The sequence below is a fragment of the Oncorhynchus kisutch genome, linkage group LG19 (genome assembly GCF_002021735.2).
Source record: "Oncorhynchus kisutch isolate 150728-3 linkage group LG19, Okis_V2, whole genome shotgun sequence".
Taxonomy (NCBI): domain Eukaryota; kingdom Metazoa; phylum Chordata; class Actinopteri; order Salmoniformes; family Salmonidae; genus Oncorhynchus; species Oncorhynchus kisutch.
Genome location: NC_034192.2, coordinates 68,006,937 through 68,079,025, shown reverse-complemented (window position 1 = coordinate 68,079,025; position 72,089 = coordinate 68,006,937). Strand labels below are relative to the sequence as shown.

General features: G+C 43.1%; 1 protein-coding gene across 1 annotated transcript; it reads left to right on the top strand.

The window, feature by feature from the left end:
- Positions 1-59,216: 59,216 nt before the first annotated feature.
- Positions 59,217-66,192, top strand: p2ry10 (P2Y receptor family member 10). The gene is made up of 5 exons (XM_020467415.2): positions 59,217-59,394; positions 59,786-59,940; positions 62,202-62,483; positions 62,575-62,755; positions 63,020-66,192. The coding sequence occupies exons 3-5, from the start codon at positions 62,299-62,301 to the stop codon at positions 64,028-64,030; spliced, it is 1,377 nt and encodes a 458-aa protein (XP_020323004.2). The 5' UTR covers positions 59,217-59,394; positions 59,786-59,940; positions 62,202-62,298; the 3' UTR covers positions 64,031-66,192.
- Positions 66,193-72,089: the final 5,897 nt, after the last annotated feature.

The window sequence follows — 72,089 nt, the reverse complement described above, 5'->3', positions numbered from 1 at the left end:
GTTAACATAAATACCAATCAGACTGGTAAACATAAAGACATGGACAAAGACGAATCAGACTAGTGAACATAAAGACACGGCTAAAGGCAGGCCAATCAGACTAGTGAACATAAATACACGGCTAAAGGCCAATCAGACTAGTGGACATTAAGACATGGACAAAGGCCAATCAGACTAGTGAACATAAAGACCAATCAGACTAGTGAACATAAAGACACGGCTAAAGGCCAAATCAGACTAGTGAACATGACTAAAGACCAATCAGACTAGTGAACATAAAGCCACGGCTAAAGACCAATCAGACTAGTGAACATAAAGACCAATCAGACTAGTGAACATAAAGACCAATCAGACTAGTGAACATAAAGACCAATCAGACTAGTGAACATGACTAAAGGCCAAATCAGACTAGTGAACATAAAGACATGGACAAAGACCAATCAGACTAGTGAACATAAAGACACGGCTAAAGGCCAATCAGACTAGTGAACATAAAGACATTGACAAAGAACAATCAGACTAGCGAATATAAAGACATGGACAAAGACCAATCAGACTAGTGAACATAAAGACACGGCTAAAGGCCAAATCAGACTAGTGAACATAAAGACACGGCTAAAGGCCAATCAGACAAGTGAACATAAAGACATGGACAAAGGCCAATCAGACTAGTGAATATAAAGACCAATCAGACTAGTGAACATAAAGACACGGCTAAAGGCCAATTCGACTAGTGAACATAAAGACATTGACAAAGAACAATCAGACTAGCGAATATAAAGACATGGACAAAGACCAATCAGACTAGTGAACATAAAGACACGGCTAAAGGCCAAATCAGACTAGTGAACATAAAGACACGGCTAAAGGCCAATCAGACAAGTGAACATAAAGACATGGACAAAGGCCAATCAGACTAGTGAATATAAAGACCAATCAGACTAGTGAACATAAAGACATGGCTAAAGGCCAAATCAGACGAGTGAACATAACTAAAGTCCAATCAGACTAGTTAACATAAATACCAATCAGACTGGTAAACATAAAGACATGGACAAAGACCAATCAGACTAGTGAACATAAAGACACGGCTAAAGGCAGGCCAATCAGACTAGTGAACATAAATACACGGCTAAAGGCCAATCAGACTAGTGGACATTAAGACATGGACAAAGGCCAATCAGACTAGTGAACATAAAGACCAATCAGACTAGTGAACATAAAGACACGGCTAAAGGCCAAATCAGACTAGTGAACATGACTAAAGACCAATCAGACTAGTGAACATAAAGCCACGGCTAAAGACCAATCAGACTAGTGAACATAAAGACCAATCAGACTAGTGAACATAAAGACCAATCAGACTAGTGAACATAAAGACCAATCAGACTAGTGAACATGACTAAAGGCCAAATCAGACTAGTGAACATAAAGACATGGACAAAGACCAATCAGACTAGTGAACATAAAGACACGGCTAAAGGCCAATCAGACTAGTGAACATAAAGACATGGACAAAGGCCAATCAGACTAGTGAATATAAAGACCAATCAGACTAGTGAACATAAAGACATGGCTAAAGGCCAAATCAGACGAGTGAACATAACTAAAGTCCAATCAGACTAGTTAACATAAATACCAATCAGACTGGTAAACATAAAGACATGGACAAAGACGAATCAGACTAGTGAACATAAAGACACGGCTAAAGGCAGGCCAATCAGACTAGTGAACATAAATACACGGCTAAAGGCCAATCAGACTAGTGGACATTAAGACATGGACAAAGGCCAATCAGACTAGTGAACATAAAGACCAATCAGACTAGTGAACATAAAGACACGGCTAAAGGCCAAATCAGACTAGTGAACATGACTAAAGACCAATCAGACTAGTGAACATAAAGCCACGGCTAAAGACCAATCAGACTAGTGAACATAAAGACCAATCAGACTAGTGAACATAAAGACCAATCAGACTAGTGAACATAAAGACCAATCAGACTAGTGAACATGACTAAAGGCCAAATCAGACTAGTGAACATAAAGACATGGACAAAGACCAATCAGACTAGTGAACATAAAGACACGGCTAAAGGCCAATCAGACTAGTGAACATAAAGACATTGACAAAGAACAATCAGACTAGCGAATATAAAGACATGGACAAAGACCAATCAGACTAGTGAACATAAAGACACGGCTAAAGGCCAAATCAGACTAGTGAACATAAAGACACGGCTAAAGGCCAATCAGACAAGTGAACATAAAGACATGGACAAAGGCCAATCAGACTAGTGAATATAAAGACCAATCAGACTAGTGAACATAAAGACATGGCTAAAGGCCAAATCAGACGAGTGAACATAACTAAAGTCCAATCAGACTAGTTAACATAAAGACCAATCAGACTGGTAAACATAAAGACATGGACAAAGACCAATCAGACTAGTGAACATAAATACACGGCTAAAGGCCAATCAGACTAGTGAACATAAAGACATGGACAAAGGCCAATCAGACTAGTGAACATAAAGACCAATCAGACTAGTGAACATAAAGACATAGCTAAATGCCAAATCAGACAAGTGAACATGACTAAAGACCAATCAGACTAGTGAACATATAGACACGGCTAAAGGCCAATCAGACTAGTGAACATAAAGACACGGCTAAAGGCCAATCACACTAGTGAACATAAAGACAAGGCTAAAGGCCAATTCAGACTAGTGAACATAAAGACACGGCTAAAGGCCAAATCAGTCTAGTGAACATAAAAACACGGCTAAAGGCCAAATCAGACTAGTGAACATGACTAAAGACCAATCAGACTAGTGAACATAAAGCCATGGCTAAAGACCAATCAGACTAGTGAACATAAAGACCAATCAGACTAGTGAACATAAAGACCAATCAGACTAGTGAACATAAAGACCAATCAGACTAGTGAACATGACTAAAGGCCAAATCAGACTAGTGAACATAAAGACATGGACAAAGACCAATCAGACTAGTGAACATAAAGACACGTCTAAAGGCCAATCAGACTAGTGAACATAAAGACATTGACAAAGAACAATCAGACTAGCGAATATAAAGACATGGACAAAGACCAATCAGACTAGTGAACATAAAGACACGGCTAAAGGCCAAATCAGACTAGTGAACATAAAGACACGGCTAAAGGCCAATCAGACAAGTGAACATAAAGACATGGACAAAGGCCAATCAGACTAGTGAATATAAAGACCAATCAGACTAGTGAACATAAAGACATGGCTAAAGGCCAAATCAGACGAGTGAACATAACTAAAGTCCAATCAGACTAGTTAACATAAAGACCAATCAGACTGGTAAACATAAAGACATGGACAAAGACCAATCAGACTAGTGAACATAAAGACACGGCTAAAGGCCAATCAGACTAGTGAACATAAAGACATGGACAAAGGCCAATCAGAATAGTGAACATAAAGACCAATCAGACTAGTGAACATAAAGACACGGCTAAAGACCAATCAGACTAGTGGACATAAAGACATAGCTAAAGGCCAAATCAGACTAGTGAACATGACTAAAGACCAATCAGACTAGTGAACATAAAGACACGGCTAAAGGCCAAATCAGACTAGTGAACATGAAGACACGGCTAAAGACCAATCAGACTAGTGAAAATAAAGACTCGGCTAAAGACCAAATCAGACTAGTGAACATAAAGACACGGCTAAAGGCCAATCAGACAAGTGAACATAAAGACATGGACAAAGGCAAATCAGACTAGTGAACATAAAGACCAATCAGACTAGTGAACATAAAGACACGGCTAAAGACCAATCAGACTAGTGAACATAAAGACATAGCTAAAGGCCAAATCAGACTAGTGAACATGACGAAAGACAATTCAGACTAGTGAACATAAAGACACGGCTAAAGGCCAAATCAGACTAGTGAACATGAAGACACGGCTAAAGACCAATCAGACTAGTGAACATGAAGTCCAATCAGACTAGTGAACACAAAGACACGGCTAAAGGCCAAATCAGACAAATAAACATGAAGTCCAATCAGACTAGTGAACACAAAGACACGGCTAAAGGCCAAATCAGACCAGTGAACACGACTAAAGACAAATCAGACTAGTGAACATAAAGACACGGCTAAAGGCCAATCAGACAAGTGAACATAAAGACATGGACAAAGGCAAATCAGACTAGTGAACATAAAGACCAATCAGACTAGTGAACATAAAGACACGGCTAAAGACCAATCAGACTAGTGAACATAAAGACATAGCTAAAGGCCAAATCAGACTAGTGAACATGACGAAAGACCAATCAGACTAGTGAACATAAAGACACGGCTAAAGACCAAATCAGACTAGTGAACACGACTAAAGACCAATCAGACAAGTGAACATATAGACACGGCTAAAGGCCAATCAGACTAGTGAACATAAAGACAAGGCTAATTGCCAATTCAGACTAGTGAACATAAAGACACGGCTAAAGGCCAAATCAGTCTAGTGAACATAAGGACACGGCTAAAGGCCAAATCAGACTAGTGAACATAAAGACACGGCTAAAGGCCAAATCAGACTAGTGAACATAAAAACACGGCTAAAGGCCAAATCAGACTAGTGAACATGACTAAAGACCAATCAGACTAGTGAACATAAAGCCACGGCTAAAGACCAATCAGACTAGTGAACATAAAGACCAATCAGACTAGTGAACATAAAGACCAATCAGACTAGTGAACATAAAGACCAATCAGACTAGTGAACATGACTAAAGGCCAAATCAGACTAGTGAACATAAAGACATGGACAAAGACCAATCAGACTAGTGAACATAAAGACACGGCTAAAGGCCAATCAGACTAGTGAACATAAAGACATTGACAAAGAACAATCAGACTAGCGAATATAAAGACATGGACAAAGACCAATCAGACTAGTGAACATAAAGACACGGCTAAAGGCCAAATCAGACTAGTGAACATAAAGACACGGCTAAAGGCCAATCAGACAAGTGAACATAAAGACATGGACAAAGGCCAATCAGACTAGTGAATATAAAGACCAATCAGACTAGTGAACATAAAGACATGGCTAAAGGCCAAATCAGACGAGTGAACATAACTAAAGTCCAATCAGACTAGTGAACATAAAGACCAATCAGACTAGTGAACATAAAGACAAGGCTAAAGGCCAATTCAGACTAGTGAACATAAAGACACGGCTAAAGGCCAAATCAGACTAGTGAACATGACTAAAGACCAATCAGACTAGTGAACATAAAGCCACGGCTAAAGACCAATCAGACTAGTGAACATAAAGACCAATCAGACTAGTGAACACAAAGACACGGCTAAAGGCCAAATCAGACCAGTGAACACGACTAAAGACAAATCAGACTAGTGAACATAAAGACACGGCTAAAGGCCAATCAGACAAGTGAACATAAAGACATGGACAAAGGCAAATCAGACTAGTGAACATAAAGACCAATCAGACTAGTGAACATAAAGACACGGCTAAAGACCAATCAGACTAGTGAACATAAAGACATAGCTAAAGGCCAAATCAGACTAGTGAACATGACGAAAGACCAATCAGACTAGTGAACATAAAGACACGGCTAAAGACCAAATCAGACTAGTGAACACGACTAAAGACCAATCAGACAAGTGAACATATAGACACGGCTAAAGGCCAATCAGACTAGTGAACATAAAGACAAGGCTAATTGCCAATTCAGACTAGTGAACATAAAGACACGGCTAAAGGCCAAATCAGTCTAGTGAACATAAGGACACGGCTAAAGGCCAAATCAGACTAGTGAACATAAAGACACGGCTAAAGGCCAAATCAGACTAGTGAACATAAAAACACGGCTAAAGGCCAAATCAGACTAGTGAACATCACTAAAGACCAATCAGACTAGTGAACATAAAGCCACGGCTAAAGACCAATCAGACTAGTGAACATAAAGACCAATCAGACTAGTGAACATAAAGACCAATCAGACTAGTGAACATAAAGACCAATCAGACTAGTGAACATGACTAAAGGCCAAATCAGACTAGTGAACATAAAGACATGGACAAAGACCAATCAGACTAGTGAACATAAAGACACGGCTAAAGGCCAATCAGACTAGTGAACATAAAGACATTGACAAAGAACAATCAGACTAGCGAATATAAAGACATGGACAAAGACCAATCAGACTAGTGAACATAAAGACACGGCTAAAGGCCAAATCAGACTAGTGAACATAAAGACACGGCTAAAGGCCAATCAGACAAGTGAACATAAAGACATGGACAAAGGCCAATCAGACTAGTGAATATAAAGACCAATCAGACTAGTGAACATAAAGACATGGCTAAAGGCCAAATCAGACGAGTGAACATAACTAAAGTCCAATCAGACTAGTGAACATAAAGACCAATCAGACTAGTGAACATAAAGACAAGGCTAAAGGCCAATTCAGACTAGTGAACATAAAGACACGGCTAAAGGCCAAATCAGACTAGTGAACATGACTAAAGACCAATCAGACTAGTGAACATAAAGCCACGGCTAAAGACCAATCAGACTAGTGAACATAAAGACCAATCAGACTAGTGAACATAAAGACCAATCAGACTAGTGAACATGACTAAAGACCAATCAGACTAATGAACATAAAGACATGGACACAGACCAATCAGACTAGTGAACATAAAGACACGGCTAAAGGCCAATCAGACTAGTGAACATAAAGACATGGACAAAGAACAATCAGACTAGTGAACATAAAGACATGGACAAAGAACAATCAGACTAGTGAACATAAAGACATGGACAAAGACCAATCAGACTAGTGAACATAAAGACCAATCGGACTAGTAAACATAAATCAAATCAAATCAAATTGTATTTGTCACACACACATGGTTAGCATAAAGGCCAAATCAGACTAGTGAACATAAAGACATGGACAAAGGCCAAATCAGACTAGTGAACATAAAGACCAATCAGATTAGTAAACATAAATCAAATCAAATCAAATTGTATTTGTCACATACACATGGTTAGCATAAAGGCCAAATCAGACTAGTGAACATAAAGACATGGACAAAGGCCAAATCAGACTAGTGAACATAAAGACCAATCAGACTAGTAAACATAAAGACACGGTTAAAGGCCAAATCAGACTAGTGAACATAAAGACAAGGCTAAATGCTAATCAGACTAGTGAACATAAGGCACGGCTAAAGGCCAAATCAGACTAGTGAAAATAAAGACATGGACAAAGACCAATCAGACTAGTGAACATAAAGACATGGACAAAGACCAATCAGACTAGTGAACATAAAGACATGGACAAAGACCAATCAGACTAGTGAACATAAAGACACGGCTAAAGGCCAATCAGACAAGTGAACATAAAGACATGGACAAAGGCCAATCAGACTAGTGAATATAAAGACCAATCAGACTAGTGAACATAAAGACGTGGCTAAAGGCCAAATCAGACGAGTGAACATAACTAAAGTCCAATCAGACTAGTGAACATAAAGACCAATCAGACTGGTAAACATAAAGACATGGACAAAGACCAATCAGACTAGTGAACATAAAGACACGGCTAAAGGCAGGCCAATCAGACTAGTGAACATAAATACACGGCTAAAGGCCAATCAGACTAGTGAACATAAAGACATGGACAAAGGCCAATCAGACTAGTGAACATAAAGACCAATCAGACTAGTGAACATAAAGACATAGCTAAATGCCAAATCAGACTAGTGAACTTGACTAAAGACCAATCAGACTAGTGAACATAAAGACACGGCAAAAGGCCAAATCAGACTAGTGAACATGAAGACACGGCTAAAGACCAATCAGACTAGTGAACATAAAGACACGGCTAAAGACCAAATCAGACTAGTGAACATAAAGACACGGCTAAAGGCAGGCCAATCAGACTAGTGAACATAAAGACACGGCTAAAGGCCAATCAGACAAGTGAACATAAAGACATGGACAAAGGCCAATCAGAATAGTGAACATAAAGACCAATCAGACTAGTGAACATAAAGACACGGTTAAAGACCAATCAGACTAGTGGACATAAAGACATAGCTAAAGGCCAAATCAGACTAGTGAACATGACTAAAGACCAATCAGACTAGTGAACATAAAGACACGGCTAAAGGCCAAATCAGACTAGTGATCATGAAGACACGGCTAAAGACCAATCAGACTAGTGAAAATAAAGACTCGGCTAAAGACCAAATCAGACTAGTGAACATAAAGACACGGCTAAAGGCAGGCCAATCAAACTAGTGAACATAAAGACACGGCTAAAGGCCAATCAGACAAGTGAACATCAAGACATGGACAAAGGCCAATCAGACTAGTGAACATAAAGACCAATCAGACTAGTGAACATAAAGACACGGCTAAAGACCAATCAGACTAGTGAACATAAAGACATAGCTAAAGGCCAAATCAGACTAGTGAACATGACGAAAGACCAATCAGACTAGTGAACATAAAGACACGGCTAAAGGCCAAATCAGACTAGTAAACATAAAGTCCAATCAGACTTGTGAACACAAAGACACGGCTAAAGGCCAAATCAGACTAGTGAAAATAAAGACTCGGCTAAAGACCAAATCAGACTAGTGAACATAAAGACACGGCTAAAGGCAGGCCAATCAAACTAGTGAACATAAAGACACGGCTAAAGGCCAATCAGACAAGTGAACATAAAGACATGGACAAAGGCCAATCAGACTAGTGAACATAAAGACCAATCAGACTAGTGAACATAAAGACACGGCTAAAGACCAAATCAGACGAGTAAACATAAAGACACGGCTAAAGGCCAAATCAGGCAAGTAAACATGAAGTCCAATCAGACTAGTGAACACAAAGACACGGCTAAAGGCCAAATCAGACTAGTGAACACGACTAAAGACCAATCAGACAAGTGAACATATAGACACGGCTAAAGGCCAATCAGACTAGTGAATATAAAGACACGGCTAAAGGCCAATCAGACTAGTGAACATAAAGACAAGGCTAAAGGCCAATTCAGACTAGTGAACATAAAGACACGGCTAAAGGCCAAATCAGACTAGTGAACATAAAGACACGGCTAAAGGCCAAATCAGACTAGTGAACATGACTAAAGACCAATCAGACTAGTGAACATAAAGCCACGGCTAAAGACCAATCAGACTAGTGAACATAAAGACCAATCAGACTAGTGAACATAAAGACCCAATCAGACTAGTGAACATGACTAAAGACCAATCAGACTAATGAACATAAAGACATGGACAAAGAACAATCAGACTAGTGAACATAAAGACATGGACAAAGAACAATCAGACTAGTGAACATAAAGACATGTACAAAGACCAATCATACTAGTGAACATAAAGACACGGCTAAAGGCCAATCAGACAAGTGAACATAAAGACATGGACAAAGGCCAATCAGACTAGTGAACATAAAGACCAATCAGACTAGTGAACATAAAGACACGGCTAAAGACCAATCAGACTAGTGAACATAAAGACATAGCTAAAGGCCAAATCAGACTAGTGAACATGACGAAAGACCAATCAGACTAGTGAACATAAAGACACGGCTAAAGGCCAAATCAGACTAGTAAACATAAAGTCCAATCAGACTTGTGAACACAAAGACACGGCTAAAGGCCAAATCAGACTAGTGAAAATAAAGACTCGGCTAAAGACCAAATCAAACTAGTGAACATAAAGACACGGCTAAAGGCAGGCCAATCAAACTAGTGAACATAAAGACACGGCTAAAGGCCAATCAGACAAGTGAACATAAAGACATGGACAAAGGCCAATCAGACTAGTGAACATAAAGACCAATAAGACTAGTGAACATAAAGACACGGCTAAAGACCAAATCAGACGAGTAAACATAAAGAAACGGCTAAAGGCCAAATCAGACAAGTAAACATGAAGTCCAATCAGACTAGTGAACACAAAGACACGGCTAAAGGCCAAATCAGACTAGTGAACACGACTAAAGACCAATCAGACAAGTGAACATATAGACACGGCTAAAGGCCAATCAGACTAGTGAACATAAAGACACGGCTAAAGGCCAATCAGACTAGTGAACATAAATACAAGGCTAAAGGCCAATTCAGACTAGTGAACATAAAGACACGGCTAAAGGCCAAATCAGACTAGTGAACATAAAGACACGGCTAAAGGCCAAATCAGACTAGTGAACATGACTAAAGACCAATCAGACTAGTGAACATAAAGCCACGGCTAAAGACCAATCAGACTAGTGAACATAAAGACCAATCAGACTAGTGAACATAAAGACCAATCAGACTAGTGAACATGACTAAAGACCAATCAGACTAATGAACATAAAGACATGGACAAAGAACAATCAGACTAGTGAACATAAAGACATGGACAAAGAACAATCAGACTAGTGAACATAAAGACATGTACAAAGACCAATCATACTAGTGAACATAAAGACACGGCTAAAGGCCAATCAGACTAGTGAACATAAAGACATGGACAAAGAACAATCAGACTAGTGAACATAAAGACATGGACAAAGAACAATCAGACTAGTGAACATAAAGACATGTACAAAGACCAATCAGACTAGTGAACATAAAGACACGGCTAAAGGCCAATCAGACTAGTGAACATAAAGACAATGACAAAGAACAATCAGACTAGTGAACATAAAGACATGGACAAAGACCAATCAGACTAGTGAACATAAAGACACGGCTAAAGGCCAAATCAGACTAGTGAACATAAAGACCAATCAGACTAGTAAACATAAATCAAATCAAATCAAATTGTATTTGTCACATACACATGGTTAGCATAAAGGCCAAATCAGACTAGTGAACATAAAGACATGGACAAAGGCCAAATCAGACTAGTGAACATAAAGACCAATCAGACTAGTAAACATAAATCAAATCAAATCAAATTGTATTTGTCACATACACATGGTTAGCATAAAGGCCAAATCAGACTAGTGAACATAAAGACATGGACAAAGGCCAAATCAGACTAGTGAACATAAAGACCAATCAGACTAGTAAACATAAAGGCACGGCTAAAGGCCAAATCAGACTAGTGAACATAAAGACCAATCAGACTAGTGAACATAAAGACAAGGCTAAATGCCAATCAGACTAGTGAACATAAGGCACGGCTAAAGGCCAAATCAGACTAGTGAAAATAAAGACATGGACAAAGACCAATCAGACTAGTGAACATAAAGACACGGCTAAAGGCCAAATCAGACTAGTGAACATAAAGACACGGCTAAAGGCCAAATCAGTCTAGTGAATATAAAGACCAATTAGACTAGTGAACATAAAGACATGGCTAAAGGCCAAATCAGACGAGTGAACATAACTAAAGTCCAATCAGACTAGTGAACATAAAGACACGGCTAAAGGCCAATCAGACTAATGAACATAAAGACCAATCAGACTAGTGAACATGAAGACACGGCTAAAGGCCAAATCAGACTAGTGAACATAAAGACACGGCTAAAGGCCAAATCAGACTAGTGAATACAAAGACCAATCAGACTAGTGAACATAAAGACACGGCTAAAGGCCAATCAGACTAGTGAACATAAAGACATAGCTGTGCATTGCAGCTTTCTATGTTATCTGTAGCTGGTGAGGTGTGTATTGTCTCTCCATGTTGTCTATAGCTGGTGAGGTGTGTATTGTCTCCCCATGTTGTCTGTAGCTGGTGAGGTGTGTAATGTCTCCCCATGTTGTCTGTAGCTGGTGGGGTATGTGTTGTCTCTCCATGTTGTCTGTAGCTGGTGAGGTGTGTATTGTCTCTCCATGTTGTCTGTAGCTGGAGAGGTGTGTATTGTCTCTCCATGTTGTCTGTAGCTGGTGAGGTGTGTATTGTCTCCCCATGTTGTCTGTAGCTGGTGAGGTGTGTATTGTCTCTCCATGTTGTCTGTAGCTGGTGAGGTGTGTATTGTCTCTCCATGTTGTCTGTAGCTGGTGAGGTGTGTATTGTCTCTCCATGTTGTCTGTAGCTGGTGAGGTGTGTATTGTCTCTCCATGTTGTCTGTAGCTGGTGAGGTGTGTATTGTCTCTCCATGTTGTCTGTAGCTGATGAGGTGTCTATTGTCTCCCCATGTTGTCTGTAGCTGGTGGGGTATGTGTTGTCTCTCCATGTTGTCTGTAGCTGGTGAGGTGTGTATTGTCTCTCCATGTTGTCTGTAGCTGGTGAGGTGTGTATTGTTTCTCCATGTTGTCTGTAGCTGGTGAGGTGTGTATTGTCTCTCCATGTTGTCTGTAGCTGGTGAGGTGTGTATTGTTTCTCCATGTTGTCTGTAGCTGGTGAGGTGTGTATTGTCTCCCCATGTTGTCTGTAGCTGGTGGGGTATGTGTTGTCTCTCCATGTTGTCTGTAGCTGGTGAGGTGTGTATTGTCTCTCCATGTTGTCTGTAGCTGGTGAGGTGTGTATTGTCTCTCCATGTTGTCTGTAGCTGGTGAGGTGTGTATTGTCTCTCCATGTTGTCTGTAGCTGGTGAGGTGTGTATTGTCTCTCCATGTTATCTGTAGCTGGTGAGGTGTGTATTGTCTCTCCATGTTGTCTGTAGCTGGTGAGGTGTGTATTGTCTCTCCATGTTGTCTGTAGCTGGTGAGGTGTGTATTGTCTCCCCATGTTGTCTGTAGCTGGTGGGGTATGTGTTGTCTCTCCATGTTGTCTGTAGCTGGTGAGGTGTGTATTGTCTCTCCATGTTGTCTGTAGCTGGTGAGGTGTGTATTGTTTCTCCATGTTGTCTGTAGCTGGTGAGGTGTGTATTGTCTCTCCATGGTGTCTGTAGCTGGTGAGGTGTGTATTGTCTCTCCATGTTGTCTGTAGCTGGTGAGGTGTGTATTGTCTCCCCATGTTGTCTGTAGCTGGTGGGGTATGTGTTGTCTCTCCATGTTGTCTGTAGCTGGTGAGGTGTGTATTGTCTCTCCATGTTGTCTGTAGCTGGTGAGGTGTGTATTGTCTCTCCATGTTGTCTGTAGCTGGTGAGGTGTGTATTGTCTCTCCATGTTGTCTGTAGCTGGTGAGGTGTGTATTGTTTCTCCATGTTTTCTGTAGCTGGTGAGGTGTGTATTGTCTCTCCGTGGTGTCTGTAGCTGGTGAGGTGTGGAAACACTTGCTTTCATGGATTTAGTTTTGTTGCTTTTTGTGCTATTTTTCTGTCTGCATGCTAAGTGTGGCTTGTTCTATGTTGCTCTGTCTGTCTGCATGCTACGTGTTGATTGTCCTATGTTTCTCTGTCTGTCTGCATGCTACATGTTGCTTGTACTATGTTTCTCTGTCTGCTTGTTACGTGTTGTTGGTCCTATATTGCTCAGTCTGTCTGCATGCTAAGTGTGGCTTGTTCTATGTTGCTCTGTCTGTCTGCATGCTAAGTGTGGCTTGTTCTATGTTGCTCTGTCTGTCTGCATGCTACGTGTTGCTTGTCCTATGTTTCTCTGTCTGCTTGTTACGTGTTGCTGGTCCTATGTTGCTCTGTCTGTCTGCATGTTATGTGTTGCAGGTCCTATGTTGCTCTGCATGTGGCCACTGCTCATTGTTTGTCTGTATTGTTATTGGAATTGTTTTTAATAACCAGCCCAGGGACTGAGGTTGAAAAATAGCTAAAACCGACACTTTTACTGAAACATCAATTAATGTGCACTGTCCCTGTAAAAATCCAAATGAACTCAAACTGTCTGTAGGAGCGAACCATTATCTTGAACGGGGTGGTGTACCTAATAAACTGGCCACTGAGTGTTTAGTTATTACTAAGTGTGTATATATTGTATGTATGTGTGTGTTCTGATGTGATGTATTTATTATTGTTCATTGTCTTAAACCAGTATGTGAATAAAGGTTGACCTGAACAGTCTGGTAACTATCATATGAATGGTTGGGGACACCTAGTGGCCAGCGTATGACACTGCATGTAACAACCACTAACTCATAGTAGTCTAGAGCATACACACAGTCATTCAGCATATTGTTGGTACATCTTTCCTATCATTAATATCCTAGAAGTCTTTAATTCCCTCAGTGGAAAGAGAACAGAGGTCATTGTAAGGACATCAGCACATGTCAGAGGTCATCGTGGGGACAGCAGGTCTAGATGGAAAGAGGATCTAAAGACCGCAGCAGGATTACTTGCTCAATCAGTCAAATGGATTTATAAAGCCTATTTACATCAGCAGATGTCACAAAGTGCTTTTACAAGAAACCCAGCCTAAAACCCCAAATAGCAAACAATGCAGATGTAGAAGCACGGTGGCTAGGAAAAACTCCCTAGAAAGGCTGGAACCTTGGAAGTAACCTAGGGAGGAACCAGGCTCTGAGGGGTGGCCAGTCCTCTTCTGTGCACTGGAGTAATATGATAATTTGGGAGGTTCTACTCAAGAATGAAAGTTCCAAGATGGCATAGCAGTTCAGACGTCTTTTGTCCTCGTCTTGTCGTGTCCCGTATATATATATATTTACAACTTTTTTCGCATACCTTTTTATATATACATTTTTATTTTCCATATATCTTCGAAACACTCTCCTGCAACCCGCCTCACCAATTTATATTTATATAAAAAAATATATATTTTTTTTCCTCAAATCTGTAATCCCCCATAGAAGCTAACCAGAAACTAACCAGAAGCTAGCCAGAAGCTAATCCAGAAGCTAGCCAGAAGCTAATCAGAAGCTAGTTAGCTTCTTTACTGGCTAATCGTTAGTATTCAGCTAACCACGGTTTGTGGTCATCAGCTATCCTTTAGCTCGAAAATCTATCGCCAGTTTTGGACGGCTCGGCTTGGAACGGAACACACCGGACCTATTTTTCTCTCCATGTCCCTGGATTTCAACCGCTAACTCTGGACATTTATACCTGGATCTCGCAGCTAGCTAGCTGCTATCCGTGTGACTATCGGCTTTCGTCGATTCCGGAGCAAACATCAATTATTCCGTAGCTAGCCAGCTGAAGAGTTCCATCAATCGCTCCTGGGCTACAATCACCTATCCAGACCCGATTTATTGCCAACGCGGAGCCCCACTGGGCCTTCACAACTGGACTACCGACATTATCTACCCGAAGGAGTTATCCGGCTGGCTCCTCCGTCTCGACGTTACCTGAACGCCCATCTGTGGCCCGCTAACCGTTAGCTGTCTTATCCGCTGCTATCTGAATAGACCTATCAGACAATTGTTTTTTTATTATTTTTTTTTTTTCTTGGGCGTTCTCTATAACTATATCTATTGTTTTTTTGTGTTTTTTTTGTGTGATTTGGATACATCCCCTCTACCACACGGAACCCCAATAATCCTACCGACTGAAACGCACGAGGTGGCTAATAACAGAACTCCATCCTATGCTAGCTTGCTACCGATGGCCCGGCTAGCTGTCTAAATCACCGTGACACCAACCAACCTCTCTACTCACTGGACCCTTTTGATCACTCGACTAAGCATGCCTCTCCTTAATGTCAATATGCCTTGTCCATTGCTGTTCTGGTTAGTGTTTATTGGCTTATTTCACTGTAGAGCCTCTAGTCCTGCTCACTATACCTTATCCAACCTATTAGTTCCACCACCAACACATGCGATGACATCTCCTGGTTTCAATGATGTTTCTAGAGACAATATCTCTCTCTTCATCACTCAATACCTAGGTTTACCTCCACTGTATTCACATCCTACCATACCTTTGCCTGTACATTATACCTTGAAGCTATTTTATCGCCTCCAGAAACCTCCTTTTACTCTCTGTTCCAGACGTTCCAGACTACCAATTCTTATTGCTTTTAGCCGTACCCTTATCCTACTCCTCCTCTGTTCTTCTGGCGATGTAGAGGTGAATCCAGGCCCTGCAGTGCCTAGCTCCGCTCCTATTCCCCAGGCGCTCTCTTTTGATGACTTCTGTAACCGTAATAGCCTTGGTTTCATGCATGTTAACATTAGAAGCCTCCTCCCTAAGTTAGTTCTTTTCACTGCTTTAGCACACTCTGCCAACCCGGATGTTCTAGCTGTGTCTGAATCCTGGCTTAGGAAGACCACCTTAAATTCAGACATTTTAATCCCAAACTACAACATTTTCAGACAAGATAGAGCTGCCAAAGGGCGCGATGTTGCAATCTACTGCAAAGATAGCCTGCAGAGTTCTGTCCTACTATCCAGGTCTGTACCCAAACAATTTGAACTTCTACTTTTAAAAATCCACCTTTCTAAAAACAGGTCTCTCACTGTTGCCACCTGCTATAGACCACCCTCTGCCCCCAGCTGTGCTCTGGACACCATATGTGAACTGATTGCCCCCCATCTATCTTCAGAGCTCGTGCTGCTACGCAACCTAAACTGGAACATGCTTAACACCCCAGCCATCCTACAATCTAAGCTTGATGCCCTCAATCTCACACAAATTATCAATGAACCTACCAGGTACTGCCCCAAAGCCTTAAACACAGGCACCCTCATAGATATCATCCTAACCAACGTGCCCTCTAAATACACCTCTGCTGTCTTCAACCAAGATCTCAGCGATCACTGCCTCTTTGCCTGCATCCGTAATGGGTCAGCGGTCAAACGACCTCCACTCATCACTGTCAAACGCTCCCTGAAACACTTCAGCGAGCAGGGCTTTCTAATCGACCTGGCCGGGGTATCCTGGAAGGATATTGATCTCATCCCGTCAGTAGAGGATGCCTGGGAATTTTTTTTAAATGCCTTCCTAACCATCTTAAATAAGCATGCCCCATTCAAGAAATTTAGAACCAGGAACAGATATAGCCCTTGGTTCTCCCCAGACCTGACTGCCCTTAACCAATACAAAAACATCCTATGGCGTTCTGCATTAGCATCAAACAGCCCCCGTGATATGCAGCTGTTCAGGGAAGCTAGAAACCATTATACACAGGCACTTAGAAAAGCCAAGGCTAGCTTTTTCAAGCAGAAATTTGCTTCCTGCAACACTAACTCAAAAAAGTTCTGGGACACTGTAAAGTCCATGGAGAATAAGAACACCTCCTCCCAGCTGCCCACTGCACTGAAGATAGGAAACACTGTCACCACTGATAAATCCACCATATTTGAGAATTTCAATAAGCATTTTTCTACGGCTGGCCATGCCTTCCTCCTGGCTACTCCAACCTCGGCCAATAGCTCCGCCCCCCTGCAGCTACTCGCCCACGCCTCCCCAGCTTCTCCTTTACCCAAATCCAGATAGCAGATGTTCTGAATCAGCTGCAAAACCTGGACCCATACAAATCAGCTGGGCTTGACAATCTGGACACTCTATTTCTGAAACTGTCTGCCGCTATTGTCGCAACCCCTATTACCAGCCTGTTAAACCTCTGCTTTGTATCATCTGAGATCCCCAAGGATTGGAAAGCTGCCGTGGACATCCCCCTCTTCAAAGGGTGACACACCCTGGACCCAAACTGTTACAGACCTATATCCATCATGCCCTGCCTATCTAAGGTATTCGAAAGCCAAGTCAACAAACAGATCACTGACCATCTCGAATCCCATCGTACCTTCTCCGCTGTGCAATCCGGTTTCCGAGCCGGTCACGGGTGCACCTCAGCCACGCTCAAGGTACTAAACTATATCATAACCGCCATCGATAAAAGACAGTACTGTGCAGCCGTCTTCATCGACCTGGCCAAGACTTTCGACTCTGTCAATCACCATATTCTTATCGAAGGACTCAGCAGCCTCGGTTTTTCTAATGACTGCCTTGCCTGCAGACAGAGTTCAGTGTGCCAAATCGGAGGGCAAATTGTCCGGTCCTCTGGCAGTCTCTATGGGGGTACCACAGGGTTCAATTCTCGGGCCGACTCTTTTCTCTGTATATATCAATGATGTTGCTCTTGCTGCGGGCGATTCCCCGATCCACCTCTATGCAGACGACACCATTCTGTATACTTCTGGCCCTTCCTTGGATACTGTGCTATCTAACCTCCAAACAAGCTTCAATGCCATACAACACTCCTTCCGTGGCCTCCAACTGCTCTTAAACGCTAGTAAAACCAAATGCATGCTTTTCAACCGTTCGCTGCCTGCACCCGCACGCCCGACTAGCATCACCACCCTGGATGGTTCCGACCTAGAATATGTGGACATCTATAAGTACCTAGGTGTCTGGCTAGACTGCAAACTTTCCTTCCAGACTCATATCAAACATCTCCAATCCAAAATTAAATCTAGAGTCGGCTTTCTATTTCGCAACAAAGCCTCCTTCACTCACGCTGCAAAACTTACCCTAGTAAAACTGACTATCCTACTGATCCTCGACTTCGGCGATGTCATCTACAAAATAGCTTCCAATACTCTACTCAGAAAACTGGATGCAGTTTATCACAGTGCCATCTGTTTTGCTACTAAAGCACCTGATACCACCCACCACTGCGACCTGTATGCTCTAGTTGGCTGGCCCTCGCTACATGTTCGTCGCCAGACCCACTGGCTCCAGGTCATCTACAAGTCTATGCTAGGTAAAGCTCCGCCTTATCTCAGCTCACTGGTCACGATGGCAACACCCACCCGTAGCACGCACTCCAGCAGGTGTATCTCACTGATCATCCCTAAAGCCAAAACCTAATTTGGCCACCTTTCCTTCCAGTTCTCTGCTGCCTGCGACTGGAACGAATTGCAAAAATCGCTGAAGTTGGAGACTTACATCTCCCTCTCTAACTTTAACCGATCGCTGCAGCTGTACATAGTCCATCGTTATATAGCCCACCTAATTTACCTACCTCATCCCCATACTGTTTTTATTTTATTTACTTTTCTCCTCTTTTGCACACCAATATCTCTACCTGCACATGTTCATCTGATCATTTATCACTCCAGTGTTAATCTGCTAAATTGTAATTATTCACTCCCATGGCCTATTTATTGCCTACCTCCTCATGCCTTTTGCACACAATGTATATAGATTCTTTTTTTCTACTATGTTATTGACTTGTTTATTGTTTGTTGTTTACTCCATGTGTAACTCTGTGTTGTTGTCTGTGTTGTTGTCTTGGCCAGGTCGCAGTTGCAAATGAGAACTTGTTCTCAACTAGCCTACCTGGTTAAATAAAGATAAATAATAATAATAAATAATAATAAATAAAAATTAAAAATAAAACTATTTTTGGAAGCTTGCTTCAGGGCTCGGGTATTTTCTGGAAGCTTGCTTCAGGGCTCAGGTATTTTCTGGAAGCTTGCTTCAGGGCTCGGGTATTTTCTGTATACCAGGGAGATCATTTCTTGTGACTGCATCTAAGGTATCATGCAAGGTTAAATTTACACAGCTGTACATTTCAATGAAACATGGTGAAGCCCCAAAATTGCCCTTGCTAGAAGCATGTTTTTCAGACATAAGGAAGTTCATGGCTGCAAACTTTCTACTTTTAAACTCGGACAAAACAGAGATGCTTGTTCTAGGTCCCAAGAAACAAAGAGATCTTCTGTTGAATCTGACAATTAATCTTAATGGTTGTACAGTCGTCTCAAATAAAACTGTAAAGGACCTCGGCGTTACTCTGGACCCTGATCTCTCTTTTGAAGAACATATCAAGACCATTTCAAGGACAGCTTTTTTCCATCTACGTAACATTGCAAAAATCAGAAACTTTCTGTCCAAAAATTATGCAGAAAAATTTATCCATGCTTTTGTCACTTCTAGGTTAGACTACTGCAATGCTCTACTTTCCGGCTACCCGGATAAAGCACTAAATAAACTTCAGTTAGTGCTAAATACGGCTGCTAGAATCCTGACTAGAACCAAAAAACAAAGCATTACATGGGCTTGCTCCTACCTATCTCTCTGATTTGGTCCTGCCGTACATACCTACACGTACGCTACGGTCACAAGACGCAGGCCTCCTAATTGTCCCTAGAATTTCTAAGCAAACAGCTGGAGGCAGGGCTTTCTCCTATAGAGCTCCATTTTTATGGAACGGTCTGCCTACCCATGTCAGAGACGCAAACTCGGTCTCAACCTCAAGTCTTTACTGAAGACTCATCTCTTCAGTGGGTCATATGATTGAGTGTAGTCTGGTCCAGGAGTGGGAAGGTGAACGGAAAGGCTCTGGAGCAACGAACCGCCCTTGCTGTCTCTGCCTGGCCGGTTCCCCTCTTTCCACTGGGATTCTCTGCCTCTAACCCTATTACAGGGGCTGAGTCACTGGCTTACTGGGGCACTCTCATACCGTCCCTGGGAGAGGTGCTTCACCTGAGTGGGTTGAGTCACTGATGTGATCATCCTGTCTGGGTTGGTGCCCCCCCCCTTGGGTTGTGCCGTGGCGGAAATCTTTGTGGGCTATACTCAGCCTTGTCTCAGGATGGTAAGTCGGTGGTTGAAGATATCCCTCCAGTGGTGTGAGGGCTGTGCTTTGGCAAAGTGGGTGGGGTTATATCCTTCCTGTTTGGCCCTGTCCGGGGGTGTCCTCGGATGGGGCCACAGTGTCTCCTGACCCCTCTTGTCTCAGCCTCCAGTATTTATGCTGCAGTAGTTTATGTGTCGGGGGGCTAGGGTCAGTTTGTTATATCTGGAGTACTTCTCCTGTCCTATTCGGTGTCCTGTGTGAATCTAAGTGTGCGTTCTCTAATTCTCTCCTTCTCTCTTTCTTTCTCTCTCTCGGAGGACCTGAGCCCTAGGACCATGCCCAGGACTACCTGACATGATGACTCTTTGCTGTCCCCAGTCCATCTGGCCATGCTGCTGCTCCAGTTTCAACTGTTCTGCCTTATTATTATTCGACCATGCTGGTCATTTATGAACATTTGAACATCTTGGCCATGTTCTGTTATAATCTCTACCCGGCACAGCCAGAAGAGGACTGGCCACCCCACATAGCCTGGTTCCTCTCTATGTTTCTTCCTAGGTTTTGGCCTTTCTAGGGAGTTTTTCCTAGCCACCGTGCTTCTACACCTGCATTGCTTGCTGTTTGGGGTTTTAGGCTGGGTTTCTGTACAGCACTTTGAGATATCAGCTGATGTACGAAGGGCTATATAAATACATTTGATTTGATTTGATTAGATCCTCAGGTGGTTAACAGATTTTTGTACTCCGATGTCCTGTACTCCTTGGATAGGTGGACGGAGTCTGGAAGGGCATCTAGGAATCTTTGGGTAGTCTGAAAATGAATAGAGCTTTTGATAATCCTTGGTTGGTGTCTGGGCGAATGATTTGTTAGCGATGCAAGAGGGTGTTCCAATAATCATGGATTATGATTACACTAGATCCAGGCTATGACTGTGGCAATTAGTAGGTCCCGAGACATGTAGGACAAAACCCACTGAGTCGATGATGGCTCCGAAAGCCTTTTGGTGTGGGTCTGTGGACTTTTCCATGTAAATATTTAAATCACCAAAAATGTGAATATTATCTGCCATGACTACGAGTTCCGATAGGAATCCAGGGAACTCAGTGAGGAAAGCTATATACGGCCCAGGAGGCCTGTAAACAGTAGCTATAAAAAGGGATTGAGTAGGCTGCATACATTTCATTACTAGAAGCTCAAAAAACAAAAATGCAGTATATTTGTTTTGTAAATAGAAATTTGATGTCATCAATTTTTGCAAAACCTCTGTTTTGTGGGGAACCTCCCTCTGTGGGGAATATGGTCAATAGTGTAACTAGGAGGAGCGGCTTCATTTAACACAGTAAATTCATCAGGCTTGAACCATTTTTCAGTCAGGTCAATCACATCAAGATTATGATCAGTGATTATAACTGCCTTGGAAGTGAGGGATATAACATTAAGTTGTGAGGTATTATCACATATCTTAAAATAATGACAGGAATGGACGTGATCTTCATTCCAGTGAGATTGCTAAAGTCAAACCTAAACTCAGCAAAAAATAACTGTCAACTGCATTTATTTTCAGCAAAACTTAACATGTGTAAATATTTGTATGAATTTAACAAAATTCAACAACTGAGACATAAACTGAACAAGTTCCACAGACATGTGACTAACAGAAATTGAATAATGTGTCCCTGAACAAATGGGGGTCAAAATCAAAAGTAACAGTCAGTATCTGGTGTGGCCACCAGCTGCATTAAGAACTGCAGTGCATCTCCTCCTCATGGACCGCACCAGATTTGCAAGTTCTTGCTGTGAGATGTTACCCCACTCTTCCACCTTGGCACCTGCAAGTTCCCGGACATTTCTGGGGGGAATGGACCTAGCCCTGACCCTCCAATCCAACAGGTCCCAGGCGTGCTCAATGGGATTGAGATCCAGGCTCTTCGCTGGCCATGGCAGAACACTGACATTCCTGTCTTGCAGGAAATCAAGCGCAAAACGAGCAGTGTGGCTGGTGGCAATGTCATACTGGAGGGTCATGTCAGGATGAGCCTGCAGGAAGGGTACCACATGAGAGAGGAGGATGTCTTCCCTGTAATGCACAGCGTTGAGATTGCCTGCAATGACACTAAGCTCAGTCCGATGATGCTGTGATACACTGCCCCAGACCATGACGGACCCTCCACCTCCAAATCGATCCCACTCCAGAGTACAGGCCTCGGTGTAACGCTCATTCCTTCGACGATAAACGCGAATGTGACCATCATCCCTGGTGAGACAAAACCGTGACTCGTCAGTGAAGAGCACCTTTGGCCAGTCCTGTCTGGTCCAGCGGTGTTGGGTTTGTGCCCATAGGTGACGGTGTTGCCGGTGATTTCTGGTGAGGACCTGCCTTACAACAGGCCTACAAGCCCTCAGTCCAGCCTCTCTCAGCCTATTGGGGACAGTCTGAGCACTGATGGAGGGATTTTGCATTCCTGGTGTACCTCGGGCAGTTGCTGTTGCCATCCTGTACCTGCAGGTGTGATGTTCGGATGTACCGATCCTGTGCAGGTGTTGTTACACATGGTCTGCCACTGTGCGGATGATCAGCTGTCCGTCCTGTCTCCCTGTAGCTCTGTCTTTTTTGTCTCACGGTACGGACATTGCCATTTATTGCCCGGGACACATCTGCAGTCCTCATGCCTCCTTGCAGCATGCCTAAGGCACGTTCACGCAGGTGAGCAGGGACCCTGGGCATCTTTCTTTTTGTGTTTTTCCGAGTCAGTAGAAAGGACTGTTTAGCGTCCTAAGTTTTCATAACTAGGACCTTAATTGCCTACCGTCTGAAAGCTGTTAGTGTCTTAATGACCGTTCCACAGGTAAATGTTCATTAATTGTTTACGGTTCATTGAACAAGCATGGGAAACAGTGTTTAAACCATTTACAATGAAGATCTGTGAAGTTATTTGGATGTTTACTAATTATCTTTGAAAGACAGGGTCCTGAAAAAGGGATGTTTCTTTTTTTGCTGAGTTTAGATCGAGGCACAGACGCCATCTAAATTGGGATAGCTGAGCTGACTACACTGGCTTTGTTAGTGGGAGACTCCACTAAGCTGGCAGGCTGGATAACAGCCTGGCTGACAGCCTGTTGCCTGGCCTGAACCCTATCTCATTGTGGAGCTAGAGGAGTAAGACCCATGTCTATGTTCATAGAGAATATGGGAGGGGCAGAAAACAGTTTTCAACCAGCGATTGAGTTGTGAGACTCTGCTGTAGGGCTCATCACTCCTCCTAACTGGGAGGGGGCCTGAGACAATTACTTTATGCCAACACATCTTTCTAGCTAAGTTATGTTGCGCTTGGTGACCTATGACTGTTTTATCCTAACATCGTTGGTGCCGACATGGATAACAATATCCCTATACCATCTACACTCACCAGTTTTAACCTCAGTGTTAGTGGAATTCTAAATTCCTCTGTAGTATTTCCCAATCAGAATTATTACTCTGTCAATGCATTCTAAAGGGATTGTAAGACCCAATATTTTTATAAGAAATGGACAGAGTCCAGGTCTTAAAAGTCAGGTAGCAGCGTTTAATTCAAGAGAGTACTGAAGACCCTTACGTTTTAAAGAGAGGACATGAAATGACATCATCAGTTTCTCACACTCTCTCCGATCCACACAATAGCGCAGTGTTTTCAGGTCCGGAGATGTCTTCTACTCCCCTCATAATCCAAACATTCCAATCTGTCTAAAAGATATCTTCTCCTCCACTAATGGAATATCAAGGACCATTCTTATCTGTCAGAAAAGATATATCATCCCTGTCCCTTAAACTTCCCGCGAGGTACAGACAATTAATTCGTTTTACTTACATTTTCAGTAACAGCTTAACCAAGAGCCCATACATTTCATACCATAACATAATAGTATTAAAATAAATGGTTCTTAAATAAATGTATACATAATTAATCATTTCAACTATAATTTCCTCCAACAATCCTCCCTTTGATCAAATATTATACATTCAAATCTACATCTAATTTTATCAAACATAAAAATAAAAATATGAACCAACATTATTATAAATGTTTATCCGACTCTTCACCCATCATTAATCAAATCTAACCTTAACCTTAATTTAACCCTTAAACCTACATCAGAATTATAACTCTTCTTAACAGGATTTTTGTTACAATCTTTATTAAAAAACAGTCTATTCATTGAAATAAGAAAACATCTAAATTTCCTAAACATCAAATATGGTCTCCTCGCGAGTGAAAGGATCCGGATTCTTCTATTACGTCCAAGCCATGTATTTTCCTGAATCCTGAAATGATAACTTTCATACATACACGCAATCAACCACGTCCGTACAAAACTAACACAGTCACACAGGTGAAGGTAGCCCATAACACAATAATCATAACATTTTTCCATCTTTCAAACACACTGTCAACCCAATTTAGTCAGATCCACCCCAGAGTTTCTGCCAACCCGTGAGCCAGGGTGGTCAAACCAGCTGAGGCTTCGGGCACTGATTCGTCCGGAGCTGTGTTATTTGGGATGTAAGCACAAACATGGTCCTGATTATCACGCATACTTCTCCCTTTTCAGCCATTAACATATCTAATGCAATTCTATTCTGCCAAGCCTTCCAGCTGGTTGCTTCAGTCTGTTCTATAACACCTTTAATAACATCTCTGGTATACCTGTTAAAGCGCTGTTGATTATCATAAATATAATTAATCCAGTCCACGTTCTTATGCAAGTAGAGCCCCGGAAATGCTTACTCTAATCCTGCTAGGATCTGGTTTCTTGCTTTGACTAATCTGGCACCTCCCCTGGAACCCCTGGAATGTTATCAATGTATACCTTGTCATCAAATGACCCAGATGGAGTGCTTCTCTTTTCCCGTTTAGATAACTTCATGTCCTGGTGTTGAATGAGTGTAAAAGGCATCCCCAACGCACATGACCCCACCCAATCTGTGGGTAATACTGATCATAGAATTGTTCCCCCACACAACCACCAGATGTCAGCCCTGGCCCACCTTACTTTACTGAAATCTTCAGAGTTTAACCATCCTCTCGTATCCAACAGGGTCTTTATAGTGGTAACATTCTCTGTTCGATTACAAGTACTAACTTCTCCCACATGAGTACTATACCGGGCCAAACAGTAATAATCTCCTCTGGATACTGTAAAGGGAGGAACCTGGGGATTTAAATAGTGCAAATCAATACAACTGTCATTATCTGGCATTCCTGCTTTCGTGAACAGCTTTACCACACCGGCCCAAACTCCTCTACTCAGAACCGTACTAGGGTGTCGACCAAGACCTGGTCATCTCCATACTACAACCCTAGTTTCTCCTTCATTTCTATTTAAAGGGTTAAGCGTATCTTTATGCCACTCTACTCTACCTTCTTCCATACTGGGTGAGTGGATTCATATAGCCCTCTCTCCCAATGAGCTATGACCTGTGTCCACGATCAATATGGGAACCTGCACCGATATCTCTTTTATTTTGGAACAAAATCCTCATCGTCTAAACCATGGGTCAAATTACCACTCTCCGCATACTCGAGTAGGACGTGCTGTATCAGGAATATGTCACCCACGATAAGACAGCTCAGACGAACAGTTTCCATGTGAAGCCCCACCCTCTCCCCTAGAACACATCGCTTAGCAAGAGCCAGACACATCTTCACTTCTATGAACAACAACAGTGAGGAAAGGACAGGTAAGGTATTTTTCATTCGAGAGATGGCCCCCAGAATTCTGTTAATTCCAGTTCTCCTCTCGAACTCTGTTATTGTTCAACAGTGTCAGAGTGTCTTACCCTCCCGCAGTGCGATATGAATCCGGGTAGCTCTTTCAGCTACAGTGCCTTGCAAAAGTATTCGGCCCCCTTGAACTTTGCAACCTTTTGCCACATTTCAGGCTTCAAACATAAAGATATAAAACTGTATTTTTTTGTGAAGAATCAACAACAAGTGGGACACAATCATGAAGTGGAACATTCATGCGTGCAAAATTATTCAGCCCCTTTACTTTCAGTGCAGCAAACTCTCTCCAGAAGTTCAGTGAGGATCTCTGAATGATCCAATGTTGACCTAAATGACTAATGATGATAAATACAATCCACCTGTGTGTAATCAAGTCTCTGTATAAATGCACCTGCACTGTGATAGTCTCAGAGGTCCGTTAAAAGCGCAGAGAGCATCATGAAGAACAAGGAACACACCAGGCAGGTCCGAGATACTGTTGTGAAGAAGTTTAAAGCCGGATTTGGATACAAAAAGATTTCCCAAGCTTTAAACATCCCAAGGAGCACTGTGCAAGCGATAATATTGAAATGGAAGGAGTATCAGATCACTGCAAATCTACCAAGACCTGGCCATCCCTCTAAACTTTCAGCTCATACAAGGAGAAGACTGATCAGAGATGCAGCCAAGAGGCCCATGATCACTCTGGATGAACTGCAGAGATCTACAGCTGAGGTGGGAGACTCTGTCCATAGGACAACAATCAGTCGTATATTGCACAAATCTGGCCTTTATGGAAGAGTGGCAAGAAAAAAGCCATTTCTTAAAGATATCCATAAAAAGTGTCGTTTAACGTTTGCCACAAGCCACCTGGGAGACACACCAAACATGTGGAAGAAGGTGCTCTGGTCAGATGAAACCAAAATTGAACTTTTTGGCAACAATGCAAAACGTTATGTTTGGCGTAAAAGCAACACAGCTCATCACCCTGAGCACACCATCCCCACTGTCAAACATGGTGGTGGCAGCATCATGGTTTGGGCCTGCTTTTCTTCAGCAGGGACAGGGAAGATGGTTAAAATTGATGGGAAGATGGATGGAGCCAAATACAGGACCATTCTGGAAGAAAACCTGATGGAGTCTGCAAAAGACCTGAGACTGGGACGGAGATTTGTCTTCCAACAAGACAATGATCCAAAACATAAAGCAACATCTACAATGGAATGGTTCAAAAATAAACATATCCAGGTGTTAGAATGGCCAAGTCAAAGTCCAGACCTGAATCCAATCGAGAATCTGTGGAAAGAACTGAAAACTGCTGTTCACAAATGCTCTCCATCCAACCTCACTGAGCTCGAGCTGTTTTGCAAGGAGGAATGGGAAAAAATGTCAGTCTCTCGATGTGCAAAACTGATAGAGACATACCCCAAGCGACTTACAGCTGTAATCGCAGCAAAAGGTGACGCTACAAAGGATTAACTTAAGGGGGCTGAATAATTTTGCACACCCAATTTTTCAGTTTTTGATTTGTTAAAAAAGTTTGAAATATCCAATAAATGTCGTTCCACTTCATGATTGTGTCCCACTTGTTGTTTATTCTTCACAAAAAAATACACTTTTATATCTTTATGTTTGAAGCCTGAAATGTGGCAAAAGGTCGCAAAGTTCAAGGGGGCCGAATACTTTCGCAAGGCACTGTAGCTGTCACCAGGAGTCCTTGGTATGGTCCCCCCAACAAGCCTATGGGACTGGATTGAGTGACTTCACCTGTAGTTCACCTGTAGTGCATAAAATCTTGGACATACAGGTTTGGTTAACAAACAGTTTCTCATTTGTTCTGTTTATTAGCTAAAACTTTTTTTTATTAGTTAATTATCCCGTAGGTCACATCCTATCTGAGAACACAATTTACCCATCCCCCCTTTGTTACCTGGCTCTGCCCAGGTAACAACCTTGCCTATTCTTAAACAATGACTTAGGTAAGATTAGTAAATTATCCTAATGTCTAACATCATCATGTAGGAGCCCCTTTTTAAATGTTCTTGGGCGTCCATTCATGTCAATCCTGTAACAATACTCTGTCAAGTTTCTTATCTACTTTAAAAACTTATCTGTGCTACTTATATATTTTCTTAAATATATATATTCCGATAACCCTTTTCTCTCATATCTCTCAAATTCCACTAAGCTTCTAACTGTTTGACTTTATCTACAATCATTGATTTTAGAAAAAACATGTCTATGAGCAGCTTTTCTCTAAAGTCCTTACATTTCCTTAATCAATCTATCTTAATCCTAACAATAATCCTAAATCATCACAGATGTCCTATATTCCTGTTAAATGTAATACTATTTAAAAACGTATAATAATCAAACAAAGTCTAATAAATGCTAACCATATCAAAATCCGTCCTACACTAACAAGCCCTCTCCTTCGGGGACCCTCAGTATTCTATCTGACAATAACATGAATTTAATATGTGTTGCAAAGTGTGGAATACCTTATCTACAGTAATTTATCACCCCTAAAAAACGGCAACTTATTTTTCTATGTAATTCCCTGCCCTATTGGCTTAATCTATCTTATCTTCCCCTATTTATTCTCAATGATGAATATGACTTTTTCTCTGTTACAATACCAAATCATTAATAGCCCATTCAAAAACTTCACAGCTAATGTTGTAAAACAGAATCCTGAACCACTTTCTCATTTGCGGTTCAAACAATAATTCTAACCCCCCAACCAACACTCCATTATAACTAGTAACTCAATATGACCACATTCATTATACAAATGACTCCCCCCTGAGGCTGATCAGACCTCAGAAGACAGTCACGATAAGATCAATAGGTCATAAAATAAAAAAAATTCACTTGTATAATTAAAACTCAAACTAACAACTCATAAGGTTCCATATGTGAGCATGCCTCTTTAAAATACCTTTGCACTAAAACAAATAGTCCTAACAATGGTTTTATGTATATATACTTGCAGACCTGTTTTAATTTGGTCGTTTATGGCCTCATTCTCCCCAAGATTATAATCCCAGGAAACCTCTAAAACTGAGACACCTAAACATAAATTTTCCCAGAAGAACACAACACTCCTAACTAGCATTCATTATGCTAATTCCGATTCAGAAACTCAAAAGTGAACTATAAACTAAACCTTATGATGACTTCCCTTTAACTCAAATCATTAATCATAAGTTTTAAACAACGTCAATGTATATGTTTACTTAAATGAACATGCTACCCTTAGATACAATTAACCCGATAACATTATTGTATTACTTTTTCCCCTCTGCCACAAATGTCGTACATTTCTCAGTGTAAGAAATCCGTAATTTAATCCCCGATATTTAATAAATACGCATTCGTATTCTCCCATGGCTCCTTTAATTGACTTATTTTAGATAACTTCCATCTGTCCCGGAACGAAGAATCCTACTTAAGCACGCATGTCTACGTATAAGGGGAAAAGTTCGAATAACCAAATTCAACCTAGCTTACTTCCCGAAACATATGCAGTTATGTTTTTCTATAGAGGTTGCTTTTCAAACTTTAAATACCCTAACATGGTTCCACACAATTAAAAGTGCTCAAATTCACTGGCGTTACATAAACAATCAAACCTGGAATCACAACCATGGAATCCATTACCACAATGTTTTACGATTCATACATCCAGTCTCTCTCTCTCCCATAGCCTAGTACAATCAAACAAACGCCACAAACCTTGATGCCTACCTAGGTATCAGCTGATAGTTTTTAGCATCTTTCCAGACTATCCTGGCAACTCTCAAATTACTGTTAAAAATGTATTTTGTAATTTATATCAACTTCTGAAAAGTTACTCGAAACACTAATACACACACTAACAGACAAACAATTTTCTCCGTTACCCCCAGTCCCTGGCGACAAAAGTGCCTCGCTAGTGACGTCATCATCAAGCGCTGTTCAAATCCTGAATTATAATTTACCACCCCAACCAATATCTCTAAATTCGCTAATTTTATAAAAACATTTCGATGGACATAAATCGTAATTGTCTCTTTGTTATCATTTAGAATCCACTTTGCTCTAAGTAACTGTCTCGCCTTTGACTTAGTATTTTAATTACGACTCTATTCCCAGTACGTTATTCGCTTGTCCAATTAAAACTCATACTAGCATATGTGAGTGTACACCTTTAAAATACCTTGTCACTGGGAACAGGGAAATCCCCTTAAACCAAACTTTTACTACTACAACGACACCCAATAATTCTGATAATCCCTTCACATCGTTTGTTTTAAATCTCTTGATGTTTCATGTAACTCATTCAGTCTATCTTCAAATTGTCATCCCCAAATATTTTATACACTGCCATACACTCAACCCACTGTGATTGACGTGCACTGTCCCTTTAAGACAAGACATACTAGAAAAACACAAAATAGATCGTTTTTTTTATTTATTTATTTTTTATTTTTTAGGATACGTTAACTTCTAGTTCGAATTCCCAGGCGTTACCTAACCAAAAATCCATACTCGGAAAAACAATCACAACTTTTTACTCATAAACTATTGTTACCTATTTTATAGTCCAAAGCGTTGCACTATATAGCCCATTTGAGTGCCTAGCACTTCCGTTGCAAGCTGTAGCATCTTTTCAGAAAAAGACGCCACAAATCTGCCTGCCTCTGTAAAATATATATTCCCTATTCAGATTGAGTTCAGTTTTAAATTCTAATCATCAGAGTAAACCCAACCAAACTTCTCAACTTACTATACCCTAACCTTTAAACGTACCATGTTTTGTGCTAAATTTATCGTATGTCAGTCGATTCATAAATAGCTATAACATCTGGATAGCCCGACATTGTATCGTATCTCTCCGTTATTCCCTACATTTAACTTTAGGTGACTTTCTCTTCTATGATACATTTATTTAAATACGACTCCCATCTCAATACATTATTCCACCAGATCATTTTGGGCAAAATAGCGTATTACATCGAAATTGTCTCGCCATTATTTTTAATGACTTCTTTTTTCAATTCTATCTAAAACACATAATAAACGTTCATTTCATATATTTTACAAACACTGGCGACCGTATTTTTCAGGCAAAACATGCAAATAGGTAAATTACAATCTAAAATCAATTTTAGTTAACCGCCTCGGCCGGGAACCGAACCGTGGATTGCCGTTGGTGAGACAGCTGCGCTCACCACTATAATAACCACTATCCGCAAATTTACCCATTTGACAGTTATCTGTATTTGTTACTCCGACGTCTAGACAACAGAAAATAGCCCCAATTTAAACGCCCAAAGTTTTCCCTCAGTTAGAATTCTCGTTAATCTCGCTCCCTTTGTATCTGAACCTTCTCTTTCTTTACTCGATTGTCGCCTCTGACTTCCCCACAGTTAAATTACAACCTGTTGACGACTTTTGCGGGGCGAAATGTCCAATTTCGTTACAATTAAAACATCTTGTATTTTTCTTTTGACTCACCTTATCCATTTTTCTCGACTTTATTCCCTTCTCTAACTCCATTATACCTCCCTCGGCTTCAGCGGGATCCACATACTTGGGTGGTAATTTCACAGGTAGCTCCTGCAGCCGTATTCTTATAACCACTATTTCGTCGACTGGATTATCTCTGCATTGTTGGTATAATCGAGGAAGATATAGTTTGTTACCCTAACTTTTTCATCTGCGGGAGCAGTGGGTAGTGCCTCTCGAGTCTTGTTAGATTTAACCTTTTTTTTCCTGCACGTACAATTCTCTTTTTTGCTTCCGAAAGCCAAACTCCGGCTGTGTATAACCCCTGTTTATTCTGCTTTTTCACATTATTACCACATTCCTTATGTATCTGTTTTATAAGGGATTCCAGCTTTTCTACATTTAGACGGCCATCAAAATCGTATTTCTTTCTCCATCTTAGACCGAAATCGATGTTTCTCTTGTCTTTCTGTTCCATATAACGCTCGTCTCCCGTTAGTTCCGGGGCTTTCTTTGAAGCATTTCCACCCATTCTAAATCCTTGTCGTTACTAGTAGCTATGGTATCTAATCACTTATCTATGCCTTTCTATATAATTTTAAATTCTATGTGCGTGCAGTTCTATAAATTTGTAATTTACCGTTACTTAGTTACTTTTTCTGTCTGACTATGTGGGTGTTGCTTTTATGGAAATCTTATCAATAGCTTTGATTTTTGAATCAGATATTAGGTCTTACCTTACAACTATAAGCCCAGGATTTGTTAGTCCCTAGTTAATATCTTATTTTCCGGTTGTGTCAGAGGGCTTTTAAAGAACACTAATAATCGTTATCTCACGCCACTAATTGTTAGACTCCCCTCTCGCATGGAACTATCCTGTCTATAGATATGGACTTTATCGCATTTCTTTAGATTTAAGTTCCCTCTCCTCCTTATTTGGACATTTCCGTAGTATTAGTTGAATCGGAACGATGATCAATACTGCCACTATTCAAATGACCAATCCGTTATCTTGCGCATTCTTGCCGTCTCCCCACGCCCAGTATTTGTACAAGGTCACCGTCCTATCCCCCAGTACCTATTTAATATCCCGTCTTAATCTCGGGCGGGTGTGCCTCTCATGATTAAGTTTCTTATTTGGATATTTTCCGTAGTATTAGTTGAATCGGAACGATGATCAAATGACCAATACAGTTATCTTGCATTCCTTGCTGTCTCCCCACGCCTAGTATTTGTACAAGATCATCGTCCTATCCCCCAGTACCTATTTAATATCCCGTCTTAATCTCGGGTGGGTGTGCCTCTCATGATTAACTTTAGTTTATTTACGGTAGTGCACATTACCCCAGGTTATTTTTGAACCTGCTTCAGTGTATATCGGTTATACAAAACCCAGTGTATGATGGTCATACAAACCCCTGTGGGGATAGCAAAGCTCCCATTATTGATGAATTCTCAAAATGTTTAGAACATCAATTAAAGAACTCAAATCCCCCCAGAATCGAGAATAAAGGCTACTTTACCTGCTGCCGACTGGGAAAGCATTGTTCGTTTGAATCTGTCACCTTCCCTGTACTCCGTGATAATACGCAGGCCTGAATTTTAACCTCAATTCAGAGGTCAGGTCTTTAGTAAAACGAGTCAAAAACGAGTCCGTGCACGATTTTCAGCGTACTACCTCCAGATAACAGGGAGGGGTATTTAGATCTGGCTCGAAGGACCAATTGTTAGTGGAATTCAAAATTCCTCTGTAGTATTTCCCAATCAGAATTATTACTCTGTCAATGCATTCTAAAGGGATTGTAAGACCCAATATTTTTATAAGAAATGGACAGAGTCCCGGTCTTAAAAGTCAGGTAGCAGCGTTTAATTCAAGAGAGTACTGAAGCTACATTGTCCCGGTCCTGCTGTTTCAACAGACCTGCTACATTGTCCCGGTCCTGCTGTTTCAACAGATCTTCTACCTTGTTCCAGTCCTGCTGTTTCAACAGACCTGCTACCTTGTCCCGGTCCTGCTGTTTCAACAGACCTGCTACCTTGTCCCGGTCCTGCTGTTTCAACTCTCTCTCTCAACCTATGAATGCTCAGCTATGAAAAGACAACTGACAATTGCTCCTGATGTGTTGAACTGTTGCACCCTCTATAACCACTGTGGTTATTATTTGAGTTAACTGAGTAATGGGACATTTTTATAGTATCTGTAACATGGTGAGTATTTAGTCTGCATCTTAAGTTCTTAAAGTGCCAATCAGCAAAAGAAACAATAACAAAAGTGTTTCCCTGCTCCTCTTTTGGTAAACAGCTGAGTGATGGGGCTGGAGAAAATGTAACTACTCTCAAATTCATAGACAGAGCTATAGATGCAAGGACTGACCATCCATGATATCAACATTGTAATCCTGTTTCTATGATCCGTTTTTACTACCATGTAACCCAGTTCGCTTTGGATAAAGGCATCTGCTAAATGGCATATATTACTAAAGTATCCTTTGACTCTGCCAACTGGCTGCCCAGTTTAGTTACTATTCCTTTCCACTAGATGGCAGCCAAAGCTTGTTGAAGTCACTACTCTGGCAACAGGGACACATGATTAGTGCTTATTGAAAGTAGTTTTGTCTTCAATGCAAGTTTCTGGTTACGCTTGAACCTGTTGTTATAGTGGACAAGCTAACTAATACTATTTTTACATAGGGCGCAAGCATTAGGTCTATGTCTTCAAAAATTACATCAGGCTAGATTTACTAAGTGAACTGGTTCTATTCAAACTTCAACCCTATGTAAATGCCTTTGCATCTGGGTATGTGCGCCTTAAAGAATAAACAACACACGCAGGGATGAGACGCCAGACACCTCGTCCAATTTTCCCTTGTGCACATAGGGTGAATTGGCGATAAACTGTCAGCCTGTATGCTCTGCAAACAAAATCATAAGAAAAGTTAGTCTGATACCGAAACTAATCATTGTATTTATAATGAACAAGCCCCATTATTGGTTAGAATGAGATTTCATGAGAGCACGTGATGCCGCGGAGCTGAGCGGACGTTAAAAAACTGAGCTCTTCAAAGTTATCCTATTATTACCTAAATAACAAAGTTGAAACAATATTCTAACATCGGCTGATAAACTGTCAAGTATTTACCTTCCCAAAGAGCCATGGACTTCTGGCCGAGAGGCAAGAACGATGACCAAAACTTGGTTGATTCCCAAGATAATGATAACACCACAGCTAGCAAGATTAGCATTAGCCCTCATAACTCAGACAACAGTTCCAGACTGTTGCTCTCAGTAGCCTCTTCTGAGCCTGCCGACATGCTTGCTACTCTCTCCGGGAAATTCAAGATGGTAACAAAGATCTTTCTCTGAAAATTGACAAGAAATCAGCTGAACTCTGAACATTCTTCCATTGACGACCTGAAATCCTCCCTGAATGATCTCCTTTTGAGAACGACTGAGGCTGAGTTGCGCATTAGCACAGTTGAAGATAACGTCACTAGACATGATCAGGTTCTGATAGAGCTGCAGAAGGACAATGTCTATCTCAATAACAAGGTAGACCAGATGGAGAACCAGAGCAGACGTAGCAATATCCCTGTGGTGGGATTGAAAGAGGACAGCAAGGGCTGTGACCCGGTCCGTTTCTTCACTCAATGGATCCATGATGTCCTAGGCATAATCAACTTCACCAAGCCGCTGGAAATCGAACATCAGTACCAAAACCCTGGCCAGATGAGCCCCCACGTGCCATCCTGATCAGGTTCCTCCGTTTCTTGGACAGGGAGAAGATACTGGGACTCGCAAGAGCCAAAGAGGACATCACCATCGATGGCAAGAGGTCAGCCTTTTTCCAGATAGAAAGCGCAAGCAGTTCAGACCAGCCGCCAAAGCACTGAAGGAGAAGAACATCACCGGCTACCTCATTCACTCTGCACAATGAAAGTTCAGTACAATGGCCGCAGCCATCTCTTCGATACACCAGGAGAAGTGTTCAATTTTCTCAAAGAACTAAACTGTGTTTGATCCATGATGGTCTTTCCGTGGGATAAGACGCAGTTTATTGTTTTTTTTCTTATTATTCTTACTGAATTGCCAATGTCTTCTTTGAATTTGGATCCGTTTACCCCGCTATCTGGTTGCTACAGTTGATTTGTACATTTTCAACTAACAGTTTTTTTTCCCCGTGGGGAGTTCTATTACATTTACAGGAGAGAATATTTTGGTTTTGTCAATATCTGCTGGGCGAAGCAAATTAGTGGGCTTAGGCCCACTGCTTTCCACCCCCATTTATGTTTCTCCTCTCCTGAAAAGATATTCAAGCAGCCCTTAATGTGGACAATAAATATTCAGCCACAAATGTCTATTTACAACGTTTGTTTTCAACATAGAGCGCTCAAAGGTTTTAGTTTACACTAAGGTTTAGCTAGTAAGAGCAAGATGGAAAGCGTGCAACAACGTATCTCTGCAAGTGTTTTCATGTTGATTGTTGGGATTGTGGTTTTAGTCCGACAATCAGGGTGGATGGGGTTTCTGTTTCTATGTTTATTGTTGTTTCTTTCCTAAAGAGACACATAGGTCACTTCATTGGTCAAACTGAAGTTCAAACATTTTTTACATATGAGGGATTAATCCACAAAAATATGTCACATTTAACGTAAAACCCACTGGCTCCAGGTCATCTACAAGACCCTGCCAGGTAAAGTCCCCCCTTATCTCAGCTCGCTGGTCACCATAGCAGCACTCACCTGTAGCACGCGCTCCAGCAGGTATATCTCTCTGGTCACCTCCAAAACCAATTCTTCCTTTGGCCTCCTTACAGTTCTCTGCTGCCAATGACTAGAATAAACTACAAGAATCTCTGAAACTGGAAACACTTATCTCCCTCACTAGCTTTAAGCACCAGATGTCAGAGCAATTCACAGATTACTGCACCTGTATATAGCCTATGTATAATTTAGCCCAAACAACTACCTCTTCCCCTACTGTATTTATTTATTTATTTTGCTTCTTTGCACCCTATTTTCTATATTTCGACTTCGCACATTCTTCCATTGCAAATCTACCATTCCAGTGTTTCACTTGCTATGTTGTATTTACTTCGCCACCATGGCCTTTTTTTCCCCTTACCTCCTTAATCTCACCTCATTTGCTCACATCGTATATAGACTTATTTTTCTACTGTATTATTGACTGTATGTTTGTTTTACTCCATGTGTAACTCTGTGTTGTTGTATGTGTCGAACTACTTTGCTTTATCTTGGCCAGGTTGCAATTGTAAATGAGAACTTGTTCTCAACTTGCCTACCTGGTTAAATAAAGGTGAAAAAATATTTTAAAAAGGTCTTAACAGCCCAATTAAGAGGAAAATAATCTATACATACCTTAAGAAATTAAAGGCTGACACTGTGTTTTTATAAGAAACACATCTTACAGCCAGTGAACACAAGAAACTAAAGAGGGAATGGGTAGGATAAGTTTTTGCGTCCTCTTTTATTAACACCAAAGCAAGAGGAACTGCAATTTTGATAAGTAGAAACATCCCCTTCTGCATCAACAACACCATCTCTGATCCCTCTGGCAGGTTTGTTTTGATAAGTAGACACATCCCCATCTGCATCAACAACACCATCTCTGATCCCTCTGGCAGGTTTGTTTTGATAAGTAGAAACATCCCCATCTGCGTCAACAACACCATCTCTGATCCCTCAGGCAGGTTTGTTTTGATAAGTAGACACATCCCCTTCTGCGTCAACAACACCATCTCTGATCCCTCTGGCAGGTTTGTTTTGGGGCAGGGGAATATGTTTTCAGAGTCAACAACACCATCTCTGATCCCTCTGGCAGGTTTGTTTTGGTGCAGGGGAATATGTTTTCAGAGTCAACAACACCATCTCTGATCCCTCTGGCAGGTTTGTTTTGATAAGTAGACACATCCCCATCTGCATCAACAACACCATCTCTGATCCCTCTGGCAGGTTTGTTTTGATAAGTAGACACATCCCCTTCTGCGTCAACAACACCATCTCTGATCCCTCTGGCAGGTTTGTTTTGGGGCAGGGGAATATGTTTTCAGAGTCAACAACACCATCTCTGATCCCTCAGGCAGGTTTGTTTTGGTGCAGGGGAATATGTTTTCAGAGTCAACAACACCATCTCTGATCCCTCAGGCAGGTTTGTTTTGGTGCAGGGGAATATGTTTTCAGAGTCAACAACACCCTCTCTGATCCCTCTGGCAGGTTTGTTCTGGTGCAGTGGAATATGTTTTCAGAGTCAACAACACCATCTCTGATCTCTCTGGCAGGTTTGTTTTGGGGCAGGGGAATATGTTTTCAGAGTCAACAGCACCATCTCTGATCCCTCAGGCAGGTTTGTTTTGGTGCAGGGGAATATGTTTTCACAGTCTTGGACCCTATTGAATATTTATGCTCCTAACTTCGATGACCATATGTTAATTCAGAATGTCTTCCTTCAGGCTGCTCAAGCACCACCAGGATGGCTACTGGCTGGAGGAGATTTTAATTGTTGTTTAGATACAGTTCTTGATAGGTCTTCTAACAAACCCTCCCTTCTTACCAAAGCTGCCAAGCTCACCATCTCATTCATGAAGGATCTCAATTTACTAGACATCTGGAGACAGATGCACCCACAGGATAGGGACTACTCTTTTTATTCACACCCACACAACACACACACGCATAGATAACTTTTTACTATCGACCTAACTGTTTCATAGAGTGTTAGATGTCGAGTATCTCCCCAGATTGCTTAGTGACCATTCTCCTCTGGTATTATCAATCTCCATTCCTACCAAGGTAAATGGAGCATATAGATGGAGACTAAATTCTACACTCCTGAAGCAACTTGAATTTTGTGCATTCATCAAAGAGCAGACCAATTATTGTACTTTGACAAACAAACCCTCCGTCTTGACAGTTTCATTCTTTGGGATGCATTGAAAGCCTATCTGAGGGGACAGATCATTTCCTAAACTAAAGGGTTGAAGAGAAAACACGGTGAGGAACTGAATGTTCTTGAATCTGAAATCTCTGAGCTAGAGAAAACCTACCAAAGAGATACCGGCTTTTGTGTTAGATCCCTTACTTCAAAGGCAATTGTTGTCAATGAACTAATCACTGATCATAATCTTGATGTGATTGGCCTGACTGAAACATGGCTTAAGCCTGATGAATTTACTGTGTTATATGAGGCCTCACCTCCTGGCTACACTAGTGACCATATCCCCTGTGCATCCCGCAAAGGCGGAGGTGTTGTTAACATTTACGATAGCAAATTTCAATTTACAAAAAAAAGTCATGAAATCTATGCAGCCGACTCAATCACTTTTTATAGCTACTGTTTACAGGCCTCCTGGGCCATATACAGCGTTCCTCATTGAGTTCCCTGAATTCCTATCTTACCTTGTAGTCATAGCAGATAATATTCTAATTTTTGGTGACTTTAATATTCACATATGAAAAGTCCACAGACCCACTCCAAAAGGCTTTCGGAGCATTGACTCAGTGGGTTTTGTCCAACATGTCTCTGGACCCACTCACTGGCACAGTCATACTCTGGACCTAGTTTTGTCCCATGGAATAAATGTTGTGGATCTTAATGTTTTTCCTCATAATCCTGGACTATCGGACCACCATTTTATTACGTTTGCAATTGCAACAAATAATCTGCTCAGACCCCAACCAAGGAACATCAAAGTCGTGCTATAAATTCACAGACAACACAAAGATTCCTTGATGTCCTTCCAGACTCCCTCTGTCTACCCAAGGACATCAGAGGACAAAAATCAGTTAACCACCTAATTGAGGAACTCAATTTAACATTGCGCAATACCCTAGATGCAGTTGCACCCCTAAAAACTAAAAACATTTCTCATAAGAAACTAGCTCCCTGGTACACAGAAAATACCCGAGCTCTGAAGCAAGCTTCCAGAAAATTGGACCGGAAATGGCGCCACACCAAACTGGAAGTCTTCCGACTAGCTTGGAAAGACAGTACCGAGCAGTATCGAAGAGCCCTTACTGCTGCTCGATCATCCTATTTTTCCAACTTAATTGAGGAAAATAAGAACAATCCAAAATGTATTTTTGACACTGTTGCAAAGCTAACTGAAAAGCAGCATTCCCCAAGAGAGGATGGCTTTAACTTCAGCAGTAATAAATTCATGAACTTCATGAAGATCTTGATTATTAGAAAGCAAATTACGGACTCCTCTTTAAATCTGCATATTCCTTCAAAGCTCAGTTGTCCTGAGTCTGCACAACTCAGCCAGGCCTTAGGATCAAGAGATAAAATAATCATGGCCTCTAAACCTTCAAGCTGCATACTGGACCCTATTCCAACTAAACTACTGAAAGAGCTGCTTCCTATGCTTGGCCCTCCTATGTTGAACATAATAAACGGCTCTCTATCCACCGGATGTGTACCAAACTCACTAAAAGTGGCAGTAATAAAGCCTCTCTTGAAAAAGCCAAACCTTGACCCAGAAAATATAAAACAATTATCGGCCTATATCGAATCTTCCATTCCTCTCAAAAATTTTAGAAAAGGCTGTTCCGCAGCAACTCACTGCCTTCCTGAAGACAAACAATGTATATGAAATGCTTCGGTCTGGTTTTAGACCCCATCATAGCACTGAGACTGCACTTGTGAAGGTGGTAAATTACCTTTTAATGGCATCAGACCGAGGCTCTGCATCTGTCCTCGTGCTCCTAGACCTTAGTGCTGCTTTTGATACCGTCCATCACCACATTCTTTTGGAGAGATTGGAAACCCAAATTGGTCTACACGGACAAGTTCTGGCCTGGTTTAGATCTTATCTGTCGGAAAGATATCAGTTTGTCTCTGTGAATGGTTTGTCCTCTGACAAATCAACTGTAAATTTCGGTGTTCCTCAAAGTTCCGTTTTAGGACCACTATTGTTTTCACTATATATTTTACCTCTTGGGGATGTCATTCGAAAACATAATGTTAACTTTCACTGCTATGCAGATGACACACAGCTGTACATTTCAATGAAACATGGTGAAGCCCCAAAATTGCCCTCGCTAGAAGCATGTGTTTCAGACATAAGGAAGTGGATGGCTGCAAACATTCTACTTTTAAGAAACAAAGAGATCTTCTGTTGAATCTGACAATTAATCTTAATGGTTGTACAGTCGTCTCAAATAAAACTGTGAAGGACCTCAGCGTTACTCTGGACCCTGATCTCTCTTTTGAAGAACATATCAAGACCATTTCAAGGACAGCTTTTTTCCATCTACGTAACATTGCAAAAATCTGAAACTTTCTGTCCAAAAATGATGCAGAAAAATGTATCCATGCTTTTGTCACTTCTAGGTTAGACTACTGCAATGCTCTACTTTCCGGCTACCCGGATAAAGCACTAAATAAACTTCATGTTAGTGCTAAATACGGCTGCTAGAATCCTGACTAGAACCAAAAAATGTGATCATATTACTCCAGTGCTAGCCTCCCTACACTGGCTTCCTGTCAAAGCAAGGGCTGATTTCAAGGTTTTACTGCTAACCTACAAAGCATTACATGGGCTTGCTCCTACCTATCTCTCTGATTTGGTCCTGCCGTACATACCTACACGTACGCTACGGTCACAAGACGCAGGCCTCCTAATTGTCCCTAGAATTTCTAAGCAAACAGCTGGAGGCAGGGCTTTCTCCTATAGAGCTCCATTTTTATGGAACGGTCTGCCTACCCATGTCAGAGACGCAAACTCGGTCTCAACCTTTAAGTCTTTACTGAAGACTCATCTCTTCAGTGGGTCATATGATTGAGTGTAGTCTGGTCCAGGAGTGGGAAGGTGAACGGAAAGGCTCTGGAGCAACGAACCGCCCTTGCTGTCTCTGCCTGGCCGGTTCCCCTCTTTCCACTGGGATTCTCTGCCTCTAACCCTATTACAGGGGCTGATTCACTGGCTTACTGGGGCTCTCTCATACCGTCCCTGGGAGGGGTGCGTCACCTGAGTGGGTTGATTCACTGATGTGGTCATCCTGTCTGGGTTGGCGCCCCCCCTTGGGTTGTGCCATGGCGGAGATCTTTGTGGGCTATACTCGGCCCTGTCTCAGGATGGTAAGTTGGTGGTTGAAGATATCCCTCTAGTGTTGTGGGGGCTGTGCTTTGGCAAAGTGGGTGGGGTTATATCCTTCCTGTTTGGCCCTGTCCGGGGGTGTCCTCGGATGGGTCCACAGTGTCTCCTGACCCCTCCTGTCTCAGCCTCCAGTATTTATGCTGCAGTAGTTTGTGTCGGGGGGCTAGGGTCAGTTTGTTATATCTGGAGTACTTCTCCTGTCCTATTCGGTGTCCTGTGTGAATCTAAGTGTGCGTTCTCTAATTCTCTCCTTCTCTCTCTCGGAGGACCTGAGCCCTAGGACCATGCCCCAGGATTATCTGACATGATGACTCCTTGCTGTCCCCAGTCCACCTGGCCGTGCTGCTGCTCCAGTTTCAACTGTTATTATTATACGACCATGCTGGTCATTTATGAACATTTGAACATCTTGGCCATGTTCTGTTATAATCTCCACCCGGCACAGCCAGAAGAGGACTGGCCACCCCACATAGCCTGGTTCCTCTCTAGGTTTCTTCCTAGGTTTTGGCCTTTCTAGGGAGTTTTTCCTAGCCACCGTGCTTCTACACCTGCATTGCTTGCTGTTTGGGGTTTTAGGCTGGGTTTCTGTTCAGCACTTTGAGATATCAGCTGATGTACGAAGGGCTATATAAATAAATACATTTGATTTGATTTGATTTGATATACAGTGCAGTACTGTTGGCCAGGGCCCATTCCCTATACAGTGCAGTACTGTTGGCCAGGGCCCATTCCCTATACAGTGCAGTACTGTTGGCCAGGGCCCAAAAGCTGCAGTATGATGAGCTTTGGCACCTATTGTTCAATATCAGCTGCTGCTGTTCCACCACAACTACATAGCTGGGAACACAACCTCAACTTTGGTAACCATTTATTAGTTGTAGAACATGAATGAATAGTAATGCTACAACAAATGCTTACCTTAACCTCTAACCCTAACTCTGAAGCCAACAACACAACAACAAAATAGCTGACTAAGTCGTAAACGATCTTTACATTTATATTGCAGAACCTGTAATGCTTCAGCTTTACATATTGAAAAGAGCCCTTAGTGTAGAAAAGAGGTTCTGTGCATAATGTGGTTGGTTGGTTGCATAACTAAGCTAAGCAGTGTTAGCAGAGAGATAGCCCTGGTCCTAGCCTGTGTTGTAAGGTAAGCAGACACTCCCATCCAGAGCGACCCACAGCTACTGCAGTCATCTCAAGATAGCTAGGCGAGACAACCACATATCACAGTCGTATCCCAACCATGTATCACATACATAATACAATACAAAATGTCTATGTGTCTCTTCATAATCCCTGTCGTGACGTAAGATGTTCTTTTACCTGTTTTTTTGGTTTGGTATTATTGCTAGCTTGAGTTACCTGGGATGGCAGAGAGTTCCATGTAGTCATGGTTCTATTTAATACTGTGCGTTTCCCAGCTGTTCTGGACCTGGGGACTGTGAAGAGGCCTCTGGTTGGATGTTTTGTGTTATACTGATGATCGTCCAAACTGTTTGAACAGAGAGTTTGGTACCTTCAACACATCAACAACTTGTACAAAGACCAATAGTGATGCAGTCAGTCTCTCCTCAACTTTGAGCCAGGTGAGATTGGCATGCATGCCATTGACATTTAACCTCAGTGTATATCTATGTGCAATACGTGTTGCTTTGATTTGGACAAACCGCAATTTGCCTATGTCCTTCTTTGCCGCACCTGACCACACAACTGCATGATGGCGCTGACGGAGCTGACCACACCTGACCACACAACTGCATGATGGCGCCGACAGAGCTGACCACACCTGACCACACAACTGCATGATGGCGCCGACAGAGCTGACCACACCTGACCACACAACTGCATGATGGCGCCGACAGCGCTGACCACACCTGACCACACAACTGCATGATGGCGCTGACAGAACTGACCACACCTGACCACACAACTGCATGATGGTGCTGACGGAGCTGACCACACCTGACCACACAACTGCATGATGGCGCTGACAGAACTGACCAGACCTGACCAGACAACTGCATGATGGCGCTGACAGAACTGACCACACCTGACCACACAACTGCATGATGGTGCTGATGGAGCTGACCACACCTGACCACACAACTGCATGATGGCGCCGACAGCGCTGACCACACCTGACCACACAACTGCATGATGGCGCCGACCACACCTGACCACACAACTGCATTATGGCGCCGACAGAGCTGACCACACCTGACCACACAACTGCATGATGGCGCCGACAGAGCTGACCACACCTGACCACACCTGATTTTATTTTATTTGGTCAGCTACTTCGGTTCACCCGACCTAGAATATCTCACAATCAAATACCGACCGTACTATCTCCCGAGATTTTTTTAGACTTTTTGTCAATAATAGCCATAGCAGTCTATATGTACTCCCTCAAGCCGATATCACGACGGCCCTCAAAGAACTTAACTGGACTTTATGCAAACTGGAAACCACATATCCTGAGGCTGCATTTATTGTTGCTGGGGATTTTAACAAAGCAAATTTTAGGAAAAGGCTCCCGAAATTCTATGAACATTTTGATTGTTGTACTGCTAAAACCCTCAATCATAGTTATGTTACCTTCCAGCATGCATATAAGACCCTCCCCCACTCTCCATTCAAGGACTATTCAATGCTGGTCTTACCAATTGAAAACCACGCTTCAAAATGGTTTTGATCACGCGGACTGGGATGTGTTCAGAGTAGCTTCAGAAAAGAATATCGACACATATACTGATACGGTGAATGAGTTTATCAGGAAGTGCATAGGAGATGTAGTACCCAATGTGACTACTAAAACCTACCCCAACCAGAAACTGTGGATAGATGGGAGCAATCGCGCAAAATTGAAAGCGCAAACCATCGCATCTAACCAGAGCAAGAAGACTGGGAATATGGAAGAACACACACAAAGCAATCAAGCAGGCTAAACGTCAGTATAGGGACAAAGTTGAGTCCCAGTTCAATGGCTTACACATAAGACATGTGTGGCAGGGTCTACAGACAATCACAGATTATAAAAGGAAAACCAGCCATGTCGCGGACACCAACATTTTGCTTCCGGACAGACTGAACACCCTCTTCGCTCGCTCTGAGGACAATACAGTGCCACCGACATGGCCCGCTATCAAGGACTGTGGGCTCTCCTTCTCCATGGCCGAGGTGAGTAAGACGTTTAAGCATGTTAACCCTCGCAAGGCTGGCGGCCCAGTTGGTATTCCTAAAAGCGTCCTCAGAGCATGCGCAGACCAGGTGGCTACAGTGTTTACAGATATATTCAATCTCTCCCTATCCCAGCCCAGTCACGGACCAGGAAGTCTTGCTCCCAGGCAGACTAAATAACTTTTTTGCCCGCTTTGAGGACAATACAGTGCCACTGACACGGCCCGCAACCAAAACATGTGGCCTCTCCTTCACTGCAGCCGAGGTGAGTAAAAACATTTAAACGTGTTAACCCTCGCAAGGCTGCAGACCCAGACGGCAATCCCAGCCTCGCCCTCAGAGCATGCGCAGACCAGCTGGCTGGTGTGTTTACGGACATATTCAATCAATCCCAATCCCTATCCCACATGCTTCAAGAGGGCCACCATTGTTCCTGTTCCCAAGAAAGCTAAGGTAACTGAGCTAAACGACTACCGCCCCCGTAGCACTCACTTCCGTCATCATGAAGTGCCCATGAGAGACTAGTCAAGGACCATATCACCTCCACCCTACCTGACACCCTAGACCCACTCCAATTTGCTTACCGCCCAAATAGGTCCACAGACGATGCAATCTCAACCACACTGCACACTGCCCTAACCCATCTGGACAAGAGGAATACCTATGTGAGAATGCTGTTCATCGACTACAGCTCGGCATTCAACACCATAGTACCCTCCAAGCTCGTCATCAAGCTCGAGACCCTGGGTCTCGACCCCGCCCTGTGCAACTGGGTACTGGACTTCCTGACGGGCCGCCCCCAGGTGGTGAGGGTAGGCAACAACATCTCCTCCCCGCTGATCCTCAACACTGGGGCCCCACATGGGTGCGTTCTGAGCCCCCTCCTGTACTCCAACTCAATCATCAAGTTTGCGGACGACACAACAGTGGTAGGCTTGATTACCAACAACGACGATACGGCCTACAGGGAGGAGGTGAGGGCCCTCGGAGTGTGGTGTCAGGAAAATAACCTAACACTCAACATCAAAAAACTAAGGAGATGATTGTGGACTTCAGGAAACAGCAGAGGGAACACCCCCCTATCCACATCGATGGAACAGTAGTGGAGAGGGTAGCAAGTTTTAAGTTCCTCGGCATACACATCACAGACAAACTGAATTGGTCCACCCACACAGACAGCATCGTGAAGAAGGCGCAGCAGCGCCTCTTCAACCTCAGGAGGCTGAAGAAATTTGGCTTGTCACCAAAAGCACTCACAAACTTCTACAGATGCACAATCGAGAGCATCCTGGTGGGCTGTATCACCGCCTGGTACGGCAACTGCTCCGCCCACAACCGTAAGGCTCTCCAGAGGGTAGTGAGGTCTGCACAACGCATCACCGGGGGCAAACTACCTGCCCTCCAGGACACCTACACCATCCGATGTTACAGGAAGGCCATAAAGATCATCAATGACAACAACCACCCGAGCCACTGCCTGTTCACCCCGCTATCATCCAGAAGGCGAGGTCAGTACAGGTGCATCAAAGCTGGGACCGAGAGACTGAAAAACAGCTTCTATCTCATGGCCATCAGACTGTTAAACAGCCACCACTAACATTGAGTGGCTGCTGCCAACACACTGACTCAACTCCAGCCACTTTAATAATGGGAATTGATGGGAAATGATGGGAAATATATCACTAGCCACTTTAAATAATGCTACCTAATATAATGTTTACATACCCTACATTATTCATCTCATATGTATACGTATATACTGTACTCTATATCATCTACTGCATCTTTATGTAATACATGTATCACTAGCCACTTTAACTATGCCACTTTGTTTACATACTCATCTCATATGTATATACTGTACTCGATACCATCTACTGCATCTTGCCTATGCCGCTCTGTACCATCACTCATTCATATATCTTTATGTACATATTCTTTTTTCCCTTACACTTGTGTGTATAAGACAGTAGTTTTGGAATTGTTAGTTAGATTACTTGTTGGTTATTACTGCATTGTCGGAACTAGAAGCACAAGCATTTCGCTACACTCGCATTAACATACATTAAGGGAAGATTTCGGCAGGTGCCATATGGTTAGTGAGAAAGTCCATATTGGAAATGTACGGTCCCTTACTAGACGTCCGAAATCGTTTGTAAAATTCGCGGACGGCGTCGGGCCGAGCAGCAGGGCCGGACCTACCGGGAAGTCATCAAATGAACTTTGTCGGACATTCGGTTTCTGTTTTACAAAAATAATACGATTTTGGTCATTTTGCCGCTGTCCCGGAAATTCCCACAAGAGGGCATAAGCAATCATATTGCTATTGGACAAAACATCACGATTCACGACGGGGCCTTATCTCAAAAACTGAAAATATTTCAAAGCCGAAACTCGGTGAGCGTAGGTTTGGCATAACGGGCAGTTGGCACCGAACAAGATGGCGTCTAGGCCTCAACGGTTTTTGAGTTATGGCCATTTATCTGGGATTAAAGGTCCAAAATGAAAATAGAGAAATTATTTTTCCACTTCACGTCAAAGTCAAGGAGCCTCCGGTGTCAATAAAAAAAAAACAGCCATTTATCTATCGTCATTTAAGAGAAATCGTACAACGACAGATTGGTGATGTTCACAGATAGGTGTTTTTTTTTTTTCAACGGTTACAGATCCAGTTGCAGGGTGTTCTTACGAATCTTTTTAAAGTGTGCTGCGGAGCTCTGCGAGATTTCTGTGATTTTTTATGATTTTCTGAAATAACACACACTCCCTAAACCCTCCGTAAATAACTCAGTTCTTAACGTAAAGACTTAAAACTCAGGATTATGTAAAGGCATACCTCAATCAGGATATGAGTTTATTTATAGCTTCCTGTGCCAACCGGAAGTGCCTTAAATGGTGTCACAGTGGCGTTTTCCAAGGGTTAAAAAGGTCAGATCTTTTCAAAACTTCATATGTGTGATTAGGCAACCCCCATAAACTGTAAGTCAGTCATTTCTCCCAACAGATGTCAAAGAAAAGCTCTCTCTCTCACACACACACACAGAAACACACACACAGCAAGGAACGTACCTGAGGTCCTCCCGATCCGTGCAAACCTTGACCGTGTGGCATTAACCCTTAATAGTTAAAAGAAGGTGTTTACTTCAAAGAGTTTGCATTGACTTCTCTCCCCATAGGAATACATTGCCTGCACCCCTAAATTCAACCTGAAGCCTATGTGGGTTATGAATGCCTTATGAACCTGTCTTCTATGACAGTCCATCAGACCACTATGAGGTCTACCTGTGCCAATTCTAAGCTTCCTGAAGCAAACGGAAGTGGTTAAATTAACCCAAAAGGTGTTTTGATGTACATAACCTTCAAAGGTGAAATTGACTACATTCAACCCTGTGTAGATCGTAGATCAGTCAATTCTTAACTTAAAGACTTAAAACTCAGGATTCTGTAAGTTTCTATGTCAATCAAGACATGTGTTTACTTATAGCTTCCTGTGCCAACCGGAAGTGCCTTTAATTGGGTAACACTGTCTGTTTTGAAGGGTTAGAAAAGTCACATCTCTCCAAAACTTCATATGTATGACTAGGTAACCCTCCTAAACTGTAAATCAGTCATTTCTCCCAGCAGATGTCAAAGAAAAGCTCTCACACACACACACAGCAAGGATGGAGTGATAAAGTGTGGTGCTCAAAGACACAGAGAGCAGGCAATGGCATAAACATAATCTCTAGGCCGTGCCGAGTTCAACGAGATATCCCGCTTGACCGTAGCTCGCTCGGTCTAAGCGCAGCGACCATTAGAAAAGTAGGCCCAAAATGAAGCCTGCCCCACAATGTCATTTGCTTTTGGGTGACAGTGAGAGAACCGTTAGGGTGAGAAGCACAATTCGACCTCAGGTACGTTCCTAAGGTCCTCCCGATCCGTGCAAGCCTAACGTTGACCGTGTGGCATTAACCCTTAATAGTTAAAAGAGGGTGTTTACTTCAAAGAGTTTGCATTGACTTCTCTCCCCATAGGAATACATTGCCTGCACCCCTAAATTCAACCTGAAGCCTATGTGGGTTATGAATGCCTTATGAACCTGTCTTCTATGACAGTCCATCAGACCACTATGAGGTCTACCTGTGCCAATTCTAAGCTTCCTGAAGCAAACGGAAGTGGTTAAATTAACCCAAAAGGTGTTTTGATGTACATAACCTTCAAAGGTGAAAATGACTACATTCAACCCTGTGTAGATCGTAGATCAGTCAATTCTTAACTTAAAGACTTAAAACTCAGGATTCTGTAAGTTTCTATGTCAATCAAGACATGTGTTTACTTATAGCTTCCTGTGCCAACCGGAAGTGCCTTTAATTGGGTCACACTCTCTGTTTTGAAGGGTTAGAAAAGTCACATCTCTCCAAAACTTCATATGTGTGACTAGGTAACCCTCCTAAACTGTAAATCAGTCATTTCTCCCAGCAGATGTCAAAGAAAAGCTCTCACACACACACACAGCAAGGATGGAGTGATAAAGTGTGGTGCTCAAAGACACAGAGAGCAGGCAATGGCATAAACATAATCTCTAGGCCGTGCCGAGTTCAACGAGATATCCCGCTTGACCGTAGCTCGCTCGGTCTAAGCGCAGCGACCATTAGAAAAGTAGGCCCAAAATGAAGCCTGCCCCACAACGTCATTTGCTTTTGGGTGACAGTGAGAGAACCGTTAGGGTGAGAAGCACAATTCGACCTCAGGTACGTTCCTAAGGTCCTCCCGATCCGTGCAAGCCTAACGTTGACCGTGTGGCATTAACCCTTAATAGTTAAAAGAGGGTGTTTACTTCAAAGAGTTTGCATTGACTTCTCTCCCCATAGGAATACATTGCCTGCACCCCTAAATTCAACCTGAAGCCTATGTGGGTTATGAATGCCTTATGAACCTGTCTTCTATGACAGTCCATCAGACCACTATGAGGTCTACCTGTGCCAATTCTAAGCTTCCTGAAGCAAATGGAAGTGGTTAAATTAACCCAAAAGGTGTTTTGATGTACATAACCTTCAAAGGTGAAATTGACTACATTCAACCCTGTGTAGATCGTAGATCAGTCAATTCTTAACTTAAAGACTTAAAACTCAGGATTCTGTAAGTTTCTATGTCAATCAAGACATGTGTTTACTTATAGCTTCCTGTGCCAACCGGAAGTGCCTTTAATTGGGTCACACTGTCTGTTTTGAAGGGTTAGAAAAGTCACATCTCTCCAAAACTTCATATGTATGACTAGGTAACCCTCCTAAACTGTAAATCAGTCATTTCTCCCAGCAGATGTCAAAGAAAAGCTCTCACACACACACACAGCAAGGATGGAGTGATAAAGTGTGGTGCTCAAAGACACAGAGAGCAGGCAATGGCATAAACATAATCTCTAGGCCGTGCCGAGTTCAACGAGATATCCTGCTTGACCGTAGCTCGCTCGGTCTAAGCGCAGCGACCATTAGAAAAGTAGGCCCAAAATGAAGCCTGCCCCACAACGTCATTTGCTTTTGGGTGACAGTGAGAGAACCGTTAGGGTGAGAAGCACAATTCGACCTCAGGTACGTTCCTAAGGTCCTCCCGATCCGTGCAAGCCTAACGTTGACCGTGTGGCATTAACCCTTAATAGTTAAAAGAGGGTGTTTACTTCAAAGAGTTTGCATTGACTTCTCTCCCCATAGGAATACATTGCCTGCACCCCTAAATTCAACCTGAAGCCTATGTGGGTTATGAATGCCTTATGAACCTGTCTTCTATGACAGTCCATCAGACCACTATGAGGTCTACCTGTGCCAATTCTAAGCTTCCTGAAGCAAACGGAAGTGGTTAAATTAACCCAAAAGGTGTTTTGATGTACATAACCTTCAAAGGTGAAAATGACTACATTCAACCCTGTGTAGATCGTAGATCAGTCAATTCTTAACTTAAAGACTTAAAACTCAGGATTCTGTAAGTTTCTATGTCAATCAAGACATGTGTTTACTTATAGCTTCCTGTGCCAACCGGAAGTGCCTTTAATTGGGTCACACTCTCTGTTTTGAAGGGTTAGAAAAGTCACATCTCTCCAAAACTTCATATGTGTGACTAGGTAACCCTCCTAAACTGTAAATCAGTCATTTCTCCCAGCAGATGTCAAAGAAAAGCTCTCACACACACACACAGCAAGGATGGAGTGATAAAGTGTGGTGCTCAAAGACACAGAGAGCAGGCAATGGCATAAACATAATCTCTAGGCCGTGCCGAGTTCAACGAGATATCCCGCTTGACCGTAGCTCGCTCGGTCTAAGCGCAGCGACCATTAGAAAAGTAGGCCCAAAATGAAGCCTGCCCCACAACGTCATTTGCTTTTGGGTGACAGTGAGAGAACCGTTAGGGTGAGAAGCACAATTCGACCTCAGGTACGTTCCTAAGGTCCTCCCGATCCGTGCAAGCCTAACGTTGACCGTGTGGCATTAACCCTTAATAGTTAAAAGAGGGTGTTTACTTCAAAGAGTTTGCATTGACTTCTCTCCCCATAGGAATACATTGCCTGCACCCCTAAATTCAACCTGAAGCCTATGTGGGTTATGAATGCCTTATGAACCTGTCTTCTATGACAGTCCATCAGACCACTATGAGGTCTACCTGTGCCAATTCTAAGCTTCCTGAAGCAAACGGAAGTGGTTAAATTAACCCAAAAGGTGTTTTGATGTACATAACCTTCAAAGGTGAAAATGACTACATTCAACCCTGTGTAGATCGTAGATCAGTCAATTCTTAACTTAAAGACTTAAAACTCAGGATTCTGTAAGTTTCTATGTCAATCAAGACATGTGTTTACTTATAGCTTCCTGTGCCAACCGGAAGTGCCTTTAATTGGGTCACACTGTCTGTTTTGAAGGGTTAGAAAAGTCACATCTCTCCAAAACTTCATATGTGTGACTAGGTAACCCTCCTAAACTGTAAATCAGTCATTTCTCCCAACAGATGTCAAAGAAAAGCTCTCACACACACACAGCAAGGATGGAGTGATAAAGTGTGGTGCTCAAAGACACAGAGAGCAGGCAATGGCATAAACATAATCTCTAGGCCGTGCCGAGTTCAACGAGATATCCCGCTTGACCGTAGCTCGCTCGGTCTAAGCGCAGCGACCATTAGAAAAGTAGGCCCAAAATGAAGCCTGCCCCACAACGTCATTTGCTTTTGGGTGACAGTGAGAGAACCGTTAGGGTGAGAAGCACAATTCGACCTCAGGTACGTTCCTAAGGTCCTCCCGATCCGTGCAAGCCTAACGTTGACCGTGTGGCATTAACCCTTAATAGTTAAAAGAGGGTGTTTACTTCAAAGAGTTTGCATTGACTTCTCTCCCCATAGGAATACATTGCCTGCACCCCTAAATTCAACCTGAAGCCTATGTGGGTTATGAATGTCGTATGAACCTGTCTTCGATGACAGTCCATCAGGCCACTACGAGGTCTACCTGTGTTGATTCTAAGCTTCCTGGACCAACCGGAAATCACCCTAAAAGTGTTTATCCATACCCTGCCTGCAGTTTGATAGACATTGTGCATTCAACCCTGTGTAAATCAGTCAATTCTTAACGTAAGGACTTAAAACTCAGGATTCTGTAAAAGCATACCCCAGTGAGGATATGTGTTGATTTATAGCTTCCTGTGCCAACCGGAAGTGCCATAATTGGTGTCTCTTGGGCTGTTTCGAGGGGTTAAAAAAGTCAGATCTTTCCAAAACTTCATATATGTGATTAGGCAACCCCCATGAACTGTAAATCAGTCATTTTTCCCATAAAATTTCAAAGGAAAAATAAATCACACTAAAACACAACTTGGATGGAGGGACGTATTGGGGTGCGTAGAGACAGACAGTGACTGCAATAGTTAGCTTTGTTCGAGCTAAAAAAGAACCGTCAGACCTAGAGTTCCGAAACTTTAGAATCCTGTTCTAGACCTCCGGTCAATAGTGCGTGGTGAGTTAGGTGGCTCTAGAAGGTTCTCGGACCGAGAAACAGCCTCGTACATTTGCAATGACTTCAATTCATTTTGACCGTTACGAAAATGACGACATTTAGAAAAGTCTCAGAAACGCAAGACTAGGTGCATTGCGACCCCAACGTTTCTGTCCGATAGCTCATTCAAGGACCCCGTAGCAAGTCATGGAAAAAAGTGGATTTTCAGCACCAATTAGGGTTTTGCTCGGACACCAAATGACCGATCGAGCCGAAACTTGGGATTCGGGGTCGCCTCAGCTAGGCCTACACATAACATAAGAAATGGACCCGCAGCTAGAACGTAACTACGTGTTTTATGTTTTTTTTTATGGTTTGAACCGAAGGCGTTGTGAATTTTGGGCCAGCTCTGAAGTATGTGATAGTTGGCTACTAAACGAGTTGGAAAAAGTGGGTTTGGTGTCAGTTTGTATCAGTTTGGTGTCAGAATGATATCTAATTGACTGACGGATGGTGACTTGCTGGTGACTCTTGTCCATTTGCAATATGTTTAAACAGTGAGGTACCATCACCAAAGTGACATTCTGAAATCAACCCTAACGAGCGACTGAGATTAACCAGAATCACTGCCCAGCCATCCCGAGTTCATCGGGCCAGTCAATTTCACATTCCTGCAGGATTTTTATAGCATGACAAATTCGTGATGGTACCTGCCCATTGAACCATATTGCAAATGCCCAGTGACTTTGCAAAAGTAAGAAAACATAAACAAATGGACATAATGAAATCACCATATTTTTATTTTTGGGTTACCAGTTGCACAACAATGCACGTACACTTGCAATATGATTCAACAGTGAAAAAACATCACAAAATGGACATGATGAAGTCAACACAACGAGCGATGGAAAGGAGCAACTATCACTGCCAGGCCATCCTGTGTTCATCAGGCCAGTCAATTTCACATTCCTTGAGGATTTTTATAGCATGACAAATTCGTGATGGTACCTGCCCATTGAACCATATTGCAAATGCCCAGTGACTTTGCAAAAGTAAGAAAACATAAACAAATGGACATAATGAAATCACCATATTTTTATTTTTGGGTTACCAGTTGCACAACAATGCATGTACACTTGCAATATGATTCAACAGTGAAAAAACATCACAAAATGGACATGATGAAGTCAACACAATGAGCGATGGAAAGGAGCAACTATCACTGCCAGGCCATCCCGAGTTCATCTGGCCAGTCAATTTTGCATTTCTGCAGGATTTTTGAGCATGTCAAATTTCTTATGGTAAATGCCCATTGAACCATATTGCAAATGCCCGTACACTTGCAATATGATTCAACAGTGAAAAAACATCACAAAATGGACATGATGAAGTCAACACAATGAGCGATGGAAAGGAGCAACTATCACTGCCAGGCCATCCTGTGTTCATCAGGCAAGTCAATTTCACATTCCTGCAGGATTTTTATAGCATGACAAATTCGTGATGGTACCTGCCCATTGAACCATATTGCAAATGCCCAGTGACTTTGCAAAAGTAAGAAAACATAAACAAATGGACATAATGAAATCACCATATTTTAATTTTTGGGTTACCAGTTGCACAACAATGCACGTACACTTGCAATATGATTCAACAGTGAAAAAACATCACAAAATGGACATGATGAAGTCAACACAATGAGCGATGGAAAGGAGCAACTATCACTGCCAGGCCATCCCGAGTTCATCTGGCCAGTCAATTTTGCATTTCTGCAGGATTTTTGAGCATGTCAAATTTCTTATGGTAAATGCCCATTGAACCATATTGCAAATGCCCGTACACTTGCAATATGATTCAACAGTGAAAAAACATCACAAAATGGACATGATGAAGTCAACACAATGAGCGATGGAAAGGAGCAACTATCACTGCCAGGCCATCCTGTGTTCATCAGGCAAGTCAATTTCACATTCCTGCAGGATTTTTATAGCATGACAAATTCGTGATGGTACCTGCCCATTGAACCATATTGCAAATGCCCAGTGACTTTGCAAAAGTAAGAAAACATAAACAAATGGACATAATGAAATCACCATATTTTAATTTTTGGGTTACCAGTTGCACAACAATGCACGTACACTTGCAATATGATTCAACAGTGAAAAAACATCACAAAATGGACATGATGAAGTCAACACAATGAGCGATGGAAAGGAGCAACTATCACTGCCAGGCCATCCCGAGTTCATCTGGCCAGTCAATTTTGCATTTCTGCAGGATTTTTGAGCATGTCAAATTTCTTATGGTAAATGCCCATTGAACCATATTGCAAATGCCCGTACACTTGCAATATGATTCAACAGTGAAAAAACATCACAAAATGGACATGATGAAGTCAACACAATGAGCGATGGAAAGGAGCAACTATCACTGCCAGGCCATCCCGGGTTCATCTGGCCAGTCAATTTTTCATTTCTGCAGGATTTTTGAGCATGTCAAATTTCTTATGGTATTTGGCCCCAAAAAAAGTGACTTTTGACTTTGACTTTTGACTTCCTATGAAATCATATTGCAAATGGACAAATCATATTCCTTGTGCACAAGTAAAAAAATAATTATGATAATACAATTTTACAAATGTATATTCATATAGTTCTTACACATGATGAATTGACATAAAATCGAAACAATTTCGAAAAACGGTCCAGAAAGAACTTTTTTACGAGGGTGATAAGTTTTTAAAAAAGTTCACATTTTCGACTTTTGACTTCAAATGAAATCATATTGCAAATGGACAAAACATATTTCTTATGCGCATGTAAAAATAAAATAAAAATTTGGCTAATAAAATTGGACAAAAGTATGTTGATACAGTTCTTATACATGTGTAATTGACACAAAAATGGAAAGAATTTTGAAAAACGGTCCAGAAAGCACTTTTTTAAGGGTGTGTGAAGTTTTGCCATTTTTGACTTTTGACTTTTGACTTCCTATGAAATCACATTGTAAATGGACAAAACATATTTCTTATGCGCATGTAAAAAAAAAAGTATAGTTCTTACACATGTGTAATTGACAAAAAAATCGAAAGAATTTCGAAAAACGGTCCAGAAAGCACTTTTTTCAAAATTTTGCTTTTGGATGTTGACTTGATGTCCATTTCCAATATGAAAAACCACGGTGGAGCGCACTCACCCCCTGTTGGATTTTTGAAGTGTTACAACTGGCAATAGCCATATGACATTTGCCATCAACTTTGCACAAATTTACGTCCAATTGGGTGGTATTGACCAATGTGTATATGGTTTGTCCGGTGCCAATGTGTTGCCATTCATTTTTGTCCACTTCAGGGGGGTCTTCCCTTACATCTGCTAACCATGTGTATGTGAAAAATAAAATTTGATTTGATTTGATGTTGCCTGCCCTCACCATCTGGTGTCGGCCCGTCAGGAAGTCCAGGATCCAGTTGCAGATTGAGGTATTCAGACCCAGAGTCCGAAGTTTAGCAACGAACTTGGATGGGGATAATGGTGTTGATCGCTGAGCAATGAATCTATGAATCTATTGGGGCGGTATGCATATTAAAGTGGGTTCAGGGTGCCTAGGAGTAACCAGCCTCTCAAAGCACTTCATGATCACAGAGCGGTAATCATTGTGGCCTTACAGTTCTTAGAAACAGAGATAATTGTGGTCATCTTAAAACATGTGGGGATTACAGACTGGGACAAGGAGAGGTTGAAAATTACTCTGAATATGCCTGCCAGCTGTTCGTGCATGCTCTGAGAACGCGCCCTGGAATACCGTCAGGGCCCACAGCCTTGCGGGTGTTGACCTGATTAAAGACCCTTCTCACATCGGCCTCGGAGAGCGAGGTCACCTAGTCCTCTGGGTTGGTGACGGTCCTCACACCCGGCTCGATGTTGTTGTTGTTGTCAAAGAGTACATAAAATGTTAATCTGGTAGAGAGGCATTGATGGTCAGATCACGGTTGGGTCTTCCTTTGTAATCCGTAATGGACTGTAGCCTCTGCCACATGTGGCGGGCGTTGGAGCCTGTGTAATATGATTCCATCTTATTCCTGTATTGTCGTTTTGCTCATTTGATGACTCTGCAGAGGTCATAGCGGGCCTTCTTGTACTTATTCTTGTCTTCAGCCGTAGCATCAGGGTTGTCTAACGATAGCACTGTGTGCGGTAGCCCTGCTCTTTAGTTTAGAACCAACCTCTGTGTTAATTCAGGGCTTTTGATTGGGGAAGCAGCTCACCCTCACCATGGGTACAATGTCATCAATGCATTTTCTAATGAAACCGGTGATGGAGATCGTTAGCTGGTCGATGTTATCGACGGAGTCTCAAAACATATTCCAATCAGCAACAGAAAAGCAGTCCTGTAGCATACCCTCTGATTCTGTTGACCATTTCTCAACAGAGCAAATTGCGGGTACTTCCTATTTCAGCTTCTGCTTGTACACAGGAAGCAAGAGTCATGACCTGATTTGCCGAATGGCGGAGGAGGGAAAGCCTTGTATACTTGCATGTGGGTAGAATAGCAGTGGCCTAGGGCTTTATCACCCCCAGTGGCATTGGAGATGTGTTGATGGAAGTTGGAAATCACGTGTCTTAGTGACTCCGAATTAAATCGGTGGCAACCAGAAAGTCAGTCTCTGGGTGTAGGGTTTCCTGCTTGTTTATAGCCTTGTACAGTTTGTTAAGCACCAGCTGGTTATTTTTATTTTCCTGTATGCAGCAGTCACGATAACAGCTGAAAAATCCCTCGGGAGGTAGAAGGGTTAGCATTTGACAATCAGGTATTCCAAGACGGGTGAACAGTGGGTCGACACTTCCATCGTTTTGGAATTAGCACACCATTTGGAGTTGATGAAGGGGCAAAACCCTCCCCCCCTTCATTTCCCTGGCTCCATTGTCCTGTCCTGTCCTAAATGGAGAATCCACCGAGTTGGATAGCCGTGGGGGGTATCTTGTCTCTGTTTCTGAAAAGCAAAGAAAACTGCAGAGTCCCGTTGGTAGCAGATCCCTGATCAGAGGTCCTCCATATTTTATCAAGTGACTGTACGTTAGCCAGTACAACGAAGGGAAGAGTTGTCCGGTTTTCCCTTCACTTTGATCTCACCAGAATCCCCCCTCTCTTGCCTCACTTGCCTCTGTGACGCCGGTGTTTCCTCTTGGGTAGCCCAAAAATTGGGTTGGAATTACAGACAGAGCCCAGGGCAGATGATTTGAAGTAGAAACCGGAATTGGGGAAAGTAACTGCCGATTTGATTTTCAAGAGTTGTTGTCGGTTATAAGAAATGATAGCGGATACATTTAGAGAAAATCTCATTCAAATATATCACAAAATAGCAAAGTTGGGTCATAGCTTGCAAAACGGCGGTCACCGAGAATGGCGCCATCTAGGATCTACTTGTATCTGGCTGCAGTGAAGGGACAGGGATGGGTTGGAGAGGATCTCTCCATGGACATCAGTATCTGACTGCAGAGAAGGGAGAGGATCTCACCATTGTCCCTTTTCTCCTTTTTTACAGTCTCTAGGAAGAGCCACACAGCTCAGCTCTGACCTCTAGTGGTAAGAGGAGACATAATATAGCTCAGCTCTGACCTCTAGTGGTTAGAGGAGACGTCACAGAGCTCATCACACAGCTCAGCTCAGCTCAGCTCTGACCTCTAGTGGTGAAAGGAGTAATCACTCAGCTCAGCTCTGACCTCTAGTGGTGAGAGTTATAGAACCAATTGCCCTTTATGGTTGTGAGGTGTGGGGTCCGCTCACCAACCAAGAATTCACAAAATGGGACAAACACCAAATTCAGACTCTGCATGCAGAATTCTGCAAAAATATCCCCTGTTTTCCATATTAAACACCAAATAATCCATGCAGTGCAGAATTAGGCCAATACCCGCTAATGATCAATATTCAGAAAAGAGCCATTAAATTCTGCAACCACCTAAAAGGAAGCGATTTCCAAACCTTCCATAACAAAGCCATCACCAACAGAGAGATGAACCTGGAGAAGAGTCCTCCAAGCAAGCTGGTCCTTGGGCTCTGTTTACAAACATACGCGTCCAGTGTGCGCTCCGAGAGTGAAACGCTCTTCATTTACAAACGGACAATCTGACAATGCTCTGAATTTATGACTGCACTCTGGCACTCCAGATTGAATTTAAGAACACACCCGAAGTGTAGTTGTCAGTGTAGGGACTATAGTGAGATAAACTGAAATAAGAAGCAGGCAGGCAGGTCATCTATATCTGTTTAATAGTTGATAAAGACAGTTGGAAAAGGGAAGTAGCTTATTTCATAAGAGGAAGTAAAGAACCGTTTTGTACAGTTTTCTCTAACCCTAACCCTCTACAGTTGTCTGTCTCTCTGTCAGATAGGATCTGTGTGACTCAGAGAAAGCTGTTAGCAGTGTGACTGGTGGATCAGGGTGTGTTGTAGTTAGTGACTGGGTAGTTGACGTGGAGGGGATTCCCACTCTGTGTTCTGCTGTCACCTGGACTGAAGCTCAAAGTACTACACCTGACTGAAGGTAACAACTATCTCTCTGTTCTTGCATGCACACACACGCCTCCCCCCAGCATTGTGTAGTGTTGTGTTTAAGGTGTTGCTAGGGTCTGACTGACGTAACCAACAGTAGAATAACAGTTTCACAGACAGGCAAAACTGAGAGCCCTGATAGCTACTTCCTACACACAAAAATGTATGCATGCGCGAGCTCACACACACACAAGCACACACACAGACCGCGCCACACTACCCACGACACCACTGTTGACGCTGCTCTGCACCAGAAATTAGCAACCAACAACACACTCATACCCCTCTCCCGCTACATTGGACATCAGAACAGCTTGCTGCTGCTACATTGAGACACACATACAGAGGAAGGCATGCCTGACATAGACTGTTGACTCCTGCAGTGACAGAGGACCTGTCAGTTGTTCTACTACTGAGTGACTGCTGTTTCACATCCATCTGCTGATGTCATCCTCTGATCTGACCTCTCACCTGACCTCTACCTACGCCTCATCAGACTGACTCACCTGGAAAGGCAACCTACCTGGTGGAACTAGAGGTAAACCTATAGGTCTTCTGGAAATATTTAAACAGTTGAGCATGTTGAGCTTTTAGACCAGTAGAAGTCTTTCCAGGTCTTCTGTAAACATAACTATTGAGCTTAAATTCTAGACAAGGCTTTGTCTGTATCTGAGAAACCACTCCTAAGACACAGGGTCAGAAAGGGATTGAGAGGTGTTCTGTCAGAACCTAAGAGAGCCTGTTGGTTGGTTTGACACAGTAGAAAAAATACTTTGGAAGGTATTATGAACATGTCAACCACAAAGACACAGAAGATGGTGAACTTTAAAATGATCAATCCCAAAGTGTTTTGTCTAGTATTGTAGTAGAAAAGGGGGTTTCTGTAGAGCTGTGCAGTATTCTGGTTCTGGTTAGAGCCATGTTGTTAAATCTATATTGGTACATTGGGATCACAGTGTGTTGGTCAAGTCTTGGACGTGGGACTAGACAGTACTGATTGTGTACAGAGGTTTTAGTGTCCTGAATCAACTGTCATACACCCATGTTCTGGGTATGTTTGGTGGAAAGTTCATGGAATATTCTCCTAACCCTCTAAACCAACTAACATCTGACACAAACGTTATAATCTTTTTCCCTTTCCCTAGAATTATTAGCTGGGTCTCTCTCTCTCTCTCTCTCCTCTATTTCAGGACCCTGTCTCTCAAAGATCATTTGTAAGATTCCAAATATCTTTACAGATCTTCTTTGTAAAGGGTTTAAACACTGTTTCCCATGCTTGTTCAATGTACCATAAACAATTAATGAACATGCACCTGTGGAACGGTCGTTAAGACACTAATAGCTTACAGACGGTAGACAATTAAGGTCACAGTTATGAAAACTTAGGACACTAAAGAGTCCTTTCTACTGACTCTGAAAAACACCAAAAGAAAGATGCTCAGGGTCCCAGCTCATCTGCGTGAACGTGCATTAGGCATGCTGCAAGGAGGCATGAGGACTGCAGATGTGGCCAGGGCAATAAACTGCAATGTCCGTACTGTGAGACGCCTAAGACAGCACTACAGGGAGACCGGACGGACAGCTGATCGTCCTCGCAGTGGCAGGCCACGTGTAACAACATCTCCACAGGATCGGTACACCCGAACATCACACCTGCGGGACCGGTACAGGATGGCAACAACAACTGTCCGAGGTACACCAGGAACGCACAATCCCTTCATTAGGCTGGACTGATGGCTTGTAGGCCTGTTGTAAGGCAGGTCCTCACCAGACATCACCGGCAACAACGTCGCCTATGGGCACATATCCGACGTTGCTGGATCAGACAGGACTGGCAAAAGTGCTCTTCACTGACGAATCGTGGTTTTTGTCTCACCAGGGGTGATGGTTGGATTTGCATTTATCGTCGAAGGAATGAGCGTTACACCGAGGCCTGTACTATTGCGCGGGATCGATTCGGAGGTGGAGGGTCCGTCATGGTCTGGGGCGGTGTATCACAGCATCATCGGACTGAGCTTGTTGTGATTGCAGGCAATCTCAATGCTGTGCGTTACTGGGAAGACATCCTCCTCCCTCATGGTACCCTTCCTGCAGGCTCATCCTGACATGACCCTCCAGCATGATAATGCCACCAGCCATACTGCTCGTTCTCTGCGTGATTTCCTGCAAGACAGGAATGTCAGTGTTCTGCCATGGCCAGCGAAGAGCCCGGATCTCAATCCCATTGAGCACGTCTGGGACCTGTTGGATCGGAGGGTGAGCGTTAGGTTCATTCCCCCCAGAAATGTCCAGGAACTTGCAGGTGCCTTGGTGGAAGAGTGGGGTAACATCTCACAGCAAGAACTGGCAAATCTGGTGCCGTCCATGAGGTGGAGATGCACTGCAGTACTTAATGTAGCTGGTGGCTGTTACTTTTGTTCAGGGACACATTATTCAATTTCTGTTAGTCACATGTCTGTGGAACTTGTTCAGTTTATTTCTCAGTTGTTGAATCTTGTTATGTTCATACAAATATTTACACAAGTTAAGTTTGCTAAAAAGAAACACAGTTGATAGTGAGAGGAGATTCTAAATACAGGAAGGGAGTTGGCCAGTCTTGGCGGTTCGGCCGGGGAAGAGGGGGGAGTATAGAATGATTCTGTACATAACAGACAACTGTTTAAACATATCCTGTAGTTAGATTTACTTTGCTACAGGATTTACAGTCTCTGCTGCTGTCCTCAGAATAATGTCCTATAGTGTTTTAATCTGTGTAATCATCTTTCTGTCTGTCTGTCTGTCCGTCTGTTTCTCTGTCAGTTCCTCTCCTGTCCTGATGTGGGAGAGGCAGCTTTGGGTACAGAATTAATGTGTGTGTTTGTTTGTGAGCTGTGGATTTGATTGAGTGTATAAGAGTATGAATCTGAACGTCTCTGGTCTGTGGGAGGAGCTTCCTGTTAACTCCTCCGTGCGGTGTCCCTATTATGTGATTGGTTGGGAGCCACAAATGGAGCAGCTGTACTTTTGGTTCTACCTGCTGCTCTTCATCCCTGGTCTCTGCCTCAACACCACGGCTCTCTGGGTGCTATGTAGACACATCAGGTACACACAGACACACACATACACACACACACACACACACACACCCTTTCCCCAGCCTAGTGTATGTTGACCCCTTCTCCTCTCTCCTCAGTAAGAAGACCAAGGCAGTGATCTTCATGGTGAACCTGGCTCTAGCTGACCTACTCCATGTCATGTCTTTGCCTCTGAGGATCCACTACTACCTGACACACACCTGGCCCTTTGGACAAACACTGTGTCTGTTCTGTTTCTACCTCAAATACCTCAACATGTACGCTTCCATCACCTTCCTGGTGAGAACACACTGTGTCTGTTCTGTTTCTACCTAAAATACCTCAACATGTACACTTCCATCTCCTTCCTGGTGAGAACACACTGTGTCTGTTCTGTTTCTACCTCAAATACCTCAACATGTACACTTCCATCACCTTCCTGGTGAGAACACACTGTCTGTTCTGTTTCTACCTCAAATACCTCAACATGTACACTTCCATCACCTTCCTGGTGAGATCACACACACCTCTAATCTATCTCTCTCTCTCCACATCCTCCTCCAGGTGTGTATCAGTGTCCAGAGGTGTGTGTTTTTGCTACAGCCCTTCTATGCCAGGCGGTGGAGACGGCGTTATGACCTGTTGATCAGCGCCACCGTGTGGCTGGTGGTGGGAATAGGTTGTTCCCCCTTTATTATCATGAGGATCAGCAACAGCACTGTTCCCAGTCTTATACCCAGCTCTAACCCCAGCCATTACACTGGTAGTCCTATTCAATACTCCACACCCTCCACCTTACCTTACACAAGCTCCAGCCCCAGCGGCTGTTTTAAGGACCTGCCCACCAGGAAACTGCCACTCCCCATTGTGGCAGCCATGATGGTGCTTGCGGAGCTGTTTGGGTTTGTGTTACCGCTCAGTGCCATCAGTTACTGCTCTCTCCGGATCGCTCACTCACTGAGACAGAGACAGGACAGAGAGCACCACCACAACCACCGCTGCCCCTCGACCAGCCAGGCCCAACCCTCAGCCCAGACAGACAGAGAGCACCACCACAACCACCGCTGCCCCTCGACCAGCCAGGCCCAACCCTCAGCCCAGACAGACAGAGAGCACCACCACAACCACCGCTGCCCCTCGACCAGCCGGGCCCAACCCTCAGCCCAGACAGACAGAGAGCACCACCACAACCACCGCTGCCCTTCGACCAGCCAGGCCCAACCCTCAGCCCAGATTAACAGGCAGATGGACAAAGATAAGCGTCGCGCCCTGAGGATGGTTATGAGCTGCTCGGCTCTATTCTTGTTCTGTTTCGCTCCGTACCACATCAATTTCCTGTTGTACGTGATGGTGTCTCAGGATATAGTGTCCCACTGCCCCACGATGCTGGTGGTGCGTCATTTCCACCCTGTTTCGCTGTGTGTAGCCAGTCTTTCCTGCTGTCTGAACCCTTTGTTATATTACTTCCTCACTGCAGAGTTCAGACAGCACCTCTCCCAACGCACCTCCTCCCTCTCCTCCTCCATTAGAGGCCGGCTCATGAGTCTGGAAAGCACCTCCTCTTTTAGGGAGTAACAACTCCTGTAGGGAGCACTTTGTCTCCTCCTCCTCTCCTCAATCAATCAAATGTATTTACAATGCCCTTTTTACATCAGCTGACGTCAAAAAGTGCTATATAGAAACCCAGCCTAAAACCCCAAACAACAAGCAATGCAGGTGTAGAAGCACGGTGGCTAGGAAAAACTCCCTAGAAAGACCAGAACATAGGAAGAAACCTAGAGAGGAACCAGGCTATGTGGGGTGGCCAGTCTGTTTCTGGCAGTGCCAGGTGGAGATTATAACAGTACATGGCCAAGGTGTTCAAATGTTCATAAATGGCCAGCATGGTCAAATAATAATAATCACAGTAATTGTCGAGGTTGCAACAGGTCAGCACCTCAGGAGTAAATGTCAGTTGGCTTTTCATAGCCAATCATTCAGAATTATAGACAGCAGGTGCGGTAGAGAGAGAGAGTCGAGAACCGCAGGTCTGGGACAGGTAGCATGTCCGGGGAACAGGTCAGGGTTCCATAGCCGCAGGCAGAACAGTTGAAACTGGAGCAGCAGCACAACCAGGTGGACTGGGGACAGCAAGGAGTCATCAGGCCAGGTAGTCCTGAGGCATGGTCCTAGGGCTCAGGTCCTCTGAGAGGAGGGGATAGGGAGAGAATTAGAGGGAGAATACTTAAATTCACACAGGGCACCGGATAAGACAAGAGAAATACTAGAGATATAACAAACTGACCCTAGCCCCCCGACACATAAACTACTGCAGCATAAATACTGGAGGCTGAGACAGGAGGGGTCGGGAGACACTGTGGCCCCGTCTGACGATACCCCCGGACAGGGCCAAACAGGCAGGATATTACCCCACCCACTTTGCCAAAGCACAGCCCCCACACCACGGGGCGGCATGGTAGCTTAGTGGTTAGAGCGTTGGACTAGTAACCGAAAGGTTTCAAGTTCATATCCCCGAGCTGACAAAGTACAAATATGTCGTTCTGCCCCTGAACAGGCAGTTAACCCACTGTTCCTAGGATGTCATTGAAAATAAGAATTTATTCTTAACTGACTTGCCTAGTTAAATAAAGGTAAAATATAAAATATCAACAGACCACCAACTTATTACCCTGAGACAAGGCTGAGTATAGCCCATGAAGATCTCCCCCACGGCACAACCTGAGACACACCCTTTCTAGGGACGGCATGGAAGAGCACCAGTAAGCCAGTGACTTAGCCCCTGTAAAAGGGTTAGAGGCAGAGAATCCCAGTGGAAAGAGGGGAACCGGCCAGGCAGAGACAACAAGGGCGGTTCGTTGCTCCAGAGCCTTTCCGTTCACCTTCACACTCCTGGTACTCAATCATAGGACCTACTGAAGAGATGAGTCTTCAATAAAGACTTAAAAGTCGAGACCGAGTCTGTGTCTCTCACATGGACATTCCATAAAAATTGAGCTCTATAAGAGAAAGACCTGCCTCTGGCTATTTGCTTAGAAATTCTAGGGACAGTTAGGAGGCCTGCAACTTATGTCCGTAGCATATGTGTAGGTATGTAGGGCAGGACCAAATCAGAGAGATAAGTAGGAGCAAGTCCATGTAATGCTTTGTATGTTAGCAGTAAAAGATCAGCCCAATTTTGCACTAACTGAAGTCTATGTCGTGCTTTTTCCGGGAAGATTCTCTTTTAATACACTGCCTGTTCTGTTTCTACCTCTCCTTTCATCCTTTCCGTCTCTCTCCTCTCCTCTCTCATCATCATTTCCTCCTCTCCTCTGTCCTCTCCTTTCCTCCTCTCTCCCCCTCTCCTCTCATCTCTCCCCTCTCCTCTTACTCATCTCCTCTTTACTATCTCGTCCTCTCCCTTTTCTCCTCCTCTCCTCTTCCTCCTCATCCTCCTTTCCTCTTCCTCTTCCATTTCCTCCTCATCTCCTCCGTAGACAGATAAAGACTGTTACACAACAGAACCCCCCCCCCCCCACTCTGGAGGGACAGAGAGACACTGAACTTCGACCCTGAAAATGTGATATATAACCAGCTATGTTACTGTAAGATAAACTGATGATGTTTGAATGGGACTCTTATAAGCTAAATGTGCTAAAACGGTATGATGCAGAGAAAGCCTGGGTCATTGTATGCATCAGCTGCTGTTAGATCATGTTGTAAATTATGTCAATAAAAAGCAGCTTGTTGCCATATCAGACTGACTACTGGGTTTAATACTGCTTGTTCACATGAAGTAAAGGATGTCTGTGCTTTTCAAAGATAGTCTTCAATGCTTTAGAGAGAGGCTACTGTAGAGTCTGAGCTGCTGAGGAAGTGGGGCGCTGATGGGGTAAGAGTTGGAGTGTGATGCTAAACCACACAGGAGCTGAAGCAAAGATATGGAACTGACACACACACACACACACACACACACACACACACACACACACACACACACACACACACACACACACACACACACACACACACACACACACACACACACACACACACACACACACACACACACACACACACACACACACACACACACACACACACACACACACAGTGCAGCTGCAGTCTCGTACTGTGTGAGTCTGGTTGCCAGGTGCTGGGGTAGGTTGGCAGTTTAACAGTTGAACTGTTACCAACTGTTACCACATGGTCATTCTCCTGTGGCTCTTGCAGTTGCACTCCAGTCTCACGGTAGGGTCTGAAACACATCCTGATTTCCTTTAAAGGGCACTGCTTTGACCATGGTCAATAGGGTTCTACATTGGGCTCCACACAGGGCTTTACACAGGGTTCCACATAGGGCTCTACATAGGGCTCTACCTAGGGCTCTACCTAGGCCTCTACATTGGGCTCTACCTAGGCCTCTACATAGGGCTCTACATAGGGCTCTACCTAGGACTCTACATAGGCCTCTACATTGGGCTCTACCTAGGCCTCTACCTAGGGCTCTACATAGGGCTCTACATAGGGCTCTACCTAGGCCTCTACATAGGCCTCTACATTGGGCTCTACCTAGGCCTCTACCTAGGGCTCTACATAGGGCTCTACATTGGGCTCTACCTAGGGCTCTACATAGGGCGCCACATAGGCTTCTATACTGGGCTCTACATAGGGCTCTACATAGTGCTCTACATTGGCCTCTACATAGGGCTCTACATTGGGCTCTACCTACGGCTCTACACAGGGCTCTACAATGGGCTCTACCTAGGGCTCTACATCGGGCTCCGCATTGGGCTCTACCTAGGGCTCTATATAGGGCTCTACATTGGGCTCTATCTAGAACTCTACCTTGGGCTCTACCTTGGGCTCTACCTAGGGCTCTACTTAGGGCTCTACATTGGGCTCTACATAGGGCTCCACATAGGCTTCTATATTGGGCTCTACATAGGGCTCTACATTGGGCTCTACATTGGGCTCTACCTAGGCCTCTACATTGGGCTCTACCTCTGGCTCTACATAGCGCTCTACATTGGGCTCTACCTAGGGCTCTACATTGGGCTTTACATTGGGCTCTACATTGGGATCTACATTGGGCTCTACCTAGGGTTCTACATTGGGCTCTACTTAGGGCTCTACATTGGGCTCTACCTAGGCCTCTACATTGGGCTCTACCTAGGGCTCTACATTGGGCTTTACGTTGGGCTCTACATTTGGCTCTACATTGGGCTCTACATTGGGCTCTACCTAGGGCTGTACGTTGGGCTCTACCTAGGGCTCTACCTAGGGCTCTACCTGCAGCTCTACATAGGGCTTTACATTGGGCTCTACCTGGGGCTCTACCTGCAGCTCTACATAGGGCTCTACATTGGGCTCTACCTAGGGCTCTACATTGGGCTCTACCTAGGGCTCTTCCTAGGGCTCTATATTGGGCTCTACAAGACTCGTTTGTCTTGATGACTCCTTTGTCTTGCTCATTCACCCTCTGAATGACACACATACAAAGTCTATGTCTGAAATGTCTCAAGACTGAAAAATCTGTCTTTAACCTGTCTCCTCCCCTTCATCTACACTGATTGAAGTGGATTTAACAAGTGACATCAATAAGGGATCATAGCTTTCACCTGGATTCACCTGGTCAGTCTATGACATGGAAAGAGCATGTTTGTTTGTATACTCAGGAAATAGGGCTCTGGCTAACAGTAGTGCACTATACAGGGAATAGGGCTCTGGCTAACAGTAGTGCTCTATATAGGGAATAGGGCTCTGGCTAACAGTAATGCTCTATATAGGGAATAGGGCTCTGGCTAACAGTAGTGCACTCAACCATTTCAGGTCATTTCAGGCCTTCAAACAGCAGGTGCATGGAAGCACCCCAGAGGACATGTGACAGAGGAAGTAACAGCAGCACAGTGTACATACTGTACAGCCAACACCCACACATCAGGAACTAGCAGAGTCCTCCACACCGAGACAGACACTACAGGGACTCCTGGTACATACTGTACAGCCAACACCCACACATCAGGAACTAGCAGAGTCTGTCACACAGAGACAGACACTACAGGGACTCCTGGTACATACTATACAGCCAACACCCACAGATCAGGAACTAGCAGTGTCCTCCACACCGAGACAGACACCACAGGGACTCCTGGTACATACTGTACAGCCAACACCCACACATCAGGAACTAGCAGTGTCCTCCACACCGAGACAGACACCACAGGGACGCCTGGTACATACTGTACAGCCAACACCCACACATCAGGTACTAGCAGAGTCATCCACACAGAGACAGACACCACAGGGACTCCTGGTACATACTGTACAGCCAACACCCACACATCAGGAACTAGCAGAGTCCTCCACACCGAGACAGACACCACAAGGACTCCTGGTACATACTGTACAGCCAACACCCACACACCAGGAACTAGCAGAGTCCTCCACACCGAGACAGACACCACAGGGACTCCTGGTACATACTGTACAGCCAAAACCAACACATCAGGAACTAGCAGAGTCCTCCACATGTTATAGAATAGAGGACCAGAATAGTAGTCTGTAAAGAAGAGAGGACCAGAACCGTAGTCTAATGTTCGAGAAGAGATGACCAGAACAGTAGTCTAATGTTATAGCAGAATTGGACCAGAACAGTAGTCTAAAGTTATAGAAGAGAAGACCAGAACAGTAGTCTGTTATAGAAGAGAGGACCAGAACAGTAGTCTGTTATTGAAGAGAGAACCAGAAAAGTAGTCTGTTATAGAAGAGAGGACCAGAACAGTAGTTTAATGTTCTAGAAGAGAGTACCAGAACAGTAGTCTGTTATAGAAGAGAGGACCAGAACAGTAGTTTAATGTTCTAGAAGAGAGGACCAGAACAGTAGTTTAATGTTCTAGAAGAGAGGACCAGAACAGTAGTCTGATATAGAACAGAGGACCAGAACAGTAGTCTGTTATTGAAGAGAGAACCAGAAAAGTAGTCTGTTATAGAAGAGAGGACCAGAACAGTAGTTTAATGTTCTAGAAGAGAGTACCAGAACAGTAGTCTGTTATAGAAGAGAGGACCAGAACAGTAGTTTAATGTTATACTAGAGAGGACCAGAACAGTAGTCTGTTATAGAAGAGAGGACCAGAACAGTAGTCTAATGTTATAGTAGAGAGGACCAGAACAGTAGTATGTTATAGAAGAGAGGACCAGAACAGTAGTCTGTTATAGAACAGATGACCAGAACAGTAGTCTGTTATAGAAGAGAGGACCAGAACAGTAGTCTAATGTTAAAGTAGAGAGGACCAGAACAGTAGTCTGTTATAGAAGAGAGGACCAGAACAGTAGTCTGTTAAAGAAGAGAGGATCAGAACAGTAGTCTTTTACAGAAGAGAGGACCAGAACAGTAGTCTAACGTTCTAGTAGAGAGGACCAGAACAGTAGTCTAATGTTATAGAAGAGAATACCAGAACAGTAGTCTAACGTTCTAGTAGAGAGGACCAGAACAGTAGTCTGTTATAGAACAGATGACGAGAACAGTAGTCTGTTATAGAAGAGAGGACCAGAACAGTAGTCTAATGTTAAAGTAGAGAGGACCAGAACAGAAGTCTATTATAGATGAGAGGACCAGAACTGTAGTCTGTTATAGAAGAGAGGACCAGAAGAGTAGTCTGTTATAGAAGAGAGGACCAGAACAGTAGTCTGTTATAGAGGAGAGTACCAAAACAGTAGTCTAATGGACCAGGACAAAATCTAATGATATAGAAGAGAGGACCAGAACAGAAGTCTAATGTTATAGAAGAGAGGACCAGAACAGTAGTCTGTTTTTGAAGATAGGACCAGAACAGCAGTCTGTTATAGAAGAGAGGACCAGAACTGTAGTCTAACGTTCTAGTAGAGAGGACCAGAACAGAAGTCTAATGTTATAGTAGAGAGGACTAGAACAGTAATTTAATGTTCTAGAAGAGAGGACCAGAACAGTAGTCTAATGTTATAGTAGAGAGTACCAGAACAGTAGTCTAATGTTATAGTAGAGAGGACAAGAACAGTAGTCTAACGTTATAGAAGAGAGGACCAGAACAGTAGTCTGTTATAGAACAGAGGATCAGAACAGTAGTCTGGTGTAGAAGGGAGGACCAGAACAGTAGTCTGGTATAGAAGACAGGACCAGAACAGAAGTCTAATGTTCAGGAAGAGAGCACCAGAACAGTAGTCTGTTATAGAAGAGAGCACCAGAACAGTAGTCTGTTATAGAAGAGAGCACCAGAACAGTAGTCTGTTATAGAAGAGAGGACCAGAACAGTAGTCTGTTCTAGAAGAGAGGAACAGAAAAATAGTGTAATGTTCTAGAAGAGAGGACCAGGAGAGTAGTCAAATTTAATAGAAGAGAGGACTAGAACAGTGGTCTAATGTTTTAGAACAGAGGACCAGAACAGTAGTCTGTTAAAGAAGATAGGACCAGAACAGTAGACTAATGTTCCAGTAGAGAGGACCAGAACAGTAGTCTGTTATAGTTGAGAGGACCAGAACAGTAGTCGAATTTTATAGAAGAGAGGACAGGAACAGTAGTCTAATGTTCTAGTAGAGAGGACCAGAACAGTAGTCTGTTATAGTTGAGAGGACCAGAACAGTAGTCTGGTATAGAAGAGAGGACCAGAACAGTAGTCTGGTATAGAAGAGAGGACCAGAACAGAAGTCTAATGTTCAGGAAGAGAGCACCAGAACAGTAGTCTGTTATAGAAGAGAGCACCAGAACAGTAGTCTGTTATAGAAGAGAGGACCAGAACAGTAGTCTGTTCTAGAAGAGAGGAACAGAAAAATAGTGTAATGTTCTAGAAGAGAGGACCAGGAGAGTAGTCAAATTTAATAGAAGAGAGGACTAGAACAGTGGTCTAATGTTTTAGAACAGAGGACCAGAACAGTAGTCTGTTAAAGAAGATAGGACCAGAACAGTAGACTAATGTTCCAGTAGAGAGGACCAGAACAGTAGTCTGTTATAGTTGAGAGGACCAGAACAGTAGTCTAATTTTATAGAAGAGAGGACAGGAACAGTAGTCTAATGTTCTAGTAGAGAGGACCAGAACAGTAGTCTGTTATAGTTGAGAGGACCAGAACAGTAGTCTGGTATAGAAGAGAGGACCAGAACAGTAGTCTGTTATAGAGGAGAGGACCAGAACAGTAGTCTGTTATAGAGGAGAGGACCAGAACAGTAGTCTGGTATAGAAGAGAGGACCAGAACAGTAGTCTGTTATAAAGGAGAGGACCAGAACAGTAGTCTGGTATAGAAGAGAGGACCAGAACAGTAGTCTGTTATAGAGGAGAGGACCAGAAGAGTAGTCTGGTATAGAAGAGAGGACCAGAACAGTAGTCTGTTATAGAAGAGAGGACCAGAACAGTAGTCTGGTATAGAAGAGAGGACCAGAACAGTAGTCTGGTATAGAAGAGAGGACCAGAACAGTAGTATGTTATAGAAGAGAATACCAGAACAGTAGTCTAATGTTATAGTAGAGAGGACCAGAAAAGTAGTTTAATGTTTTAGAAGAGAGGACCAGGAGAGTAGTCAAATTTAAAAGAAGAGAGGACTAGAACAGTGGTCTAATGTTTTAGAACAGAGGACCACAACAGTAGTCTGTTATAGAAGAGAGGACCAGAAGAGTAGTCTAATGTT

What these genes read in the sequence shown, in the direction of transcription:
- p2ry10 (XM_020467415.2), top strand. Translation starts at nt 62,299, where the DNA reads ATGAATCTGAACGTCTCTGGTCTGTGGGAGGAGCTTCCTGTTAACTCC. An exon ending in GTGCTATGTAGACACATCAG is followed by an intron (nt 62,484 to 62,574) that starts GTACACACAGAC and finishes CTCTCTCCTCAG; the next exon opens with TAAGAAGACCAAGGCAGTGA. An exon ending in ACGCTTCCATCACCTTCCTG is followed by an intron (nt 62,756 to 63,019) that starts GTGAGAACACAC and finishes ATCCTCCTCCAG; the next exon opens with GTGTGTATCAGTGTCCAGAG.